This window comes from Vipera berus (assembly GCF_964194415.1).
Source record: "Vipera berus genome assembly, chromosome: 8".
Lineage (NCBI taxonomy): Eukaryota > Metazoa > Chordata > Lepidosauria > Squamata > Viperidae > Vipera > Vipera berus.
Genome location: NC_138211.1, coordinates 23216393 through 23285861, shown reverse-complemented (window position 1 = coordinate 23285861; position 69469 = coordinate 23216393). Strand labels below are relative to the sequence as shown.

General features: G+C 48.5%; 3 protein-coding genes across 3 annotated transcripts; all 3 read left to right on the top strand.

Annotated features, from left to right (window-relative positions):
• The first annotated feature begins 842 nt into the window (after window positions 1–842).
• On the top strand, window positions 843–3435 carry TMED4 (transmembrane p24 trafficking protein 4). Its single transcript, XM_081333788.1, has 5 exons — window positions 843–1158; window positions 1241–1341; window positions 1418–1543; window positions 1649–1795; window positions 2357–3435. Exons 1-5 carry the CDS (start codon window positions 858–860, stop codon window positions 2504–2506), a joined length of 825 nt encoding a protein of 274 aa, XP_081189914.1. The 5' UTR covers window positions 843–857; the 3' UTR covers window positions 2507–3435.
• Window positions 3436–9301: 5866 nt separating this feature from the next.
• Window positions 9302–25462, top strand: DDX56 (DEAD-box helicase 56). Its single transcript, XM_081333590.1, has 14 exons — window positions 9302–9457; window positions 9548–9709; window positions 9794–9954; window positions 12467–12637; window positions 21384–21474; window positions 21651–21895; window positions 22364–22486; window positions 22636–22749; window positions 23574–23668; window positions 23856–23932; window positions 24471–24560; window positions 24685–24790; window positions 25047–25126; window positions 25282–25462. Exons 1-14 carry the CDS (start codon window positions 9401–9403, stop codon window positions 25336–25338), a joined length of 1629 nt encoding a protein of 542 aa, XP_081189716.1. The 5' UTR covers window positions 9302–9400; the 3' UTR covers window positions 25339–25462.
• A 7485-nt stretch (window positions 25463–32947) lies between these two features.
• On the top strand, window positions 32948–61733 carry NPC1L1 (NPC1 like intracellular cholesterol transporter 1). Its single transcript, XM_081333589.1, has 19 exons — window positions 32948–33180; window positions 34248–35782; window positions 36531–36631; window positions 42188–42360; window positions 48760–48888; window positions 49551–49733; window positions 49940–50054; window positions 50556–50683; window positions 50782–50922; window positions 51029–51118; window positions 54116–54306; window positions 54673–54800; window positions 54935–55064; window positions 55177–55232; window positions 55389–55539; window positions 57142–57373; window positions 59524–59637; window positions 60095–60257; window positions 61229–61733. Exons 1-19 carry the CDS (start codon window positions 32986–32988, stop codon window positions 61360–61362), a joined length of 4089 nt encoding a protein of 1362 aa, XP_081189715.1. The 5' UTR covers window positions 32948–32985; the 3' UTR covers window positions 61363–61733.
• Window positions 61734–69469: the final 7736 nt, after the last annotated feature.

The following is a 69469-nucleotide window of genomic DNA, read 5'->3' as shown; positions in this document are numbered from 1 at the left end:
CACACACACTCACACACACACACAAAACACAGTGGGGGAAGAGGACTGGCAGACCAAGGGCAAAAAAAGAGAGGGAGGGAGAGAGAGAGATTGAGGGAGGGAAAGAGGGAGAGAAAATATGATTATATGTGGTTGTTCTTACTGGACTTTTAGTAAAGAACGTTTAATGAAAACATTGATTTTTTTTAAATTAAGAGCTGAAATATAGGGATAAATATGCTGTATTTAAACATGGTAGATAAGCTACTAAAATTGTTTTCACCTGTTGGAATGAAGGAAAAAGGTTTTTTCCCCCTCTTTCTCCGGCATAAAAAATTGTTTTCTTTATAGTTCACTGATTTCATAAATGCAACACACTATAGTTTTTTTACACATAGCATAAAGGTAAAAAAGGCTACATGCAGCGTTATCTTGGTGGAGCCTTGGTGGAGCAGTGGGCTAATGCCTCCTTAAGTAACACCAGCTGCCTGCAATTAGTGCAGGTTCGCATCCCACCAGGCTCAAGGTCGACTCAGCCTTCCATCCTTCCGAGGTAGGTAAAATGAGGACCCAGATTGTTGGGGGCAATAAGCTGACTTTGTAATAATGCCCCGAGATGGGTCCGAAAGCCCTAATAAGCAGGCATATACATAGAATGAAGGCTATTGCTAAGCATATTGATTTGTGCTTTAAATTGTAAGCCGCCCTGAGTCTTCGGAGAAGGGCGGGATATAAATGGGATTAAAATTAAAAAAAAAATTAAAAAAATCTTCATTTTAGATTTCAAAAGGTTTTTGCGGCTTCCAGTGTTTTCTTTTCAGCGGGAAACGGGTCCAAGTGGCTCTTTGAGTGTTTTAGGTTGCCTACCCATGGACTAGATGTTCAACCCCATAGCAAGTCAGGGCCGGAGTTTCCGCGCAGGTATCACCATCTCTCGGCCTCCGAGAGCCGAGGAAGGGCCAACTGCTGCCCACGCCCGAGGCCAGGCAGGCTGCGGAGGGCGCCACGTGACGGGGGGGCGCATGCGCGGACGGGCGGCCATGGCTGCCGGGAGGTTCGTGGCACTGCTGGTCGCGCTGCTCTCGGCCGGCCGCGCCGCGCGGGCGCTCTACTTCCACATCGGGGAGACGGAGAAGCGTTGCTTCATCGAGGAGATCCCGGACGAGACCATGGTCATCGGTGCGGGGGTCTGGCGGGGGGGCGAGGGGGCCGGGCGCGCCCTCCCGCCGGCTGACCGCCCCCTCTCCTCCTCTTCCCCCAGGCAACTACAGGACGCAGCTGTGGGACAAGCAGGCCGAGGCCTTCCTGCCCTCCACGCCGGGGCTAGGCATGTTCGTGGAGGTCCGGGACCCGGACGCCAAGGTGAGGCGGCCCCTGCCCCGGCCGGGTGGCTGGGTGGGGGAGTGGCCCCGCGGCGCTGACCCCCTCCGCCCCGCAGGTGATCCTCTCGCGGCAGTACGGCTCGGAGGGCCGCTTCACCTTCACCTCGCACACGCCCGGCGAGCACCAGATCTGCCTGCACTCCAATTCCACCCGCCTGGCGCTCTTCGCCGGGGGGAAGCTGGTAAGCGGGCGGGCGGGCGGGCGGGGGCGGGGAAGCCACACACACTCCCCGCGCCCCTCTCCTGCCCCGGCGGCCCCGCCCCAACGCGCTGTGTCTCTGGTGCAGCGGGTGCATCTGGACATCCAGGTGGGCGAGCACGCCAATAACTACCCAGAGATTGCCGCCAAGGACAAGCTGACGGAGCTGCAGCTGCGAGCCAGGCAGTTGCTGGACCAGGTGGAGCAGATCCAGAAGGAGCAGAACTACCAAAGGGTGAGCCTGCCAGCCCCTCCCCCCAGGCTGGCTCCCGGCCACGGGGTGAGCCAAGAGGGGGGCTTTCCTGCTTTGATGGAAAGGACACTGCAGCCCTAATTTCCCTCCAAGATAAAGAGTGGCCAAACTGACATTAGACATCCTGTGGATGGCATTGGAAAAATAATGTTTTGATGCCAGAACAGCTAAGGCTGTCAAGCTTGTGTCACTTTTGGACACAACAGCAAAGATGTCATGACGTGATTACCCCAGGGAAATCGGAAAAGTCCTTAGAAGTTGTGTTGTTCTTGAGCCAGAAGAAAGTGGTTGCTGTGTAGTGTTTTAAGCTATTATTGATGGAGGTGGATGAAAAAGCCCACAGTATTTTACTATGGGTAAACTTGCTGGCTTTCTGCATGGAACAAGATAGGCAAGGGGGTGCAAGATGCTTTGAATGCAAAACTGGAAAGGTTCTGCATCTCAATTAGTCCTTGGACAGGTGGATGGCAACAGTGAATGAAGTGTGACAGGAAGAGTTGGGCTAGGTGTGTTCTGATACTGGCCGCTGTGTTTTCTTTGCAGTTCCGAGAGGAGAGGTTCCGCATGACCAGTGAGAGCACCAACCAGCGGGTGCTGTGGTGGTCCATTACGCAGACAGTCATCCTTATCCTTACAGGCATTTGGCAAATGAGGCACCTCAAGAGTTTCTTTGAAGCCAAAAAACTGGTTTAATGTCTTCAGCATCACATAGGTCATTATTCACCAATGCCCTGTTGTTACTTTCCATTGAAGAAATCTTGATTTTAACTTAAGTACTAAACTGAGAAAGAAGCACAGCAGGCAATGCCCATGCCTAATTATATAAATCCACGAAAACATCTCAAACGTTACCATATTTTTGTGCTTTGAAGCATGTGAAGCTAGCGGTGAGTAAGGATAGCTTTCCTCGGTTGTCAAGCTTCCTGGAACATTCCAAGAAGCTGCTTTACAAAAGACTGAAAGGATTCCCTCCATTACTTTTGTAGTAGCTGCAGTTTGCCTAAAAGCTCTTCTAAAGGCCCCCATAACTCTAGGAACTATTCAACAGAATGCAATCAGAGGGAAAAATAAATGTACATCAGAACTGTCTAGCACGCCTTCCTTGTTCAAATATTGTTCGAAATATTGTTTAGCATTTCAGTGGTTGTCAGGCATCCAGGGGATCGAAGGATTTCTTGCAGTGTTTTCAATTCTTAGTAGTTCTCTGTTTTCTAAGCACAGAATTGTCTTGGCTGGGGAGTCAGTGCAAATGAGGGAGTAGTAGAAGTTGCCTCCAGGTTTGTTGTAAATGTTGAATAAAGAAGCCCCTTAAATTTGTAAATAGTTTGACTTAAGAGTTGCTATCAGATGGAGATATTCCTTGAAGAGCACAGAAAGGGTTTTCTCCATCAGGTGGTGTTACCTCTTCTTACCAGCCTTTCTGCAATTTGGAAATAGAACCTGTAAATAATCCAGCTACAGAACAACTCTGTTGCAGTTTGGCAGCAGAATTGGACCTCTGAAGTAGCAGGACTGAAAATGGGCATTTTTTTTCCTTCTCTGTTTGCATGGGCAAATTTGTCTTGAGGCCCATTACAGTTACAGTTACAGTTTTGGATTAAAATAAAGCTTTTTTGAAAGAGGCTTCCTTTATATCAGACGTGTCAAACACAAGGCCCGGGGGCCGGATCCGGCCCGCGAAGTGGTTTCATGTGGCCCACGAAGCCATCCTGGAAACAGTGAGGGAACAGCCCCCGCTGCCTTGGCCCTGGCCCAGAGACCCTCCTTCTGCCAGAGACCCTCAGATCTGTCCCACTCCTGCCCAGGCCCCCATAGGCACCCTTGATGCGAATGATATAGAGCTGGCCACGCCCACCCAGTAGGCCACACCCACCCTGGCCACACCCACCCGGCCCCCTGAGGACAACCGCAATGCTGATGCGGCCCTCAATGAAATTGAGTTTGACACCCCTGCTTTATATGTTGGTGGGAAAAGTAGATAAAAGCAAGTATGAAAACTTGCTGAATTGTAAGCGTCCACAAATTTTTAACAGCAAAAAGGCCAAAAAATCCATTTAGCCACTTCCACAAGAAATGCTAGGATCCGGCTTCCGGTGGCTCCGTGGCGCCGGAGACAGCCTTCCCGGGCTGCCCGCGGCTCAGCTGTGTGATTTTTCGCCCGAAACAGCGCCGATCAGCTGTTCGGGCGAATTTGAAGCCCCCTCCTCGGGAGAAGAGGAGGGGGTGAGCCCCCAGGTAGGGGTCGAGTTCTCCGGGGCCGCGTGAGCTTGGAGCTTGGGCGGCTGAAGGATTGAACTCCCCCGTAGCCTGGGCTGCTCCCAGCTGGCTAGCGTCTCTGCTCCGGACTTCATGGAGCAGAGCCAGGCGTCTGCGACCATCCCTGCTTGAAGGAGAGACTATGAAAGGAAAAGAGCAGGCAGAGCAGTACAAGAGGGAAAGATGAAGAGATGAAGAGGATTATTTTATTTTACTCTCGAGCTTGATGGACTTTGCTTAAAACTTAAAGTGAAAGTGCGTCACAATTGTAAGTAAAAGATGGCGGCTAAACCTCCCCCTAGAACTTTTCGGAGTGCTGGAAATTCTCCGGTGCAACAACAATCATTACTGCAGGCGTTGCATTCTCCCGATGTATTGACATCGAAGGACCTTGAAAAACATACCCAGTTAATTTTGGAGTCAATGGGTGTTAAATTTGTACAGATGGAGGAGAAATTGGAGAAATTGGAGCAGAGAATGGAAGAAAGGATGGAACAGAAATTCAGAGAGATGAAGGTAGACATTTTGTCCTCAGTGCATAAAGTAGCTAAATGTGTGGAGGTGCTGGATGACAAAGTGGAAGATCTGACTCAAAAGAATGCTATATTAGAAGCAAAAGTATTGGAAATTGAAGATTTAAAAGACAAAATGGATAGCGAACTGAGTCTGGCTCAATTTTACCAGATGCAGTTTGCCGTTAGAATTAGAGGCCTAAAAGAGAATATTAAGGAAGATTTAAAGCAGCTGGTTTCTGAGGCTTTTGAGGGGGTATTGAACCATCCAGCATCTGAAATAAAACAAGGCATGGACAAAGTGTTTCGTGTGAACTCGTGGATTGCTAAACAGAGAAAGTTGCCTAGAGATGTGGTGGTTTATTTTGTAAAAAGGGAAATTAGAGATGAAGTTATACAAGCTGCCTATGATACTAAAGTTGTGATTGCTGGTCAAGAAGTTTTGGTTCTAAAAGAAATTCCTCCAAAGATTTTAAAGAGAAGGAAGGACTTTATATTTCTTGTGCAAGAGCTCAAGCAAAGAGATATAAGGTTCAGATGGGAGATCCCAGCTGGGTTGAGCTTCATGTATGAAGGCAAAAGGTACTGTTTGGGTACTGTGAAGCAAGCGCAGGATTTTTACAACAATGTCTTAAAAGCAACCCCATCAACACTTTTGGAAGCTGCGGAGGGATCTGGAGAAGGAGAACATCAAGAGGATGAAGATGGACAGATAGACGAGAATGGTACAGGAGGAGATCAAGCTGCAACTCTTTTGGATGATCCTAGAGAACAGAGGGTGACGCGTGCTGCCTTAAAACGCTCAAAAAAGATAAAAAAATAAGACTAGTAGAAATCTATGGAACTTCCACAACATACTTACAGTCAAGTGGTAGTTGTGTTTTTAAGAGTTTTGGGATGATATGTATGGTAACAGAATCTTCAATTTGGAATTAATGGACAATTTACTACAGAGGAAGAGGTAGAAAGTTTTGTGGGTTAATGTGGGTTAATTTGTGTAAGAACTATCTATTATAGCCTATTTTGGCTAGAGAGGTTAATAGGGATAGGTGCTTGTGATGTGTAAATGAGAATTTGTTTAGGAAATAGTGAATTGTGGAAGAACATAGATGGGAATGACGCTAGTTTTTTTATTTTAGTTCTTTATACATATTTAGTATTATTAAGGATTGGTTTACTCTATATAAGCTAGAGAGTGATGGATTTTAGAGTTTATAATTGTTAGTATATGATTGTTTATGATTGCTTTTTAGATATATACCTTGTATTTTGCTCTGGGAAGTCGGGGGGGGGAGGGGGGGAGGAGGGGAAGTAGGGGGGGAGGCAGGGGAGGGAGGAGGGAGAGGGGGAGGGGGGGAGATAGGGGGGAGGTAGGGAGGGGAGGAGGGAGGGGGAAGGGGGGTTTTTTAAAGGAAAACTGTATTTTAAAACTTTTCAATTAAAAAAAAAAAAAAAAAAAAAGAAATGCTAGGATCCATACCCAAGGGTTTCTTGCTTCTCAGGTAATCCTTAACTTACAACTGTTCGTTTAGTGACCAAAGTTGCACCGGCCTTGAAAAACGTGATCTATCGTTTTTCACATGGCCATTACAGCATCTCTATGATCACATGATCAGAATTTGGATGCTTGGCAACTGACTCATATTTATGAGGGTCGCAGAAACAATGGTTCAAAACTGATCAAAGAGAAACGACCTGGAATTAAGGAGAAACTTCCTAACAGGACAATTAACCAGTGGAACAGCTTGCCTCCAGAAATTGTGGGCGCTTCATCACTGGAGATTTTTAAGAAGAGACTGGACAGTTGCTTGTTTGAAGTGGTATAGGTTCTCCTGCTTGAGCAGGGGGCTGGACTAGAAGACCTCCAAGGTCCCTTCCAGCTGTATTCTATTCCTATTCTATTCTTTTGCAGTGTCCCAGGGTCATGTAATCACCTGATGTGCAAAATTCATTTTGCGACCTGACATGCAAAATTCATTTAACAACCATGTAACTTAACTCATGATTCACTTAACTACTGGCAAGAAGTTGTAAAATGGAGCAAAACTCACTTAACAGCTGTCTTGCTTGGGGTAAATTGTAAATTGACCACCTGTATATAAAAATTTGTAGCCCCCTTCTCCTATCACAGGGTTGTACCCCAAACAGCCAGATCCTTGGAATTGTGTTGTGCTCTGAAATACAATAGGTAGCATCCAAAACCATCCCAAAGAAAGAGAAATGCAAGAAAGCAAAATGGCTGTCTGAGGAAGCTTTGCAAATAGCTGAGGAAAGGAGGGAAGCGAAAGGCAAGGGAGAAAAAGAAAGATACGCCCAATTAAATGCAGAATTCCAAAGAATAGCTAGAAGAGATAAGAATGCCTTCTTAAATGAACAATGCAAAGAAATAGAAGAAAACAATAGAATAGGGAGGACCAGAGATCTTTTCAAGAAAATTGGAGAGATGAAGGGAACGTTTCATGCAAAAATGGGCATGATAAAGGACCAAAATGGCAGGGACCTAACAGAGGCAGAAGAGATTAAGAAGAGGTGGCAAAATTACACAGAAGAACTATACAAGAATGAGCTTAACGTCCCTGATAATCACAATGAGGTGGTCACTGACCTCAAGCCAGACATCCTAGAATGTGAAGTGAAGTGGGCCTTAGAAAAGCTGAGCAACAACAAAGCTAGTGGAGGTGACAGTATTCCAGCTGAGCTATTCAAAATCTTAAAAGACGATGCAGTAAAAGTGCTACACTCAATTTGCCAGCAAATTTGGAAAACTCAACAGTGGCCACAGGACTGGAAAAGATCAGTTTACATTCCAATTCCAAAGAAAGGCAGTGCCAAAGAATGTTCAAACTATCGCACCATTGCACTCATTTCTCATGCTAGTAAAGTTATGCTTAAAATTCTACAAGCTAGACTCCAGCAGTATGTGGATCGAGAACTACCAGAAGTACAGGCAGGATTTCGAAGAGGCAGAGGAACTAGAGATCAAATTGCTAGAGAGTTCCAGAAAAACATCTACTTCTGCTTCATTGACTATGCTAAAGCCTTTGACTGTGTGGATCATAACAAACTGTGGCAAGTCCTTAAAGAGATGGGCATACCAGACCATCTTATTTGTCTGAGAAACCTATATGCGGGCCAAGAAGCAACAGTGAGAACTGGACACAGAACCACTGATTGGTTCAAAAGTGGGAAAGGAGTCCGGCAAGGCTGTATACTGTCGCCTTGCCTATTTAACTTATATGCAGAGCACATCATGAGAAAGGCAGGGCTAGATGAATCAAAAGTTGGAATTAAGATTGCCGGAAGAAACATCAACAACCTAAGATATGCAGATGATACCACTCTAATGGCAGAAAGTGAAGAGGAACTAAAGAGCCTCTTTGTTGCGAGTGAAGAAGGAGAGTGCAAAAGTTGGGTTGAAACTAAACATTAAGAAAACCCAGATCATGGCATCCGGCCCTCTCAATTCCTGGCAAATAGATGGGGAAGAAATGGAGGTAGTGACAGATTTTATTTTCCTGGGCTCCAAGATCACTGCAGATGGGGACTGTAGCCAAGAAATTAAAAGACGCTTGCTCCTGGGGAGGAAAGCCATGGCAAATCTAGACAGCACACTAAAAAGCAGAGACATCACCCTGGTCAACAAAAGTGCGTATAGTCAAGGCTATGGTCTTCCCAGTTGCAATGTATGGCAGTGAAAGCTGGACCATACGAAAGGCTGAGCGCCAAAGAATTGATGCCTTTGAACTATGGTGCTGGAGAAGACTCCTGCGAGTCCCTTGGACTGCAAGGCGATCAAACCGGTCAGTCCTAGAGGAGATCAACCCTGACTGCTCTTTAGAAGGCCAGATCCTGAAGCTAAAACTCAAATACTTTGGCCACCTGATGAGAAGGAAGGACTCACTGGAGAAGAGCCTAATGCTGGGAAAGGTGGCGGGCAAGAGAAGAAAGGGACAACAGAGAATGAGGTGGCTGGATGGAGTCACTGAAGCAGTAGGCGTGAGCTTAGATGGACTCCAGAAGATGGTAGAGGACAGGAAGGCCTGGAGGAACGTTGTCCATAGGGTCGCGATGGGTCGGACACGACTTCGCAACTAACAACAACAACAACAACTGAAATACCTCGGTGCTGTCAGCTTGAGCCTGATTCCTACTTTGGGTAATGCAACGTGTACAAGAAAACAACCAAGCTTCCAGCATACCAAGGAAGGCTTGCTTTAACTCTGAGCTACAAATATGCCCCTTTATTGGGCTCTGAAATCCATCACAAGCCATCAACTGGCCGCCTGCGTTGGTTTGTGTCGGCCGGAAAGCCCCGCTTGGTCAACGTAAATGAGCGCAGGCGGGTCCCGGCGCCCGCAGCCTTCTCTCTATCCGCGGGATCGCCCGGGCAGAGGGAGGGCTGCTCCCGGCAGCCTCGGCCCCCGCCATAGGCCGGACTTGTCCGTCACCGCAGGGGGCTCCGGGTTTCCGGAGGCTGAGCCGCTGGCGGCAAATAAAGGCCGGCCGGCCGGCCCTGGAAAAGGGGCGGCAAAGCTGCCCGCACCAGCGGAAGGCTCAGAGAGCAGGCCGCCCGACCTTCGCCTTCTCCCAAGCCCCGGGAGAGGGAGCCGCTGCGTGGCGGGCCGCCTTCGGGACCGGACGACGCTTCTCGGTCGAGGGGCGGAGGCGCTTTCGGGGCCTCCGGAGGGGCTGCCGTGTGGCGCGCCCGCCCACCGTCAGAGGGTGCTGTGGCAATACCGGGGCGCTCTGCTTGTGCGGCTCTCTGGTCGCACCCGACGACCCCACTGCCGCTTCCGGCGCGCGCGGGCGCAGCGAGAGCATGGCGGCGGAGGAGCGGAGCTTTGCCCAGATGGGGCTGGACGCGCGGATCTTGCAGGCAGGCCGGGCGAACGGGCGGGCGGGCGGGATGGCGGCGGCCCCGCTGGGCGCTGGTGCTGACGGGGGCGCTTGCTGCGTGTTCCCGCAGGCGGTGGCCGAGCTGGGCTGGGCCGCACCGACCCCGATCCAGGAGAAGGCGGTCCCGCTGGCGCTGGAGGGCAAGGACCTGCTGGCGCGAGCCAGGACGGGCTCCGGGAAGACGGGCGCCTACGCCCTGCCGCTGCTGCAGCGCTTGCTGGCCGCCAAAGCGGTGAGTGCGCCGCGGCCTTCAGCGCTCCGGGGGGGCGGGGAGGGGGTACCGCCGGGCTCGCCTGACGGGCCGCTTCCCTTCTAGTCGGCGCTGGTGGCGGAGCAGGCGGTGCGGGGCCTGGTGCTGGTGCCCACCAGGGAGCTGGCGCGGCAGGCGCTGCGGATGCTTCAGCGGCTGGCCGCCTACTGCGCTCGGGACGTGCGCGCCGTGGACCTCGCCGGCCCGGAGGACCCGGCCGTCCAGAGGTGAGCAGAGCGCGAGCTCGGGCTTTGCGGACTGGCGCGGAGAGGAAGCCACGCGAATGAAGCTGCCCGCCCGGTCCCTACAGGAAGAGAGACATTAAGCTGCTTAACACAATTCACCTTGCTTTGTGTGTTTTCTGGTACTTAAAGGAAGCCGTATTATCCACACGTAGTCGCAACAGAGAACCAACCCATGAGGGTTCAGCCAAGGGATTTGCTAGTTCCTTTTCAGTCTTACGATACAATTGTCCAGGACATTTAAGTGAAACATAGAATCCATTTGGTGCAATGGTTAAAGGCACCAGGCTAGAAGCTAAGTGACCTTGAGTCCTGCCTTGGCTACAAAGCCAGCTGGGTGATTTTGTGCAGTCCTTGCCTCTTAGCCTTAAGAAGAAGGCAACAGCAAACCATTTCAAAAATACTCCACCAAAACTACAGGGACTTGTCCGGGCAGTCATCAGGGGATGAGACTGATTTGGAGGCACAGAAAAGATACCAGTCTCAAACCTCAGTCCTGCTCCTTCATCTAGCTTTTCACAATTTCATGGTTAAACACATTAAAAAAAGAGTAACTCTGCCTTTTCTTTGTTACCTGATAGCATTTTGGTTCTTCACTGAGCGGCTAATGTACTGATAAAAAAACTGGTCATATCTAAAATTTTCTTCCCTGGCACCTACTTCTGTTCTTGTGTATGTTCTTTAATGGTGAGGAAGTTATCTTTTCATTTTATATATATAATTAGTAGTTAGGCTGCCCCAACACTTACGTTTTTTTTCCTGTTCTTACACCCAATAGCTCAAGCTATTTTTGGAAACCCAATTTTAGTTTGTATCCAAAACAAAACTTAAATGGACCGAAACATGTGTCTCATTTGAACCCCAAACCAGCAGTTTAGCGCTTATAATGTTTTCTAATGTGAGAATGAATTAGAGGCGCATGATCCACTTGCCCTTTCTCAGCCCAGTTTCCTGGGAAGTACCACTGGCCACAGAGAGACAGACCCTTGTTATCTGTCCCTCTGCAGCTCTGAAATGGCAAAGGATTGCAGAGCAATGCCATTTCTCTCTGCCACTACTGGACTTCTAGGGCCCTGGATTGTTCTGTATATTTTCTGTTTTGTGGCCATAATAGAAGACTTCCTTCTTTTCTGCATTAAAGAAATTTTAAGATAAAGATTGCTTTATTTGAAGCCTACTTAACAGAAATAGTTAAAAAAAGTTTGCATGCTGTACCTATGATTGGACAATTAATTATGGCAAACTCAAGCAGATGTACAAGTTTGAAGTATGATCTGTCATTTAATCATTCAAAGTTATGTGGACTTTTAAAGTAGCTTACAACCTTTCTTTGAAGTTACAACTGCCAGTGCCTCCTGGTAGTCGCTTGATCGCATTTTGGATGCTTGGCAAGCAGCTTGTGTTCATGACCAGTTGCAGCATTCTGTGGTCATGTGACTGCGATTTCCAATGTTTTTTGCCATTTTCCAGTAGGAAAAAGTAAAAGCCACCCACTGGATATGCTGGCTTCATTTAATGATCAGGTGATTTCCTTAACCTCCACACTGATTCACTTTAGTCAAAAATTCAAGGCCAGATGCATTGCCTCAACTTATGACTAACAATTTATGATCAAAATTCCAGGATGCATTGTGGTAAGTTGAGGTCTGCCTCATAAAAATAATAACACTTAGACATATACTGCTTCACAGTCCTTTGCAGCACTCTCTAAGCAGCTTATAAAGTAAGCATTTTACCCCCAACAATCTGGGTCCTCATTTTACCGACCTTGGAAAGCTGGAAGGCTGAGTGAACCTTGAGCTGGTGAGGATCAAACCCCTGGCAGTCAGCAGAATTAGCCTGCAGTACTGCATTCTAACCACTGCACCACCATGGCTCATAATAACAATAATAATAGAAATGAGATATAAATTGAAAGCAGTCCACCCAACCAAAAATCAGATTCAGAAGTAGAAAGTTAAATTTGAAAATGTATCAGTTTTGAAAAATAAACAATAAACCTTAATATGGTTTGGATTGATCACATAATTGTGATTAATGTTTAAATATTTTGGGGATCAACAAAATTATCGAATAAAATGTCATCAGGTAATGACTTATCCAAAGAAGGAACAATAATTTCATTTTTGCTCTCTACATGGGTAATTTGAATCTAAAGGCAAAAATATGTAGAAAAATATAGTTAATTTTTAATACTTCAAACATACATTCTTCATTTTTCTCTATATTTTTTATTCATTGTATTTATTATGTGGACTCTGTGTGTGTGTGTGTGTGTATCATATTCTCACCATACAGTAAATAAATTAAGTTTAGTTTGCATTTTACTATTATAATCACAATTCTTAATAAAACAATTATATATAAAAATGTTAGAGGAAAGAGTTCCCATCTGCATGATGCCGCTGGCTTTGAGTGTCCCCAGCACTCTTTCAAAGGGGTGTGCCTGTGATTTCTCCAGCACTTGGTCTTTACCCTCCAGTCTTTTGTCTTGCAGACCCCTCTTGATGGAGAAACCAGATGTGGTGATAGGAACACCATCACGGGTTTTGGCACATCTACAAATGCAAAACTTGAGACTGCAGAATTCATTAGAAATTTTGGTGATAGATGAAGCTGACTTGCTTTTTTCATTTGGCTTTGAGGAAGACTTGAAGAATCTCCTCTGGTGAGTTCTGAATCTGAAGTGCTGTGATTCTGTGGTTCAGCATAATTTCTATTCAGAACTTTAATTACAATGGTAAAAACTAATACAAAGAGAGAGAAAGAGAATAGGAAAAAATAATAAAGAGTATAAGAGAAAATGAAAGAATTGATTTCTCTTTATCCCATCACATAGTTTTCTTCAAAGGTTTTAACATGCCACCTTTGTAAGTCCAATATGAAAAACATTTCCAGGTGATTCTCTTGGTTTATCCTTTTTCATTTTTAAAACTTCAGACACTTTCTTTTGTATATCCAGTAAAGTTTTCTTTCCTAAATCATTTTTTGATTTGTCATTTGTAGTTCCACTTTCAGTACTTTTTCCAGACAGATAAAATTTGTTCCACATCTGTCCTTCATTAATATCCTTTGGACATGTTCTATCCATAGAAGCAGACATCATCGTTAATGATACAGTCATGGCTGAAATTGTTGGCACCCCAGAAATTTTTCCAGAAAATCAAGTATTTCTCACAGAAAAGTATTGCAGGAACACATGTTTTGCTATACACAGGTTTATTCCCTTTGTGTGTATTGGAACACAACAAAAAGAGGAAAAAAAGCAAATTGGACATAATGTCAAACAAAACTCCAAAAATGGGCTGGACAAAATTATTGGCACCCTTTCAAAATTGTGGATAAACAAGATTGTTTCAAGCATGTGATGCTCCTTTAAACTCACCTGGGGCAAGTAACAGGTGTGGGCAATATAAAAATCACACCTGAAAGCAGATAAAAAGGAGAGAAGTTCACTTAGTCTTTGCATTGTGTGTCTGTGTGTGCCACACTAAGCATGGACAACGGAAAGAGAACTGAGGACTTGAGAACCAAAATTGTGGACAAATATCAACAATCTCAAGGTTACAAGTCCATCTCCAGAGATCTAGATTTGCCTTTGTCCACAGTGCGCAACATTATCAAGAAGTTTGCAACCCATGGCACTTTAGCTAATCTCCCTGGTTGTGGACGGGAGAGAAAAATTGATGAAAGGTTGCAACGCAGGATAGTCCGGATGGTGGATAAGCAGCCCCAAACAAGTTCCAAAGGAATGCAAGCTGTCCTGCAGGCTCAGGGAGCATCAGTGTCAGCGCGAACTATCTGTCGACATTTAAATGAAATGAAACGCTATGGCAGGAGACCCAGGAGGACCCCACTGCTGACACAGAGACATAAAAGAGCAAGATTACAGTTTGCCAAAATGTACTTGAGTAAGCCAAAATCCTTCTGGGAAAATGTCTTGTGGACAGATGAGACCAAGATAGAGCTTTTTGGAAAAGCACATCATTCTACTGTTTACCGAAAATGAAATGAGGCCTACAAAGAAAAGAACACAGTACCTACAGTGAAATGTGGAGGTTCAATGATGTTTTGGGGTTGTTTTGCTGCCTCTGACACTGGGTGCCTTGAATGTGTGCAAGGCATGAAATCTGAGGATTACCAAAGGATTTTGGGTCGCACTGTAGAGCCCAGTGTCAGAAAGCTGGGTTTGCGTCTGAGATCTTGGGTCTTCCAGCAGGACAATGACCCCAAACATACGTCAAAAAGCACCCAGAAATGGATGGCAAGAAAGCGCTGGAGAGTTCTGAAGTGGCCAGCAATGAGTCCAGATCTGAATCCCATTGAACACCTGTGGAGAGATCTTAAAATTGCTGTTGGGAAAAGGCGCCCTTCCAATAAGAGAGACCTGGAGCAGTTTGCAAAGGAAGAGTGGTCCAAAATTCCGGGTGAGAGGTGTAAGAAGCTTATTGATGGTTATAGGAAGCGACTGATTTCAGTTATTTTTGTTGTGACTCAGGGCCAGCCTGTGGGTCCGACAGCCGGGTCCGATGTATCGGAGGACTCAGATGTGGGGGAGGAGGGAAACGAACCGGCTGATGATGATTTAGAGGCTTTGCAGAGTCCTCAGCCGGGGACCTCTTCTCAGCTGTGTGAGCCCGAGAGTGCGGAGGATGATGACCCACAGCTGGCCCTGTTCAAGGACGCCCGACGCAGGAGGCAGACGAGCAGGGACAAACAAAGAAAGACTATGGGACTCCTCGGGAGGAGGCACAGGGAGACCACGCCCTGAGCTCTCTATAAAAGAAGTGTTTGGGGAGGGGCTGGTTGCTGAAAGCAACCTTTTCCGCTTGAGAAGACAAGCTCTTGTGTTTTTGTTAACTGCGTAATTAAATCTTGGCAGAAGCCTTTTAGCCTTGGACGCTTTCCAGACTCTTCTTTTGATTAGGGGTGCGAGAAGAGGGCTGGTTCAGAACAGTTTGCTTTCAGCCACCCACCCCTTAATACTACGATGGAGCAGCTTCTTGCCGAGAATGCCCAGCTCAACCAGCAACTCACCTTGCTGGCCACTCAGGTGGCACAACTGCAGGCTCAGGTACATGCTGCCCCCCCACCCAGGAGGAAATGTCAGATAGCTATGCCGGATAAATTTGCTGGTAAACCAGAACTGTTTCCTGCCTTCCTGGGACAATGCCAGCTTTATATCAGCGTGAGAGCAGCTGATTTCCCCACTGACCGAGATAAGGTGGGATTCGTGTTGAGCCTTCTGTCGGGAGATGCAGCTCGTTGGGGCACGCCTCTGTTGGCACAGCCTAGCCCTTTGTTGGATAACTTTGGGGGGTTTTGTGACCATATGCGCCTCATGTACGAGGACCCGATTAAGGCGCAGACCGCCACCCGACGTCTGAAAGCTTTGAGGCAGGGTCTGCGCCCCCTACAGGCCTATATCAGCGATTTCCAGCTGCTTAGCCAGGATTCCGCCTGGAATGAGGCTGCGCTCGTGGATGCCTTTCAGGATGGCTTGTCAGAGGAGATGTTGGATGAGCTGGCCCGCGTGGACATTCCCTCAGACCTGAATGGGCTGATCCATCTTTGTCTGCGGATCGATGCCCGGCTGCAGCAGCGTAAGAGTCGCCGTGCCACCCCACAGACCCCTGCCGCCCCTGTTGTGCGTGAGCCCCCAGTCCAGAGGGAGGAGCCAATGGAGCTGGGTGCCGCCAGGTCCCGTCTATCGGTGACGGAAATGGACAGACGACGATCGGAGGGGTTGTGTTTTTACTGTGGGGACCCTGGACATTTGGCTGCTTCTTGCCCGAAGAAGCGTCAGCGGGCGTCAGTGACCAAGCCTGCCCCGAGAAAGTCCCCTGCTTTGCTATCGGGAAACAGCCCGAGCCCGATCTAGACGGTGTGAAAGATCGGGCGACCCACAACGATCACGCCGAGCGACGCCGTTCCGACGGTGCCTGTGAACCTCCACGGCATTTGATTTTGGAGGCACGACTGATCCTTCCTGGCAAGCCAGAGGGGATTCCGGTCCATGCCTTAATTGACTCTGGGGCTACCACTAACTTTATGGATTCGGCCTTTGTGGCCAAATGGGCTGTTCCCCAGTGTCCGGTGGATCCGCCCATGCTTGTGGAGACTATCGATGGTCGAGTGCTCCTGTCCGGGCCTATCACGGCCGCCACGCAACCCGTGTGTATGGCCATCAGTACCCATGTGGAGGCCATTCAGTTCTACGTCACTTCGGAACTGCACTTCCCCGTGGTCTTGGGATTGGCGTGGCTCCGGGCGCATGATCCACAAATCTATTGGTCTCAGAACTTGGTCACCTTCCCAAGTTTGCAGTGCGTGGACCACACCCGCCATATCTGTGCCGGCCAGGTGGAGGGTTCCCCAGGGGTTTCCTTGCCTCCCGAACTGTCCGACTTTGCTGACGTGTTCAGTGAGTCAGAGGCGGACCAATTACCCCCGCACAGGCCCTACGACTGCTCCATTGACCTAGTCCCTGATGCGCCTCTCCCAGTGGGGCGTTTGTACTCCATGTCGGAGCCCGAGTTGGCTGCATTGCGGGACTTCCTGACAAAGAACTTGGCTCGTGGATTCATCCGGCCCTCGTCCTCGCCAGTGTCTGCGCCCGTGCTCTTCGTCAAAAAGAAGTCGGGCGAGTTACGGCTTTGCTGTGACTACCGGAAACTCAACGCCATCACGGTGCGTAACCGCTACCCGCTGCCCCTCATCCCCGAGCTCTTGGACCGACTCCGGGAGGCTAAGATCTTCACGAAACTGGACCTGCGTGGAGCTTACAACCTCGTCAGGGTTCGGCCGGGTGATGAGTGGAAGACGGCGTTTGGTACTCGCTATGGACATTTCGAGTACACGGTGATGCCGTTTGGCCTGACCAACGCCCCCGCTGTGTTTCAGCATTTTATGAACGACATCTTTCGGGATCTGTTGGACCAGTTTGTTGTGATTTACCTGGACGACATCCTGATTTACTCCCCGTCGCGTGAAGCGCATCATCAGCATCTCCGTCAGGTCCTGCAGCGCCTCCGGAAACATCGGCTGTTTGCCAAGTTGGAGAAGTGCCAGTTCTACCAGGTGACCATTGATTTCTTGGGCCACCGCATTTCTCCTGAGGGCATCGCCATGGAACCGAGTAAAGTTGAGTCGTTGCAGAGTTGGCAACCCCCGCGTCGCGTGAAGGATGTTCAGCGACTTCTTGGATTTGCCAACTACTATCGGACATTCATCCCTGGCTTTGCTGCCTTGACAGCCCCCCTCACCCGGCTCCTGCAGAAGAAGACTCGGTTCCAGTGGAACGCCCCCGAACAACAGGCGTTCCAAGCTTTGAAGGACGCCTTCATGAAGGAGCCCATCTTGAAGCATCCTGACCCGCAACGGCCGTTTGTCGTGGAGGCGGACGCCTCCGACATTGCCATTGGGGCCGTGTTACTCCAGGCAGCGACGCCCAACGGTACCCTTTTCCCTTGCGCGTATCACTCTCGGAAATTGAACCCCTCGGAGCGCAACTATACCATCTGGGAGAAGGAGCTGCTGGCCATCAAGGCAGCGTTCGAGGCTTGGAGGCATCATCTGGAGGGGGCGCGGCATCAGATCGAGGTCCGGACGGACCACAAGAATCTGGAAAGCCTGCAGACCGCTCGGAATTTGAACCAACGCCAGATCCGGTGGTCCCTCTTCTTTGCGAGGTTTGACTTCCGGGTGCGGTACATACCAAGCGGGCACAACCAGAGAGCGGATGCTCTGTCCAGGAAGCCCGAGTACACCCGAGTGGAAGACAAGCTTCCGCCCAGGACCGTGATCCCCGTCGAGTCTTTTGCTGCGGTGCGGGAGCCGGTGGATATACGGGCTCGGATCCGGGAGGCGCAGCAGCAGGAGGCGTGGGTGGCTCAGCGGAAGGAAGAGGTGGGGCCAGATTCGCCTTGGTCGGTCACGGATGGACTCCTGTATTATCGTGACCGGCTCTATGTTCCAGGAGGGCCACTCAGGGGACTCGTCCTCAGCCAATGTCATGATAACCCGGCTGCGGGGCATTTTGGCCTGTTCAAGACTCTGAACCTGGTCTCCCGTACATTCTGGTGGCCCCGAGTCCGACACGATGTCCAGTCTTATGTCACCTCCTGCGTCCCATGCAGGCAGGCCAAGTCAGCGACAGGGGCCCCGCCTGGTTTACTGCAGCCTTTGCCAACGCCCAAGAGACCCTGGGGGGCTGTGTCCATGGACTTTCTGACGGATCTACCCCCATCCTCCGGCTTCACGACAGTGTTTGTGGTGGTGGACATGCTGACCAAGATGGCGCACTTCATCCCCTGTCGCGGCTTACCGTCAGCTCGCGCCACTAGTCGCATGTTCATCCAACAGGTGTTCCGGCTGCACGGCCTTCCCGATAGGGTCGTCTCTGATAGGGGGGCCCAGTTTACAGCCCGCTTCTGGCAGGAGTTGATGCGGGTGTTGGACATTAAGGTTTGCCTCTCGTCCGCGCATCATCCTCAGACCGACGGGGGTACCGAGAAGGTCATCGGCATCTTAGAGCAGTATCTGCGCTGCTATGTTAACCTGCAGCAGGACAATTGGGTGGACTATTTGGCCATAGCCGAGTTTGCCTTTAACAACTCGCAGCACACCTCCACGCAGATGACACCGTTCTTGGCCAACGTGGGTTATCACCCTCGGTTTTTCCCCCTTTCTCCCGTGGACTCACCGGAGCCGGCAGCGAACGAATTCATGGCGGAGTTACAGGCGATCCATCGGTTGGTGCGACGGCAGCTGGAGAAGGCCAAGGCCGACTACAAGAGGTTCGCCGATCGGTCGAGAAGGGATACGCCTCCACTATCGGTGGGGGATCGGGTCTGGCTGTCCACCAGGAACCTACCATCCACTCGGCCGGCGAGGAAGCTGGACCACCGTTACCTTGGACCGTTCCCAGTCGAGGCCGTCATCAACCCGGTCGCCTATCGTTTAACTCTGCCACGTTCCCTGCGCGTGCACCCCGTCTTCCATCGGTCCTTGTTGGTCCCCGAACAACCGGCCTGTCCACTTCGCCAAGCGGAACCTCCTCCATCAGGAACTCGTGATGGAGGCAGCACCCCCGAGTACGAGGTCGCCAGCATCAGGGATTCCCGCTGGCTGAAAGGTCGCTTCCAGTACCTGATCGAGTGGAAAGGGTACGGGCCGGAGGACTTCACATGGGAAGACGCGACCGCCGTTCATGCCCCTGCGTTGGTGACTGCTTTTCACGAACAGTTCCCATCCCGACCGCATCCGGATCGGCAGACCCGGGGGAAGGGCCCTGCGGTGCGGGATAGTGTTGTGACTCAGGGCCAGCCTGTGGGTCCGACAGCCGGGTCCGATGTATCGGAGGACTCAGATGTGGGGGAGGAGGGAAACGAACCGGCTGATGATGATTTAGAGGCTTTGCAGAGTCCTCAGCCGGGGACCTCTTCTCAGCTGTGTGAGCCCGAGAGTGCGGAGGATGATGACCCACAGCTGGCCCTGTTCAAGGACGCCCGACGCAGGAGGCAGACGAGCAGGGACAAACAAAGAAAGACTATGGGACTCCTCGGGAGGAGGCACAGGGAGACCACGCCCTGAGCTCTCTATAAAAGAAGTGTTTGGGGAGGGGCTGGTTGCTGAAAGCAACCTTTTCCGCTTGAGAAGACAAGCTCTTGTGTTTTTGTTAACTGCGTAATTAAATCTTGGCAGAAGCCTTTTAGCCTTGGACGCTTTCCAGACTCTTCTTTTGATTAGGGGTGCGAGAAGAGGGCTGGTTCAGAACAATTTTTTCAAAAGGGTGTGTAACCAAATATTAAGTTAAGGGTGCCAATAATTTTGTCCAGCCCATTTTTGGAGTTTTGTTTGACATTATGTCCAATTTGCTTTTTTTCCTCACTTTTTTTGTTGTGTTCCAATACACACAAAGGGAATAAACCTGTGTATAGCAAAACATGTGTTCCTGCAATACTTTTCTGTGAGAAATACTTGATTTTCTGGAAAAATTTCTGGGGTGCCAACAATTTCGGCCATGACTGTATTAATCATTATTAATGTAATTACTAATTTCTGGCTCATTTTTCAGAGGTCTCCTTTAATGTTTCCAGTATTATAATGCTTTTTGTCATTTTGTAAGCCCAAATATGAACAGACACTATGAACAGGTTTATGTTTTCTTTCCTTCTTCTTAGAGTTTTTAGTCCCCTCTACCATCCAGTTTCTAAAATTATAAAGTAACATCTTTGTTATGACTTTGTAGTAGCTAGGATAGCCACAATAAATCTGTGTCCCATGAGGAGCAATTTATTTTTTATAGTTAATTCCAAAATCTTATTTAGTTTTTTGCTATTTATTTCAAATTCTTTAACTTCTTATGCTTAAAATTAAATTTTCGTTTATGCAGAGCTGAAGATAAAACTCATTTGATGATTATTTTAAACGTCATTCCGAAAGTCTCTAATAGCTTTAAGATGGTTTCGTACACTGATTAGAAAGTGAGGTTTACAAACTTGGTCTTCTTTAAAAGGACCCACTGCAGTTGTGAGCAATGTGGCAGATTCCTTGTCTCCCAGTGTTCAAACCTTTGGAAAACTGCTGTCCTATAGTGAGGAGCAGCTGTCTGGAGCACATGTGGGCAATCTCCTGCCCTCTTTTTATCTGTAAGGTTTCCTAGGAACTGGTCTGCTTCCCAGTTCCTTGGTCTTTACCACAGATCTTGGTTCTGCTTTTGCAGAGAAGTCTTCAGTTCATCATACTTGCCCTGAAACTTCCAAAAGTCTGTGGTTCTGATTTAGAAGATTCAGAAGAACACTGGATGGATTTAGGCATGTTCAAGTTTCCATCAATACTGTTGTTTGTATTTATTTAGCTCACAGCTTGAGGCCTCGGTACTAAAAGCTGGATTTATTTTAAAACATTATGGGGACAAAAAAATTTAAATATGGTTATTGGTTGTGATAATTTTCAAATGATCAACTTTTAATAGGCTGGTTGGAAGGCAACACTCAGCTTTAATTTACTCCCTGCCTAATTTTGTTGCTTGCATTACAAAGAGGGGATTGTACTCAATTCTTGTTGGGTTTTTTTGGAGGAATTCTTGAAGTATAACGAACTCTAGAACAGGAGATATTTTATTTTGACTTTGAAGCATTTGAAACATTTATTTCAAACCTGGAATGTTTTGATCTCAAAAAACGTGGCATATTGTTATTGGGGAAAAGGTGGAGAAATAGCTCCATTGTGATAACATTAAGGCTTTTATGTGATTTATTATTTTATGCAAGAATAGTTGCACTAAACTATTCTGCGGCCGTTGTCTCAGAGGCATTTCATTCTCTTCTGTGGGTGGGGCATGGCGCGCTTTGGGTTTGATCTGCCAACCCATTCATTCGTATAGCTGATGCAGTCTTGTTTCTCTGCAGCCATTTGCCCAAGATCTACCAGACCTTCATTATGTCAGCTACCTTCAATGAGGACGTGCAGACACTGAAGGAGCTGGTGCTGCACAACGCTGTAAGGAATGGGTTGGCTTGGTACTTGCCTGACTTAACAGGTGTTGTACTGCAGTTTGCCAGCCTTGAGTTGGGTTTGGCTTTTGCCCAGCTGTGGTGGCATGGAGCCTGGAAGAAGCCACCTGCTGCGTTCTTGTGGTTGTCTAATAAGCAGATGTTCATGCTTCTCTTATGCAGGTGACTCTCAGGCTGCAAGAATCACCATTGCCAGATAGCTCCCAGCTGAGCCAGTTCCAGATCCAGTGCGAGACCGAAGAGGACAAATTCTTGCTGCTCTATGCCCTCCTAAAGCTTTCCCTGGTGCGGGGAAAAGTTCTCCTCTTTGTCCGCAGGATTGACCGCTGCTACCGCCTCAAACTTTTCCTGGAGCAGTTTGGGATCGCTGCCTGTGTCCTCAATTCAGAGCTCCCCGCTCAGTCCCGGTGAGCCTCCACAGATGAGTTTGGGGTTGGGTGAGGAAAGGCTGCTGGCAGAAATGGCCGATATTTGCTGGATAGGGTGCAGCTGTGTTCCCAGGAAATACCCTGTTTGCTCACTCCGCTTCGGATGCTTCTGGATTGAAAGGATTGCCCAGCCATAAGATGTTGCCCGGAGGACGCTTGAATGTGTTAACAGAAGCATTCTTCGGTTTAGGGTTAGAGGACTTCATGACAGCACGACAGAACACAATGAATGTTGCTAGTTTCTGGGCAAGATCTGTTTAGCTTGTATTTTATATTTTACATTTTGTGTCATATAGTATGCCTTATTTTAATTGTGATGCTTCTGACATGAATCAACAAACAGCATGCTTCCAGCTGCTGGGAAGTGGGGAGGCTTGATGATCTCAGGGATTTGGAAAGAACCCACTAATCCTAACCCACAAAGTTCCTGGTCTAATAATCTACCAGATTCCACATCATCAGCCAGTTCAATCGGGGCATCTACAGTTACATCATTGCGACAGATGAGCAGGACCTGGCAGAACCAGAGGGGACCAGCAGGAAAAGGAAGAAGGGCACCAAAGGAGAAAAGTGAGTTTTGCTCCCCTCGGAATTCTTCACATTCTTCATATGCAAGTGTGGATTCAAGAGGCCTCAGGTTTTCCTCTTTGTCTTGATAGCCAGGCAATAGTAGCCTCCTTGGACTTCGTCTCCATCTGTCTTTCTGCTTTGCCTTTCAGGGGCAAAGATCAGGAATACGGGGTCTCCCGAGGCATCGATTTCCACAATGTGTCCGCGGTCTTCAACTTTGATTTCCCTCCCTCCTTTGAATCCTACATCCACCGAGCAGGCAGGTCAGTGGCAGCAGCGTCCATCTTTTGCAGAAATGTGGCAATGCAGGAATGCCCAGCTCCTCTCAAGGCTCTGGCCTAGTGTGCCAAACGTGTGCAGTTTTAGTAATGAATCTGGCACGAAACTTGGCTTCTGGGTTACTTTGAAAAGGCACATTCTGCTGCTTTTGGAACCTGTTGAGGTTTTTTTTAACGTGGAGCGGAGAATGCTTCCATGTTCCACACAACTCTGTTTCCTTAGAAGCATTTCTCTGCCCACTTCCCACTAAGATCTTGCCATGTACTTTCCCCAGGATGATAAATAATCCAGCAAGAACTCATATTCCTTGTTCTGGGTACAGGTTTCTGGTTTTATTTGAAAAATCCAAAAAATCTGCTTCTGCTTAACACAGGTTTACCATAGATCTGTTTTGCTCTTCCTATAACTAAAATGTGGGTGTAATGCAGCTTTTCAAATTCTCCTGAGTATTTGAGCCTCAGAGAGAGAGGAGGACTAGATACACCCAGATCTTAATTGTCTTTGAAGAGGATTAAACAGCAAAAAATTGCAAATAAGGTAAAAACTTCTGAAATCCCCAAAGGTTTACTTGGGAACAAAGTAAGCGCAAGTGCTGTGCTTGGAAGTTGCACAGGCAGACCAGGTGCTGGTGCTCTCAAGGAAGTTCAGCTGCTCTCCTGCCCGTTTTTTGAAAAGAGGCAACTGCCATCCTAGCCTCCCTCTGCAACTCACCTGTCATTTCCTGAGGCACAAGGGTTCCTCTTGCTGTTTTTTGAAGCCCTTGTTTGCCCATGGTGTTGGTGTGTCAGCTGTTGACTCTCTTTTGCAGGACAGCTCGTGTTCACAACCCAGGCACCGTCCTGACCTTTGTCTTGCCCTCTGAGAGGCTTCTGCTTGCCAAGATTGAAGAGGTGCTTACGGCCGGTGGGTGAGGGAAGAGCTTGGGGGACAGGGAAGAGGGTGGGTGTCCCCCAAGGCTCTGGAGAAATCAGCCAGAGCACTGAGGGCCAGGTCTCTTGGTGTCTTCCTCCCTGGCCAGCTTTGGGGTCACAGTGTGTTGTGAGCAATGCATGCCTTTCCCCCAGACCCATTTCTTTGTTTGGTCCCTTAGAGAGCGCAAGCAAGTACACCTTGACACCCTACCAGTTCCAGATGGGGGAGATCGAGGGACTCCGCTACCGCTGTCAGGTAATAACAGTTATGCATGGAGGAGACCAACATGGGTCCTCGGGAAAGACATGGCTGCATTGAAAAGCAGCTGCTGTTCTCACCTACATAATTGTAAGCAAGAGCTGCATTGCCATTGCTGTCTCCTGGGGAAAAACGGAAGCTGGGGCATTTGCTGAGAATCGTGAGCATTGAATCTTTGCCATCAGGGTTCCAAGAGAAACTTTCTGGAAAAGAAAGTTATTTTCTGTAGCAAGTGACTATGATCAAGCATTGGAGGGAATCCAGGCCAAATATAGTAGAACAGAGAGACACGATAGAACATTCCGGAGGCCTTTATGCAGAGTCTGAGCAAAATCAGTGGATGATTTAGGGCAGGGATAGGCAACCTTGGCTCTTTTATGACTTGTGGACTTCCATAATTCCTGAAACACAAGTCGTAAAAGAGCCAAGGTTGCCTACCCCTGATTTAAGGCATGAAGCAAGCACTGCATTATTAAGCCTCTAGCACTTTCTCTCCCTCCTCTCCTTCCTCCCCCCCCCCCCCCCCCGTCCTCAGGATGCCATGCGGTCAGTCACCAAGCAGGCTATCAAAGAAGCTCAACTCCGTGAAATCAAAGAAGAATTGCTCAACTCAGAGAAGCTCAAGGTATCCTGTTTGGGATAGAGAAGCTGGCCCCAATCCTCCCTGCTCCCTTCTCCTTCCCAGTAGTCGCATCTGTACAGTTCTGTGCTTGATGGAGGCTGATCAGCCCATTGGCTTTTTCTCTCAGACATACTTTGAAGACAATCCTCGGGATCTGAATTTGCTGCGCCATGACAAGCCCCTTCACCCGGCAATTGTTAAGCCTCACCTGCGCAATGTCCCAGAATACTTGGGTAGGCATCTCCCTCCCCTGTTGGGAGGGAAAGAAAAGATCTCCCCGCATTTAGGAAAGACTTGGCACTTCCCCTCTTTCTAGTATATATGTGCGTTTCTCTTTTTAAATGGGTTTTTCACCTTTGGGATTTTTGATAGAAGTATTCACTGGGTTCCCAAGGATGTTGAAACCCATTGGTGTGATGTGCAGGGTCTGAACAAAATGGGGTGGGGAGGTCTGCCTTTCTGGAATCTGACAGGCTGTTCCTCTTGTAGTGCCTCACGGTCTCCGGCCAGCAGTTCCACCTCTCACTGGGAAACGCAAGCGTCGGAAATGCTCGGCCTTCAGTAGCCAGGTGGGTGTTCTTCTCTGCTAACACCTCCCCCCCCCCCCGTTCCCAGGAGAGCAACTCCACGGGCTGAGCCTGGTAGCTCAGGGCTTGGCCGGAGCTCTCTCAGCCATGTGCCTCAGGTTGTCCTGAGGGGGCTAATGCCACGACCCCCTTTGCAGAGCCAGCGGAACCCCTTGCACAGTTTCAAGAACACCAAGAAGAAATCGCGGACCTAGGCAAAGCTCAAATAAGCCTCTGGAGACCTTGGTTCCTACCAGCTGCAGAACGAGTGGAAGTTATCAAGAGTCTGGTTTTCATTTCCCAGATGTCAGAAGTGCAATAAAACTGCCCTCTCCTGTTTTCAGTTTTTTTATTTTATTTATTTATTTATTTATTAATTTAATTTGTATACCGCCCTTCTCCCTAGGGACTCAGGGCAGTGAACAGGGCAATACATAAAAACTAGATACAAAAATTAAAATTATTAAAACATGATTAAACAATGCCCATAAATTAATACAAATTTAAAATTAAAGTCGTTTATAAAAATCCCACCCCGTCCCATCAGGCCAGGCCAGCTTGTTTAAAGAGATAAGTTTTAAGATCGCGCCGGAAGGAGCGGAGATCGGGCGCCATCCGGAGCTCAACCGGAAGATGGTTCCATAAATCCGGTGCACCCACAGAGAACGCTCTCCCCCTGGGGGCCACCAGTCGGCATTCTTTGACCGGTGGCACCCTGAGGAGGCCCTCTCTGTGGGAGCGTACTGGGCGGAGGGAAGTTGACGCTGGCTGCAGGTGCTCCCCAAGGTATTCTGGACCCATGCCATGAAGGGCTTTGTAGGTCATTACCAACACCTTGAACCTCACCCGGAAGACAACTGGTAACCAATGCAGCTCGCGGAGTAAAGGTGTGACATGGGAGTATCGGGAGACTCCCAGTACAACTCTCGCGGCTGCATTCTGTACCAGTTGGAGCCTCCGAGTGGTCTTCAAGGGTAGCCCCATGTAGAGAGCGTTGCAGTAATCAAGACGAGAGGTCACGAGCGCATGAGTGACCGTACGCAAGGCATCCCGGTCTAGATAGGGCCGCAACTGGCGCACCAGGCGAACCTGGGCGAAGGCCCCCCTAGTCACAGCTACAATATGGTCTTCTAAGGAGAGTTGTGAATCTAGGAGGACTCCCAAGTTGCGAGCCCTATCTACAGGAGATAATGACTCACCCCCCATAATGAGGGGTGGGATATCCTGAATATCCCGAGATGCCGGTACGCACAGCCACTCAGTCTTGTCAGGGTTGAGTCGAAGCCTGTTCCTCCCCATCCAGACCCGGACCGCCTCCAGGCACCGGGACATCACGTCGAGGGCATCACTGGGGTGGTTTGGGGTCGAAATGAAAAGTTGGGTATCATCAGCATACTGATGATACCCAACTCCAAAACCACGAATGATCTCACCCAGCGGTTTCATGTAGATGTTGAACAGGAGAGGCGAGAGGACCGACCCCTGAGGAACTCCACAAGCGAGAGGCCTCGCGGTCGACCTCTGCCCCCCTGCCAACACCGACTGCGAGCGTCCCAGGAGATAGGAGGAGAACCACTGAAGAACCGTGCCTCCCACTCCCAATCCCCTGAGACGCCGCAGCAGGATACCATGGTCGATGGTATCGAAAGCCGCTGAGAGGTCTAATAGGACTAGAACAGAGGAATATCCCCTGTCCCGGGCCCTCCAGAGATCATTCACCAGCGCGACCAATGCCGTCTCCGTGCTGTACCCGGGCCTGAAGCCCGATTGGTACGGGTCTAGATAATCCGCTTCATCCAGGACCAGAGGGAGCTGATGCGCCACCACACTCTCAACAACCTTCGCAAGAAAGCGAAGGTTGGAGACCGGACGAAAGTTATTCAAAATAGCCGGGTCCAAGGCAGGCTTCTTGAGGAGAGGTCTCACCACCGCCTCTTTCAAGGCGGCGGGAAAACTACCCTCACTCAAAGAGGCAGATATAACCGCCTGGAACCAGCCTTGTGTCCCCTCCCGGGCTGCATAAACCAGCCAGGAAGGGCACGGGTCCAATAAACATGTGGTGGAGCTCAGCCTCCCCATGATCCTGTCCACTTCCTCCGGAGTCACAGGATCGAACTCCTCCCAGGTGACATTGACAAGACCGCTCGTGTCCTGATCGTCCGATACTGCCCAGTCGGAGTCCAAACCGGTCCGAATCCGAGCGATTTTGTCCAACAGATGTTGACTAAATTCCTCGGCACGCCCCTGCAAGGGTTCCCCACTCACCTCCTGATTAAGGAGGGAGCGGGTCACCCTAAACAGGGCGGCCGGGCGATTATCTGCGGACGCGATGAGGGCAGCGAAGTAGTTAGATCTCGCTACCCTCATCGCTGCGAGATAAGACCTAATATGGGTTCTTAGTCGCAATCGGTCGGATTCAAATCGGCTGGACCTCCAAACGCTCTCTAGGCCCCGTCTCCGACGCTTCATCTCCCGGAGCTCCGCGGAGAACCATGGAGCCCATTGGGATCTGCGCCGGGTCAGGGGCCGCAAGGGTACAACTCGGTCAAGTGCCTCCGTGGCCGTCCTTTCCCAGGCTTCCACTAAGGCATCTGCCGAGCTGTGAGCAAAGGAGGCAGGTGGGGACCCCAGCGCTGCCTGAAACCTCTCAGGGTCCATTAAGCACCTGGGGCGGAACCATCTAGTTGGCTCAACAACCCCACGGTGGGGGGTGGCAAAACGGAAGACCAGCCGCAGGAGATGATGATCGGTCCATGACAGGGGCATAACAATTGGGGAGCCCCCACCAAGATCATCTAACCACCGACCAGATAAGAAAACCAAGTCAAGGGTGTGGCCTCCCTCATGAGTCGGTCCATGAATTACCTGCGTCAGGTCCATGGCCGTCATGGAAGCCATGAACTCCCGAGCTAACTCAGATACTCCTCCCAGGGATGGTAGATTGAAGTCTCCCAAAACCATAAGTTTGGGAAACTCAATCACCAGCCCTGAGAGGATATCGAGAAGCTCAGGCAGGGCTGCTGCTACGCGACTAGGCGAAAGGTACACGAGCAGCAAGCCCAACTGCGCCCTGGGACCAAACCTCAATAGGAGAGATTCACACCCGACTATCTGAGGAACGGTGGCCTCCTGCGGACATAAGGTCTCCCTCATAACCACAGCCACTCCCCCACCCCTACCCTGAGTCCGAGGCCGGTGTAGCACCCGGAAGCCTGGTGGGCAAAGATCAACCAGGGGGATACCACCCTCTGGGCCCAACCAGGTTTCCGTAATGCAGGCCAGGTCCGCATGCTCACCCTTGACAAGATCCCGGACGAGGGGAGCCTTATTAGCAATGGACCTGGCATTCAGGTACACCAGCCGGAGCTCAGGTGGCTGCACATCCCCGCTCCCAGAACCTTGGGTCGAAGACAGAGGGTCGGAGCGCCTCACCGCTTGTAGATAGCGGAGAGGCCCTCCCGGAGGTCGATATGGCCCTCTGATCTTACACCTGCTGCCATTCCCTATCGTCGTGGGAATTGACAATCCCACGACCCGCTCCAGAGCTCCGGAGATGACCGACCCCGGCTCCCCCTCAACGCGATCTGTCCTGGGCCTAGCCTGAACAGCAGTTGGCGGATTACCCCCCCTCTCCGACCAACCACAACCCTCCCCCCTCCCTAACCCTACCAAAAATTTAGCTAAAAAAGTAATCAGGGGCCTATTATTAAATTTATATCTTAGGCCCCTGTTTCTGCCCGGCCATCTCTCAGGGTCCCAACAATCGGGCCCGTCATCAAGAGGCGAATTAAAAGGTAAGGCGGGTCGCACCCAGGAAGGGGGGGCACCCCTGAGGGCGAGTAAAACCGTGCTGGAGTACCTCAAAACCATGGTAATAATTGGGTAAAACAGCAAAAAACAGACCCTGATCAAAATAAATAAAATGGGAGGATCTTAAAATGGAAGGAGAATATCCAGACTGCAAACCCAGCTCTTCTGCCACTAGAGCTGGGTAACCCTGGGACAATCCCCGTTCTCTTACAACGGTCAGAACCGGGGAGCAGCCTGAGATATACAGCCGGGGAGAGAGATACCGCCTAGAGCTCTCACCTCTAAGACGGAACAGATGGAAACTCTTAACTCTTAACCACTCTCTCACAGTGGTTATACACCCGGCACCTTCCACAACCCAAGGGGAAAAGGAAAAAGGGAGGACAATAGGGGAAACCAGTCAGCGAGATGGATTAGGGTAAAAACCCATAAAGTCACGGAGTGGGGCTCAAGGATATGGTCCAGTGAGCTATAATAGTCCATGCCTCCAGATGTCCAGGCATAAAAGTCCATACTCCACCCAGCCATAGTCACCATGCCAAGACGGTCGCGGCACTCCAACTCCCTCACCGCCAACCGTCCCAGACGCTAACCAGGGCCGTCTCCACCACTCCAGCTTAAAACGCTGACGCTGCTCCAAGCCGTAGTTCATAATAGCAGTCGTAAATCAACCAGCATCCGGCTCCTGAGCAACTAGAAAGTTCTCCTCAAGGTCGCCAGCTCCGTCGAGTTATTCCGGGCTCTACCGAGTTCTTACGCGTTCTTCCAGAGCCTCCGGAGGCCTCTATTTGGCTTCGTTGAGCTCCGGCGGCCCGACAATCAGCTGAGTTCCTGCGGCCCGACAATCAGCTGGTCGGCGCCGCAGAGCACAGCACGGAGCTCAGCCAGTTCTTCCGGGCTTGCACGGCTCTCCCAAACCTCCAAAACTCCAGGCTTAGAGAGCACAGCACAGCACTTAAAGAGAAAACAGCACAGCCGCTCCCTCTGGCTTCGTTGAGCTCCCGCGGCCCCGACAACAGCTGGTCGGCGCCGCAGAGCACAGTCAGCTGGTCGGCGCCAAAAACACAGCACGGGGCTCAGCCAGTTCTTCCGGGCCTGCACGGCTCTCCCAAACTCCTCCGAACAGCCGGGGCCCTCCGAAAAGCCAGACAAGCAGCACAGCAGCTCCAGGAGTAACCATCAGAAGCTTTCCTCAACCCTAATCCAGACCCCCAATACAGAGAGAATGACATTCCTGTGGGGCTCCCAGGGTCGCCAAAATTGCTGGAGCTCCCCACGGAGCTCAGCCAAGCACGTTTTAAGAGTCACTTGGCTCCTCTTGCCAAACTGTACCTTGCTAAATAAATTCCAGTTGGCTCAGTTTACACTTGCCAAGACAAAAGACCATATGACGAGTAGCTCATGCTAATTTTTGACTTCTACTGTTGTGCGTGTGGAATTTAAAGGAGCAGACAAGTGGGGAAGGGGATCCCACAAACAGCTCAGTCTTGTGACAAGCAGCACCTTGAATTGCTCAGGGAAGCACACTGGGAACCAGTACAGTTCATGGAGCAAAGGCATATACTATCTTCACATAAATAGATCTACATGCGTGGGATTGCGTGTATGACCCAAGGCAAGATAACTGAAAACGCTGGTCAGGGCCTGTTGCCAGAAAAAGTCCTGTTCCCCTCAGCAGGCTGAAGCAGCCGACCCCAGGGCACCTTGCCAACCAGTGGGCTGAGATGCAGCTGGTGGACTCTTGCCCGGGCTGGTGGCCTTATCAGGCGTCAAGGCCAGGACAGGATTGTAAACCTTGAAGAAGCAGGATAAGAGGCTCAGGGTGTTCCCTTGTGTGGCCTGGTCTGATGTGACGTTGCACAGCAGGGATCAGGAGGGCAAGCAGGGTTGCAGAAAGGGCCCACCCTTGGAGTGGCTGGCTGTGTTGTCCCCCATTTTCGTACAGCCCCAAATTTCACCTAGAAAGGAGGGGGGATTTCCCCTTTTTATTAAAGGGCCAGAGCTATGGCAATTTTTGTGCGATATTTCAGAGGGGAGGAGGAAGGTGTCCTAAGGAAAAGGCGGGGGGGGGGGGGCAGGAGTTCCTTGGCTTTTGGCAGATGCTCTGTCAGGAAGGCAGATGGCCAAAGGCCGTTCTGTGCAGCTTTGTGTCCTTGGAGAGAAGGGGAAAGGGCCTTCTTCACCAGAAGATCACTTCTGGATTTTGTGCTTGGGATGAAAAAAAGTGAAACTCTGGTTGTGCTGATTAGAGAGATTTGTTATTATAGAAATGGATAGTGTGTACTAATGTGTAAATGTAAAAAGTTGAGGCTGTAATGTAAAGAGCCACATTTTCTTTTTTCCTTCTAGTTTCCCATTATTTTTATTTTCCTTTGTGTTTTATATTTTGATAAAAATTTGAAGCATGAAAAAGGGAGGCAAATGGCAAGGCTTGGCATGTGAGGCTTGGTGTCCTTGGAAGGGAAAAGGACCATTGAAGACCCTGAGTCTGGCCTTTGCTCAGCCCAGGAATCCAAATTAAAGTAGGATCCCGGACAAGTGGCTGTCTGGCCTCCCTTTGAAACGACAGCCTCGCAGCTGATCAAATATCCAAGGAGTGTCAAACCTTTTGCTGAAAAGTGACAGGTGGAAGCCATTTGATGTTCCCTGTTTAAATAGGTGTAGCAGCTATGCTTGCTCCGAACAGGTCTTGTCGAAAATAACCTGTGAAATCCAATTCTGCAGAAGTGAGCAATGTCGGTTGGAGCCAGTCTGGGTCTTTTCTTTATTCAGTGACAGAATTCCATTCATTTTGGGGAGCTTTTAGATGCTTACCTTCTTAACATTCTTGCATGTCCAGGGGTAAAAAAACACTTTATGGTGTTTTTCCCCTTGGCCTGAAGCCCCAGCAAATAATTGTCTTTCAGTTCCTCCATTTCAAATTCTTAGAGCCTGTTGTTATTTCAGTGGTTTTGTTGATAATGATTCAAAACTCCCATTTTCTTTGGCAATAGAATGATGTGGCTTTGTCAAGGTAGTTGGCTTTCGCCCATCATTTTCAATGGAAGAGTATGCATCACAAGATCAAACAAAGCTGGGCTCCTTTGTTTTTACCTTTCAGTCTCACAATGGCCTTGAACGTGCATCCCTGTCCTTATCTCACTGTTCTTTTTGTGTTGTGTTTTTGACCATGACCGTTGCTCCATTGCCCTTCGCTGCCCCAACCCTCCCTCCCTTCTGCACCGCCTAATAGAATAGGGCCTGACTGAGGCTTTCCCCTCTCCTCTTGCTTTCTTCAGCTGTTGGGGCTGCTTGACTTGGCGAAAGCCAAGCCATTTCCCCCCTTGCTCTCGTTTCTAAAGCTTCTGCACCAAGGCTATAAAAGCCAAATAAAAGGATCCCTTGAACTTGACATTATATTATTTGGATGCAGCCCAGGGGTGCTTTGGGGGTTTGGGCAGTTGCATTGCAGTGCTGGCCTGAGTTGTACCTCTAATCCACCAAGACACCTTGAACCATCAAGTTCATTTTTGCATTTGCTAAATTTCTACAGGAGTTGCAACTTTCCACCAAGTGCTCTGCTCATGTCATGGAGGAAACTACAGAGGCAAAAATGACTGTTAAGAATGTGTAAGATTGCAGATATATAGATGAGCAATTTCTTTTTAAAAAGAAATAGGCAGGTACTCTGGGACTTGTAAAAGAACTTTGTGCCCTTTTCCAACACAGTATTATGCCTTGGGAATGGATTTCACTTCTTGTTTCAATTCTATTCATCAGGCTGAAAAAGCTCCAATTGAAAGATTGATAATGAGGCAGTCTCAGCTATGATAAGGTGGACCCAGTATATGAGGAAGCCTGGGTGTACGTTTATAGACTTCAGGTATCTGGCAGTAGGGTTAAGGCAACTGCCCCCATCGATCCCTTCTTTCGGTCAAAACAATGCTTGCTGCTTAGGCACACCTCAGATTCCCAGCTGGGTCAAAGCCAACATCCCAAATAAGCCGGGGGTGGGGGGGAGTAGGTGGGGACTAACCCAGCATAGAAAGAACCCCAATGTTATCTCCAGGTAAATGATAAACCAGGATATGGCGCTGGTGCAGCCTGATTGGTGTGTGGTATCTGGAAAGTGGATGAAGAGTGAGCGTGCACCTTGGCGCTCCCTTTTCTCTGAGGAGCCCTGCCGGCAGCCCAGACTTGCCAGGATGCTGCAGATGGTCCTGTTTGCCTTAGTGGTGCTCAGCGCCAGTCTGGACTTGATGACTGAGGTCAGTGAGCAGTGATGATGGCAGCAGTGGAGGCTATGGGTTGGAGGGATTTAGTAGCAAGGTATGCTTTTGAAGGACCTGGTGTCCCCAACTATAAGGCCCTCGGCTTCTCCTGAACTCCCTCAGTCCTTTGAAGGGAGGGGCAATCGGGCTCAATTTATCTGCAAAGTACCACTTCCTGCTTAAGGCTTCCCTAAACTGATACATCAGTAGTTTTGGGCAACTGGAGATTTGTACACACAAAAAGTTTAAGGTAATAAACTTTAAGTTCATTCAACAGGAGATTGTCCCATGATTGTCCAGTCATAGACAAGCTGTTCCAAGTTATGAGGCCAGCCTTTCACGGTCCATTTCAAGTAGACGGCAGGCTAAAGTCTCAGTAAGCCAGAGCCGTACTGGAAACTGTCCTTCTGGGATGAAGAAGCAAAGGCTGGCGTGATTCTTCCCGTTTCTGGGAACACAAAGACCAGTAAAACAAGGTTTTCAGCTTTGCTCCTGCCACAGAAGATGAGTGGCATCTTCTGGAAAGGGCACGGCTGGCTGGCAGCCTGGGTGGGAATAGGGGATAACTACTAGTCATGTTCTCCAAGTGGATATGTGGCCACCATCCTCTGCTTTTCCTTTAAAGTAGGAGAGGGCAAACTATTGTCTGCCAGCGGCTGCACTTAATATGGGGGGGGGGGGAAGAGAATTTGGTGGCAAACCTGAGGAAAATTGTTTTTCAGATGTTACATTTCTATTTAAGGCTAATCCCACCGTTTTCATATAGTTGCGAAATGAGTATACAAATTTAATTAATATTTTCACCTCAAAATGCCAGGAAATCAGTTGCTCCATTCTTTAATTTTTGAACTTCTGAAGAGGAAGAAGCCCTGCTTGCTAAGGGGAAAAGGTCCTTGCTTTGATCCCAGGCTGGTCATATCTGCAGTCCTATCTTCTGTTCCTTTTGCAACCTATTGGGGCAGAAGGACCTCTCCTTGGCCCCTCCCAGCTGCGCAAATATGCCCCCCTCGACAGCCATGGGAGTAACGAGTTTTCCCTGCCTCTCTGGGGTCTCTGCTTTCTAGGCTGCTGCTTTGACCGAAATCCATCAGGCAGGATACTGCGCCGTTTATGGCGACTGTGGTAAGAATCCTGAAGCTGGGCCCGGGCTCATCGAGCGCACGGTGCCCTGCCTTTCCAACACCCCAGCCCGGCTGCTCCATGGGCCCCACCTTGACCTCCTGAAGAAGATCTGCCCGATGCTGTTCAAGGGAGCCGCCAGCACCTACGCCTGCTGCTCGCAAGAGCAGTTACACTCCATGGAGATCAGCTTTTCGCTGACCCGGGCCGTTCTGTCTCGCTGCCCAGCCTGCACGGAGAACTTTTCCAACATCCACTGCCAAAACATCTGCAGCCCAGACCAGAGCCTGTTCATCAACGTCACCCGGTACTTCAATCACACCATCCTGAACGTTCCGGTGAAGGGCGTGCTGGAGTTTCAGTGTTACTACAACCAGCAGTTTGCTGAGGGAGTCTTTCAGTCATGCCAGGGAGTCAGGATGCCAGCCACTGGAGATTATGTCACGAGTGCCATGTGTGGCAAGTACGGGGCAGCTGCATGCAACACTCAGCGATGGTTAGATTTCCAAGGTGATACAAGCAATGGGTTGGCCCCCATGGCCATCTCCTTCCAGCTGAAACCAGGGGACTGGGCAACTGAGGAGAGAAAGATTTTGCCACTCAATGGAACAGTCTGGAAATGCAGTGAGGCTGTAAATAATAGCACAAAGTGCTCCTGCTCGGACTGTGAACAGTCGTGTCCGGCCATCCAGCTTCCTCCTTCTGAATATCAGCCCTTCAAAGTGGGGAGCATGGATGGAGTCCTGTTTGTTTGTGTTCTTCTCTTTGGTGTTGTTGCATTATCATTTATGGCCTTGCTGCTATGGCAAAGGCACCCCTCATCTGAGAAGCAAAAGGGACACAACAGAGAGGATGTCATGACTAAGTTGACTGCCTCTGAGAAGGTGAGTCAGGCCATGTATGATTTCTTAGTTGAGGCCTTCAGCAGTTGGGGCACATGGGTGGCCTATAATCCCATCAAAGTCATGATCATTTCTCTAGCCATTGTGGCAGGACTTTCTAGTGGAATGATCTGGATGCAACTCACCACGGACCCTCTGGAGCTCTGGGCCTTTCCTGACAGCCAGGCCCGGCAGGAAAAAACACTCTACGAGAAGCACTTTGGACCCTTCTTCCGGACCAACCAAATCATCCTGACAGCCAAGAACCGCTCAAGCCACATTTATGATTCTCTTTTTTGGGGCAAAAAGAACTTTAGTGGGGTCCTCTCTAAAGAGGTACTATTGGACCTGATGGACTTGCAGATCAAACTGCAGGACTTGAAGATCTGGTCTGAAAAGCATCATCAGAACATCACCTTGCAGGACATTTGCTATGCACCTCTGAATCCCCAGAATGCCAGTCTCTCGGACTGCTGTGTTAACAGTCTTTTGCAGTTCTTCCAGAACAATCACACCCTCCTGGACATGAAAGCCAATCAGACTGTGGGGAAGAAGAATGGCACAGTTGACTGGAGAGACCACTTCCTTTACTGCATCCAGTGAGTGTGCATTTGGGAAGCCTCCTTCTATGTGTGAGGGGGGTGGATTTGTTTCATCTTTTCATCCTTGCTAAGAAGGGTAGCAGGTGGAAGGAAATGCTGGTGCCATGTTTTGGTGACATTGTTTCCTTTTCATTGCCATCCATTCATTCGTCTTCTCCGCCCATCTCTGAATTGGCACAAGAATGTCAGTTTAAAGTTGCCGTCTTCTATGCCAGTCCTGCTGCTGCCTCTTGTGCGCCAGCAACCGGCCTTGTCTGCTTTGGGAGTGTGCCCCTTGCCTTCCTTGGCCCTATGTCGTTCCAGGCATGGCACCAGGATAGGGATGGGCTGGACTTTTTTAAACTGGGTGGCTGCCCCTCCACTCACCTGCTCTTGGCACCTCCGAAGCTAACCTAAATTGAATGGAAGAGATGAGTGACCCACCCTCAGTTGGGTCCTGGTGATTGGGAAGCAGGACTGAAGGTGACAGGCTGCTGCCCACTTTTTGGGGGGACTTTGCAACTGACAATATGGGGAGCCTGACCAATAAGCACAGACACTGGCTGGTCCTGCCTCTTCTACCCCCCTCCGCTTCCTTGTTTAAAGCCTGCAGAGTCATTGCAGGTGTTCCATGTAAGGTGTTTTCTTGGTTAATGGGGCTGTTGGGCTGTTCTTTCTCCCACATCTGCAAGGGAAAGCTCTTCCCTTCTCCCACCACACCCCCATCTTACAATGTGTGTTCTTCTCTTCTTTGCTCTTATCTTAGCTCTCCAGCCTCTTTTCAAGATATCACGGAGCTCAAGCTGAGCTGTATGGCAGACTATGGAGCCCCTGTGTTCCCCTTCCTGGCTGTAGGTGGTTACTCAGGTAGGAGAGCCTACTCCCTCCCAGGTGCTAAGTCCAGACAGCAGTGGCCATCTCTCTCACGTCATTCCCAATGTTTAGCCAGGGGAAGAGAGTGAGGTCAGCTGGAATGGAATCATTGATAAACTTGGTGAACCAGCTGTGGCAGGAAGGTCCATGCCATCATCGGGCTCTGGCAGTGGATTTCCTTGAGCTGGCATTGCTTTCTAGTTATTTTTCTGTTTCTTGAGGTCTCAGCTGTGCCTTCTTTAGATTTGAATTAAGAAATCTATAACTGCTGAAATACATGTAAAGATGTGCTTTGACATTTCTCAGTTCAGGATTATCTTCAAAATCTTTGCACATAAGCTAAAGTCACATCTTTGCTAAAAAGAGAAACCATAAGATAAGGCATAAGGAGATTTGGGAGCATCTTCTTGTCCAGAATTTCCTGGGACTTTGGCCAAAAAACTCTTGGTGAGATCTTTGGGCCAATGTAATATGGAAGAGGGTTAAAAAATGAGGACCTTCAGTTGATGCATGGACCTCTACCTGAGCATCGTTTGTTGTGTTTATTGCATTCATGCCCTTTCTTCCCATTGAAAGTTCCCCACCTTTCATTCACAAATCAACATCCAAGGAATTCAGTGAACTCTTGACAGAGGAAGATTTCTTCCTCCCCCATCTCAGCCTTATGGTATTGTATTTTAATTGTAGTCTATCAATTTCCTGATAGATGGTTGTACCTCAGGTTGAAATGGTTCTCTTGGCATGCTGGCCCCAGGATATTTGCTTAATTGAACTGCTACTGATGGGGAAAGGAAGGGGATATTGTGTGTGTGTGTGGGGGGGGTTGTCTTCTGTTAAATAGATTCTGCCTCATCATAGTTTTCCTCCAATAATGAAGTTTAGCTAAACTTTTATTTGGCATCATATAGTGCTTTCCGGATGTATTTTTAAACCCATAGGATTGTCATGAGATATATAGGATATGAATATATTTCTAAGTGTGAGGAGGTCGCTGGCTTTCAAGCCTCATTTTTCCAGAAATATTAATTTTCCAGAAGAATGATAGTCCTCTAAGGATAATAGTGGTAATGATTTTTATTTTATTTCTCCGCAATTGATCTATCAGTGAGGTGTTTGAAAGGTATAGAATAAGGGTCCCCAAACTCTTCAGCTCATTGACCCCATAATGGTGGTTCAGATTGTTCATTGATCCCCAAATGTTTATTATATGTAAATAATGTAATGAATAATACTTAAACTGATAGTATTACAACTAATAATAGTAATAGGATGCAACAAAATAGAAGATAAAGAACTGGAGAAAATCACAAAATACAAAGACCTGCAAATAGAACAATGGTGGCAAAAGAAAGTAAAGTAGCATCAATAGTCATAGGCCCCTTGGGTGCTTTCCCAAAACATCTGGAGCAACCATTGGCATTGACAAAAATCATTCTCAGTCAATTGCAACTTTACTTAGAACAGCCTATATCCTGCAGCTATACCCTTTATACCAGGGGTGTCAAAATGCTGGCCTGCGGGCCAGTTGCATCGTGCGGAGGCTGCGCCCACCCCAGCTCCATCAATGCAAAAAAAGTTGCAATATGTCAAAACAACATGACACAGCGAGTTTGACACCCGTGCTTTATACCATCTAACAATATCTGCCTATCCCAGATCCTTCAGAAGGTCTCAGTAGCTGGATAAAAATGCTAAATTCAATTGCAATATCTGACTATCTACGCGGCCAGCCATGACATCCTAGGTTCTTGGGAAAAACTTGATGTGTATGAAGACCAACATCAGCTAAAGAACTGGCAGCTAGTATACATAATAATATCACCACCCATCAGCCTTCGGGGATCAATACTGATGATTTTGGAGAACCGTGTTGTAGAAAGAAGCAGGGTCATGCACTTTTTAACTAGAAGAGCTCTAACTGGGATTCTTCTGTTTTGTATTCCCCACTCCCTAAAATCTGGGTGACTGGCCAACGAATGAGGCATGGGAAAGGGGTGGGATGAAGTAAGAAGGAAAGGCCCAAGTCTAATGGCACATGGGAAGGTCCTTGGGACACAAGAGGAAAAGATGCGGCCAAGGGAACATCAGCAAGAGGAGGAGGAGCCCCCTGACCTTAGTTGGCAGAGAAAGGAACTTAGGAACGACCCTAACTCTCAAGGATCAGGCTGAGAAAAGAGAAGGTGGGGGATCTGTACTTTCAGACTTGCAAAGTTTGTTAATGTAACTTTACAGTAAAGTAGAATTAGCTCATCGGGTTGCGTTTCCCATCTGGTTGACCTGGGAGAAGTGGGACATAGCCCTCCCATCCCGCCACTGTTATGGTAGGTCCCAGATGGCACTGCAGGACTAGTTTGCCAAGGTGCAGCGATGCTCAATTGCAGGAGTGGTGCAACTGGTATCTATCTATTTTTCAGAATGCACTAACACAGTTGTGAGAAAGAACCCACTGGCCATCTGCCTATGGAGATATGAAACAGCAGCAATGGGAGAAAAAAATGATTAAAAATATGCTTTTCTAGAAAGTATATGTGTAGAAAGAAAGGACCACTCATACTCAGTTGGAGAATTTTATCACAATGAATTTGCAATGAATCTCGGGTTCTTACAGAAAAGTCAGTGCAGAATAAGTGCCACAGGTTATTAGCAGCAGAGACAGAGAAAAGATTTATCAGCAGTTCAAAAAGAAATCTTAATGTTTAAGATTTAGAGCAAAACAAATTTGACTGTGAGAATGCTGCAACAGTCGAGGTGTGAGAGATGGTCATTCAGCCACTGTTTTCAGTGCCTTTGTTGGCTTCAGTTGGTCACTGAATGAATAGTTGTAAATCAAGGACTACCTGCAACTGCAGTCTAGTCTTTGACTTACAACAGTTTATTTGATGACCATTCAAAGTTACAAGAGAGGTGAAGGGGGTGACTTTATAACCATTTTTCACACTTATGACCATCTCCATGGTCACATGGTCAAGGTTGAGACACTTGGCGGCTGACTCAGGTTTATGGCAGTTGTGGCATCCTGGGGTCGTGTGGTCCCCTTTTGTGATCTTCTGACAAGCAAAGTCAATGGGGAGGCCAGATTCACTTAACGACCATGTTATTAACATAACACCTGCAGTGATTCCCTTAACAACTGTAGCAAGAAAAATTGTAAAATGGGGCAAAAACCACATAACGAAGGTCTCACTCAGCAACATCAATTTTGGACTCAGTTGTGGGGTCGTAAGTCGAGGACTTCCTGTACAAGAGGCTGAAGATTTTTCTTGGCAACAACAGCTTTGCCCCCAGAGATTGTGGGTGCTCCATCCCTGGAAGTTTTCAAGAAGAGGCTGGACAAGATGGAATAGGCTCTCCGGCTCGAGTGGGGGGGCTGGACTAGAGGTCCAAGGTCCCTTCCAGCTCTATTCTATTCTTATTCTAAAGGTAAAGGTAAAGGTTCCCCCGCACATGCGTGCTAGTCGTTTCCGACTCTAGGGGCCGGGGCTCATCTCCGTTTCAAAGCCGAAGAGCCAGCGCTTGTCTGAGGATGTCTCCGTGGTAATTTGGCCAGCATGACTAGACGCCAAAGGTGCACCTTCCCACCATAGTGGTCCCTATTTTTCTACTTGCATTTTTACGTGCTTTCGAACTGCTAGGTGGGCAAAAGCTGGGACGAATAACAGGCGCTCACTCTGTTATGTGGCACTCAAGATTTGACCTGTCAAACTGCCAACCATCTGATCGACAAGCTCAGCGTCCTAACCCACTGAGCCACCGCGTCCCTTCTATTCTTATTCTTACATTGTCAAAAAAATATGAAAACTGGACAGGATGGGAAGCAGAAACAGATGGCAACGCAGCAGCTGGTCAAACAGAAAAAAAAGGAATGCTTGTCAGTGTATTTCATTGCATTTGGGCAGGGAGGAAAATAAGGAAAAGCAGAAATAGAGACAGTGGCTTTAAAGTTTTCACAGGGAAAACTTTAAAACTTTCACAGGGAAAACTTTCACACAACGACTGTTGTTTTCTTCTGTGACAAGGTGTGACGTTTGTGGTCCATCACTAATTCTGAGCTTAACCACTAAGGCACGGGTCGGCAACCCGCGGCTCCAGAGCCGCATGCGGCAGCCGTCCCATGCGGCTCCCAGTCCTCCTCTGCCATTCTGCAAAAAAGTCCCATTGAGAGAATGGGGTGGTGGAGGTTTGGAGAGCTGATGCCTTTCGGGGCCAAAAGAAATGCGAACGAAGGCAGCAGCTCTCCAAATGGGGCAACGGCGGTTTGGAGAGCTGCGTGCACAGCTCTCCAAACCTCCTCTGCCCTGTTTCCAAGGCTGCCGGCTTCGTCCATGTTTGAGAAAGCCAGCAGATCTCCAAACGGCTGACGGCGGTTTGGAGAGTTGCGCCCACAGCTCTCCAAACCTCCTCCTCCCCGTTTGCAGGGCTGCTGGCTTCCTCAAACATGGACAAAGCCAGCAGACCTCCAAACGGGCGGAGGAGGTTTGGAGAGCTGCGCAGCTCTCCAAACCTCTGCGGCCCCGTTTGGAGAGCTGCTGCCTTCGTCCGCTTTTTTAAGAAACGGCGCCCCGTTTGGAGAGTTGCTGCCTTCGTGTTTGAAAGAAACGTGGAAGAAGGCAGCTCTCCAAGCCTCTGCAGCCCCGTTTGGAGAGCTGCCTTCGCGTTTTGGAGACCTGCGCAGCTCTCCATACCTCCGGTGCCCCGTTTGGAGAGCTGCTACCTTCTTCCGCGTTTCTTTCAAACATGAAGGCAGCAACTCTCCAAACGGGGCGCCGGAGGATTGGAGAGCTGCCTTTGATTGGCAGCAGCCTTCATCCGTATTTCTTTCAAATGCGGACGAAGGCAGCAGCTCTCCAAACAGGGCCACGGAGGTTTGGAGACCTGCGCAGCTCTCCAAACCTCCGGCGCCCCGTTTGGAGAGCTGCTGCCTTCTTCCGCATTTGAAAGAAATGCGGAAGAAGGCAGCAGCTCTCCAAATGGGGTGCCGGACGTTTAGAGAGCTACGCAGGTCTCCAAAATGTGAAGGCAGCAACTCTCCAAACTTCTGGTGCCCTGTTTGGAGAGTTGCTGCCTTCATGTTTGAAAGAAATGGGGGCAGAGCTGGTACTTGTTTTGCGCATGTGCATGCATGCACACATGCACACGCCCATTTTGCAGCTCCCACTTTTTTGTGTGTGTGATGGAACCGGTTCCGAGTGGCTCTTTCACTGTTTCAGGTTGCCAACCCCTGCACTAAGGGCTGTGAGGTCTTTTTGTGTGAATTAGAATCCTGAAAGGCTGAAAAGTAGCTTTTTTAGAATCAGGGCTAAAGTAGAGTTTGCAACTTATTCTGATGAGAAATGGGAGTCCAGAATAATCTGGTCCATGTATTTCCCACCAGCCATTTTCTAACAGGACCAGCTAGAACCCAGGGCCCGATCTGGGCCTCTTTGGGCTTCCTCTTGGGGGTGGGTGGGCCCTTGTCCTCACTGGCCTGGGGACTCCATTGGAAGCATTGGTTGTAATGAGAAGGTGCGTCTGCCTCTCCGGCATTTGGTGACTTTTCTCTATGCTTGGCAGGGTTGGAGTACTCCGAAGCAGAAGCTCTCATCCTCACCTTCTCCTTGAACAACTTTCTCTCCAGTGACCCACGTTCTGACTTTGTGCTGTTGTGGGAGAAGCATTTCCTAAAGGTGGTACAGGAATTTCAGAAAAATCACACCGAGACATATGCCATCGCCTACATGGCAGAGGTAATGAGTGCCACTGTCCCTCTTCTGCTTGGGAGTCTGAATCCAGCTGTAGGGATTCAGACTGGATTTTCAGCCCTGGGAAGCCAGTAAGGGAGACCGGGGCGAAAAGTGTCTCAGTGCTGGCACAATTCCAGGTTCTGAATACAGTAGAATTCCTTGGGAAAGGCACATATATTATCTATGGTTTTATTTGAACCATTGATGTAGCTGCCCACCTTATGACCAACTCTGGGCAGTTCCCAATCAAAAATAAAAACAGCATAAAATCCATAATAAAATGATAAAACTACGCACATTAGAAACTGTTACTTAGCTGCATTTTAGGAGGTCCTGAAGGCTCCCTCTACGCTTTTAAAATGACCCGTGTCTGTTGCACACATGGTGATGCTGGGACAAATGTGAACAGAACCTCCAGTTACCCACCTGCCTCCACCTTTTGTCATGCGCGGGGAAAGCTGCTTTCAGCAATCAAACCAACTTCCTGGGTCCCAGAGAGGCAGCAGAAGCAGAAAAAGCTCTTCGGGCAAATGTATTTCAGTGATACATCATAATTTGACCATCTTTGATATGGGTCTTGGTGGGCCCAGTCTTTCCCACACTGAGGGGACAAAAAGAAAAAGTCCTCTGGCTCAGGGGTCCCCAATCCCTGAACCACAGCCTAGTACTAGGCCACAGCCCATTCACAATTGGGCTGCACAAGTGACTGTGCGTGCACAGCTCCATTAGCATGAGCGGCAGTCATAACCCCTCCCACACATGAACACACAGGCTGGTCTGCAAAGCCGGAAAGGTTGGGGACCACTGCTCTTGCTAGCTTAAGATTTTGCTCCACCCTGAGTTGTGCAAGCAAAAGATTATTTCAAAGTCTGTCACTGGATTTTAAGAAAGATGTTCTGGTTTCCTTTTCAGAGTGTTCAAATAAAAGCTGATTATGTAGATGGAGTTATTGCAATCAAGATTTGCTTTGGAGGGTTGGTGTGTCTCTTTGAATCAGTCTTGACTTCTGGCAACTGCCACAGTTTCCAGGGCAAGATTTTCTTCCTGGAATAGAGGAAAGGTCTAGCCCAGAGACATGCAGCTGGCTGCTTCTGCCTTAGGCAGGACTAGAACTCACAGCCTTCTGGTCTGCCATGTCAACTGGCTCTCCAAGTTATACTGGAAGAGAACAAACCATTTTTAACAAGGATTTTTTTAGTTTCTTTAGGATTTTTATGGTTGTTGGAAACAGAGTAATAAGAAAAATGTTATTTTGACTTGCCCTCTACTGCACTAGGAGCAAGTCAAGAGTGCAGGATGTTTTCTGCAGTTTGAAAGTTCACATTTCTGAGCCCCGACCATCCCTTGGGGGATTGGAGAACTGGCCCTAGTCAAGCCCTCCTCCCCCAGGTTTTCCTTTGTGGCAAGTCCCACATGTGACTTACAGCCCCTGGCTCCACCTGGCAGCCTGTTCAGGTTTGCAGATTCTGCATACCACCCCCACCCCCAACCAGCTTGCCAGCCCTGGTCGACAGTCAAGAGTACTGGCCTGTCGCTTTCAAATGACCACTGAGATGCTCAGGTTTTTAACTGAACATGCAGAAATTTACCAAATTGAAGGCACAGCACAGCTTTTCCCATGGAAGAAGGAAATTGCTCTCCCTTCACCCACTGTCTGTCTGCTCCTGCTCCACTAGGCTAGCCAGGCACTTGCTGGAGAAAGGAAAGCTGCCAAAGCTGGACTCCAAGAGCATGAAGACTCCTTTTATACCCCCCCCCCACTCCTGCCAAGGCCTTCTTGTGGATCCCAAGTGTGAGCGGGTGGGGTTCCTTGCACTCCAAAGCCAGCCTCGGTGGTCTGTTGCCTGCTGATGTTCCTTGGCAGCCCCTTTGCTTCCTCCTTATCCCTTTTAATGGGGATCTTCTTGAGATTCCTGGCATTTGTCTTCTCTGCTTGATTCATTTTTAGGCTATGGCCACAGTTGTTTCTTTTTCAACCTTCATAGAACACAGAATAATAGCATTAGAAGGGACCTCGGAGGTGTTCTAGTCCAACCCCCTGCTCGAGCAGGAGACCCATTACTATTGCAGACAAATGGTTATCCAGTCTCTTTTTGAAAACCTCCAGTGACTTCTGACAGCAAGCTGTTCCATCGGTTAATTGTTCAGTTAGGAAATTTCTTTAGTTCTAGGTTGCTTCTCTCCTTGATTAGTTTCCATCCGTTGTTTCTTGTCTTTCCTTCATAGTGAGACAAGTAGGGGGAGAAGCTTTGGGCTGCCGCTTCTCCAGGTGCCAAGAGGTTTTGTCCCCCCCCCTTTCCAGAGGGCATTGAAGGGCAATACCTGAAAACATATAAAGTGGCAGTTTTGTTGTTGTTAGTTGCGAAGTCGTTTCCGACCCATCGCGACCCTATGGACAATGTTCCTCCAGGCCTTCCTGTCCTCTACCATCTTCTGGAGTCCATCTAGGCTCACACCTACTGCTTCAGTGACTCCATCCAGCCACCTCATTCTCTGTCGTCCCCTTCTTCTCTTGCCCTCCACCTTTCCCAGCATTAGGCTCTTCTCCAGTGAGTCCTTCCTTCTCATCAGGTGGCCAAAGTATTTGAGTTTTAGCTTCAGGATCTGGCCTTCTAGAGAGCAGTCAGGGTTGATCTCCTCTAGGACTGACCGGTTTGATCGCCTTGCAGTCCAAGGAACTCACAGGAGTCTTCTCCAGCACCATAGTTCAAAGGCTTCAATTCTTTGGCGCTCAGCCTTTCTTATGGTCCAGCTTTCACTGCCATACATTGCAACTGGGAAGACCATAGCCTTGACTATACGCACTTTTGTTGACAGAGTGATGTCTCTGCTTTTTAGTGTACTGTCTAGATTTGCCATGGCTTTCCTCCCAAGGAGCAAGCGTCTTTTAATTTCTTGGCTACAGTCCCCATCTGCAGTGATCTTGGAGCCCAGGAAAATAAAATCTGTCACTACCTCCATTTCTTCCCCATCTATTTGCCAGGAATTGAGAGGGCCAGATGCCATGATCTTGGTTTTCTTAATGTTTAGTTTCAACCCAAGTTTTGCACTCTCCTTCACTCGCAACAAGAGGCTCTTTAGTTCTTCACTTTCTGCCATTAGAGTGGTATCATCTGCATATCTTAGGTTGTTGATGTTTCTTCCGGCAATCTTAATTCCAACTTTTGATTCATCTAGCCCTGCCTTTCTCATGATGTGTTCTGCATATAAGTTAAATAGGCAAGGCGACAGTGTACAGCCTTGCCGGACTCCTTTCCCAATTTTGAACCAATCAGTGGTTCCGTGTCCAGTTCTCACTGTTGCTTCTTGGCCCGCATATAGATTTCTCAAGAGACAAATAAGATGGTCTGGTATGCCCATCTCTTTAAGGACTTGCCAGAGTTTGTTATGATCCACACAATCAAAGGCTTTAGCATAGTCAATGAAGCAGAAGTAGATGTTTTTCTGGAACTCTCTAGCTTTCTCCATGATCCAGCGTATGTTAGCAATTTGATCTCTAGTTCCTCTGCCTCTTCGAAATCCTGCCTGTACTTCTGGTAGTTCTCGATCCACATACTGCTGGAGTCTAGCTTGTAGAATTTTAAGCATAACTTTACTAGCATGAGAAATGAGTGCAATGGTGCGATAGTTTGAACATTCTTTGGCACTGCCTTTCTTTGGAATTGGAATGTAAACTGATCTTTTCCAATCCTGTGGCCACTGTTGAGTTTTCCAAATTTGCTGGCAAATTGAGTGTAGCACTTTTACTGCATCGTCTTTTAAGATTTTGAATAGCTCAGCTGGAATACTGTCACCTCCACTAGCTTTGTTGTTGCTCAGCTTTTCTAAGGCCCACTTCACTTCACATTCTAGGATGTCTGGCTCGAGGTCAGTGACCACCTCATTGTGATTATCAGGGACGTTAAGCTCATTCTTGTATAGTTCTTCCGTGTAATTTTGCCACCTCTTCTTAATCTCTTCTGCCTCTGTTAGGTCCCTGCCATTTTGGTCCTTTATCATGCCCATTTTTGCATGAAACGTTCCTTTCATCTCTCCAATTTTCTTGAAAAGATCTCTGGTCCTCCCTATTCTATTGTTTTCTTCTATTTCTTTGCATTGTTCATTTAAGAAGGCATTCTTATCTCTTCTAGCTATTCTTTGGAATTCTGCATTTAATTGGGCGTATCTTTCTTTTTCTCCCTTGCCTTTCGCTTCCCTCCTTTCCTCAGCTATTTGCAAAGCTTCCTCAGACAGCCATTTTGCTTTCTTGCATTTCTTTTTCTTTGGGATGGTTTTGGTTGCTACCTGTTGTACAATGTTGCGAACCTCTGTCCATAGTTCTTCAGGCACTCTGTCTATCAGATCCAATTCCTTAAATCTATTTGTCACCTCAACTGTATATTCAACAGGGATATGATTTAATTCATACCTGACTGGCCTAGCGCTTTTCCCTACTTTCTTTAATTTAAGCCTAAACTTTGCAACAAGAAGCTCATGGTCTGAGCCACAGTCAGCTCCTGGTCTTGTTTTTACTGACTGTATAGAGCTTCTCCATCTTTGGCTGCAGAGCATATAGTCAATCTGATTTCTGTGTTGACCGTCTGGTGATGTCCATGTGTAAAGCCGTCTCTTGGGTTGTTGGAAAAGAGTGTTTGCTATGACCATCGTATTCTCTTGACAACATTCTATCAGCCTGTGCCCTGCTTCATTTTGTACTCCAAGGCCAAACTTGCCTGTTATTCCGCTTATCTTTTGGTTTCCTACTTTAGCATTCCAATCCCCCATGATGATAAGGACATCATTTTTGGGTGTTAGTTCTATAAGGTGCTGTAGGGCTTCATAGAACCGGTCAATTTCATCCTCTTCAGCACTGGTGGTTGGGGCATAGACTTGGACTACTGTGATATTGAATGGTTTGCCTTGGATTCGAACTGAGATCATTCTGTCATTTTGAGGATTGTATCCCAGTATTGCTTTTCATATTTTTTTATTGACTATGAAGGCTACTCCATTTCTTCTGAGGGATTCTTGCCCGCAGTAGTATACCTGATGGTCATCTGAATTAAATTCACCCATTCCTGTCCATTTTAGTTCGCTGATACCTAAGATGTCAATGTTTAGTCTTGTCATCTCTTGTTTGACCATGTCCAGCTTTCCTTGATTCATGGATCTTACATTCCAGGTTCCTATGGAAAAAAAATCTTTACAGCATCGGACTTTCCTTTCACCACCAGACACATCCACAGCTGAGCATCCTTTTGGCTTTGGCCCAGTCACTTCATTCTTTCTGGCACTACTAGTACTAGCCCTCTGCTCTTCCCCAGTAGCATATTGGACACCTTCCGACCTGAGGGGCTCATCTTCCAGCGTCATATCGTTTTGCCTTTTGGAACTATCCATAGGGTTTTCATGGCAAAGATACTGGAGTGGGTTGCCATTTCCTTCTCCAGTGGATCACGTTTTGTCAGAACTCTCTGCTATGACGTTTCTGTGTTGGGTGGCCCTGCACAGCATAGCTCATAGCTTCATTGAATTACGCAAGCCCCTTCGCCACAACAAGGCAGTAATCCATGAAGGGGAAAGTGGCAGTTTAGGCTGCCCAATACAGGTGGCTTCTTCTGTTAGCCCCCAATAAACTGTAGAGCTTGCGGTCAACCATTTCCCCACAGAGAGAAGTGGTAGCAATGTCCTCGGAGCTTATCTGGGAAATCAGTATAGCTTAAGCTGTCTGGATCCAGGACCATATTTAGCCTTGGCTTAATAGCTCTGTGCTAAGAGAACAAGAAAGACCTGGCCAGTTCTTGCTAGTTGGCATCCAAGAATTTCAGGGAGGTCATTTTGATGCCAGCTCATCAAATCCCCCATCTTCTTTCTGGGGTACTTTTGCCAACAAAGATTGGAAGAGTGCAGGCATTTTAATTTTAGAAGTTTGTTACTTACTCTTTTTGTGGACAAAGCAACAGAAACAAAATGAAGTTCATTTAAACAACTCTTTTTAGTTTTTCACACAGAATATTTAAGTTGGTATCTTTGAACTCATTTTCTAGGTTTTCAAAATACATAAATGAACCAAATAGATTGTTTTTGCAGAGCAAACACATCATGAAAAATTAAATAAGGCTCAGAACTAGCCAAGGTTAGCAGATTGCAAGAATGTAACCCCAGCCTGATACTAACCTAAAGAAATAGTTATGGGAAGCCTGCTTTGAAATACTGTTTCTTTGACTGTGCAGATAACTTTGTTGACATTAAGGATTCCCTTCCATTTGCAGTTGATTTTCATTTATTCAGAACCAACCAAGAATGATAAGAAAAGCTAAAAGTGGATGTGTAAAGTTACAAATGCTGAGCTAACTTGGTCTATTGCTATCTGATTTTCCCACTGGAGCCAATTCAACTTTCCTTCTGTTCCCACAACTGCAGCGCTCTCTCGAGGATGAAGTGAGCAGAACCACATGGGAAGACCTCCCCATCTTTGCTGTCAGCTATCTGGTGATCTTCATATACATCACGGTGGCCCTCGGAGAATACTCCAGCTGCAGGAACATCTTGGTAGGATGGAAAGACAGAAAGACAGGCATGTGCGCGCGCGCACACACACACACACTGGATCTTGCTATTTCTAAATGATTTGATTAAGGAGACAGCTGTTGCCTCTGCCTCAGTTGCCTCCATTTATTGTTAGCTGTCCCATTTCAGTGTGATTTCCATCCAGCGCAATTCTGGGGGTACAAAAAATTGACTAGGCCAGAGTTCACAATTCTCCTGGGGCTGGTTTCCTCTGACTGTAATGGAATGTGTGTGGATGACCTGTGGGGAAGAGAAAGGAAAGAGATGCTGTCCATGGAACAATCAGCAAGCAACGGAGGAACCCCCAGTGGCTTAACAGCCAGAGGAAGAAACCCGCCTAATGGATCAAGTGGCTAAAAGTGGAGGCAGGAAATCTTTCAGACTTGCAAGATTCTGTTAAAGTAGCCTTAGGATAAAGCAGAATTCACCTATCTAGTCGGTTTCCTGTCTAAGGCAGGCTGAAAAGGGGTTTCTTCCTGACCCCAAGGGAGGGGAGGTTTCGGCTCGTGTGTTGCTCCCCCGGTCTGTGGGGACCCCTCGGGGATTTCCCTCCTTAATGCCCACTTATGCACTTCGGGCCATTCGGGGGAGGAAAAGGTGGGATCTGCTGGGGCTGTGGCTTTCCCTCACCCTCTTCTTTTCAGGTGGACGCCAAGGTGACTCTTGCTCTGGGAGGCATCGTGGTGGTGCTGGGGGCTGTGCTGTCGTCTTTGGGCTTCTACAGCTTTGTAGGGCTGCCCTCGTCCCTCATCATTATCGAAGTGGTGCCCTTTCTGGTGTTGGCAGTTGGTGCTGATAATATCTTCATCTTTGTGTTGGGACACCAGGTGCGAGTGCCTCCCCATCCCCCAAGATGGGGGGCTTGTCCAAAACAAGCCAAAGCTCCCGTTTTGAATTGGGGTGTGGAGGACAAATGGAGCAATGGAAATGGACCACTCTTGTTGGACCAGACTGAATCTGGGTATGTGTTGCCCAGCTGAGGCTGGAGTGGCCGCTCAGGCAGTCTTTCTCACCCCCTCCCCTGCCATTGCAGCAATCCCAGCCAGCGCCTGGGGAGACCCCAGAGCAGCACCTTGGTCGCACTTTGGGCAAGGTTGCCCCCAGCATGCTCCTGTGCAGCCTCTCTGAAGTCATCTGCTTCTTCCTGGGTGAGTGAAGCTGGAGGCAGCTCAGGCAGCTCTCCCACATCCTGGCCCAGAGATTCTATTTCCCCTGGATAGCTGATGACCCCCTGGCAGCCTTGACCGGCTTTTGGGGGGGAGACCTTGCAGGCAAAGTGGATGGAGCATTGGGAGGATGCTCTCTGTGACACGTGAATGCCATTCTTAAAAATATGTATTTCAGGATATTAGGTTTAACTCAGGAAATAGGGTACTATTATAGGCTGAAAAAAATCAGTAGCCAAATTATGCAAAACTAGCCAGACTGAAGATAAGTTGTTGTTGTTGTCAGCTGCTAAGTTGTGTCCAACTCTTTGCAACCCCAAAGACATGCCAGGCCCTCCTGTGTCCTAGAGTCTGTCCAAGTTCATGCTCATTGCATTGATGATAACTAAGTAAAACTAAATGTCCTGAACGCTGGGGCCTCCTCATCTGACCTGAGCCCCACATGTGATCCCTTCCATTGTATCGCTTTCTCTGGCTTTCCAGGGGCCCTGACTCCCATGCCTGCGGTCCAGACTTTTGCCCTCTCCGCAGCCCTGGCAGTCTTCTTCGTCTTCCTGCTCCAGATGTCACTCTTTGTGGCGTTGATGTCCCTCGATATCCGCAGACAGAAGGTCAGGCCAGTTGCAGGGCATAAGGGGTGGGCTGAGCTGCTCCTGGGGGCATCTTTACTGCAGAGCCAGCCATGAGCTCTCCGTCCCTCTGCCCACAGGCCTCTCAGGCCGATCTCTGCTGCTGCCTCCACCTGGCTGAGTGTGACCCCGTGAAGCCATATGAGGGGCTCCTCCACACATTCATGCGCAAGATCTACACGCCAGCCTTGCTCGGCAGCAGCATAGTCCGGGCTCTGGTGGTGAGTGCCCTGCCTGGGCGGGATGGCTTGGAAGGGGGTCGAGGGGTATGAGCAGAACAGGGAGCCACCTCCCGGCTTTCCTTCTGGCACTTTCTCCCATCTCTAGGTGCTGCTCTTCGCCCTGCTTTTCTGTGCTGGCATCTACCTGACGTTCCACATTGATGTGGGTTTGGAGCAAGAACTGGCAGTACCCCAGGTGAGCAGAGGACAGTGGCCGATCCAGCAGCAGGAGAGGCTCGGTTCACCCCTGCCCTTGTCTGAGGCCTGTCCTGAGAAAATCTGCCTTCCTTCTCAACTATTTTAAGCACCAATACCTGGGATGGTTTATGGCTGATGCAGAAAGTTAAGTGAGAAATGAATGAAGCCATACATCTTATTCTAAGCAAACCAACCAACTCACCAGTTAAACATAGAATTTCAGTGCATTTTTACATTAATCTTCCTTCTACCATTTGTTCAGGCAGTAGAACAGTCAGCTAAACTCTCTCCTGACTGATGGAGAAAAATTTAATAATAATTTAATAATTTAATTTGTATACCGCCCTTCTCCCGAAGGACTCAGGGCGGTGAACAGGGCAATACATAATAAAAAACAGGATACAAAAATTAAAAAGTGATTAAACAACTATGCCCGTAGTAATTGATACATATTAAAAATTAAAATAATTATAAAAAACCCAACCCCATCCCGTCAGACCAGGCCAGCTTGTTCAAAAAAGAAGGTTTTGAGATCGCGCCGGAAGGAGCGAAGGTCGGGGGCCATCCGGAGCTCAACCGGTAAGCGGTTCCATAGGTCTGGCGCGCCCACAGAGAACGCTCTCCCCCTGGGGGCCACCAATCGGCATTCTTTGATCGGTGGCACCCTGAGGAGGCCCTCTCTGTGGGAGCGCACTGGACGGAGGGAAGTTGACGCCGGCCGCAGGTGTTGCCGTAGGTAATCCGGACCCATGCCATGAAGGGCTTTGTAAGTCATCACTAACACCTTGAACCTCACCCGGAGAGCAACCGGTAGCCAATGCAGCTCACGGAGCAAAGGTGTAACATGGGAGTATCGGGAAACCCCCAAGACAACTTGCACGGCTGCATTCTGCACCAGTTGAAGTCTCCGGGTGGACCTCAAGGGCAGCCCCATGTAGAGAGCATTACAGTAGTCTAGACAAGAAGTCACGAGCGCATGAGTGACTGTACGCAAGGCATCCCGGTCTAGATAGGGCCGCAACTGGCGCACCAGGCGAACCTGGGCAAAGGCCCCCCTAGTCACAGCTCCAATATGCTCTTCAAAAGAGAGCTGTGAATCTAGAAGGACCCCCAAGTTGCGAGCCCTATCTACGTGGGGGTAATAGCTCACCCCCCATGGCCAGAGATGGAATAATCGGAATTTCCCGGGATGCCGGCACGAACAGCCACTCAGTCTTGTCAGGGTTGAGTCGAAGCCTGTTCCTCCCCATCCAGACCCGGACCGCCTCCAGGCAGCGGGACATCACGTCGAGGGCATCACTGGGGTGGTTTGGGGTCGAAATAAAAAGCTGGGTATCATCAGCATATTGATGATACCCAACTCCAAAGCCACGAATGATCTCACCCAGCGGCTTCATGTAGATGTTGAACAGGAGAGGCAAGAGAACCGATCCCTGAGGAACTCCACAAATGAGAGGTCTCATCTCTGCCCTCCTGCCAACACCGACTGCGAACGTCCCAGAAGGTAGGAGGAGAACCACTGGAGAACTGTGCCTCCCACTCCTAACCCCCTGAGACATCGCAGCAGGATACCATGGTCGATGGTATCAAAAGCCGCTGAGAGGTCTAAAAGGACTAGGACAGAGGAGCAACCCCGGTCCCGAGCCCGCCAGAGATCATTCACCAGCGCGACCAATGCCATCTCCGTGCTGTACCCGGGCCTGAAACCCGATTGGTAAGGGTCTAGATAATCAGCTTCATCCAAGAACAAAGGGAGCTGTTGCGCCACCACGCTCTCAACAACCTTCGCCAGAAAGCGAAGGTTGGAGACCGGACGAAAGTTGTTTAATATTGCTGGGTCCAAGGCAGGCTTCTTGAGGAGGGGTCTCACCACCGCCTCCTTCAAGGTGGCGGGAAAGCTACCCTCGCTCAAAGAAGCAGTAATCACTGCCTGGAGCCAGCCTCGTGTCCCATCCCGAGCCGCATAAGTCAGCCAGGAGGGACACGGGTCCAACAAACTCTTCCCAGATTAAATCGACAAGGCTGCCCGTATCCTCATCGTCAGACTCTGCCCAGTCGGAGTCCAGACCGGTCCGGATCTGAGCGATTTTGTCCGACAGAAATCGACTAAACTCCTCGGCTCGACCCTGCAAGGAGTCCTCCCTCACCTCCCGATTAAGGAGAGAGCGAGTTACCCTAAACAGGGCGGCCGGGCGATTTTCTGCGGATGCGATGAGAGTGGCGAAGTGGTTAGACCTTGCCACCCTCATCGCCGCGAGATAAGTTCTCGTAAACGACCTTAGTCGTAACCGGTCGGATTCGGATCAGCTGGATCTCCAACAGCTCTCTAGGCCCCGTCTCCGACGCTTCATCTCCCGGAGCTCCATGGAGAACCATGGAGCCCATTGGGATCTGCGCCGGGTCAAGGGCCGCATGGGTACAACTTGGTTGAGTGCCTCTGTGGCTGCCCTTTCACAGGCTTTCACTAGGGCATCAACCGAGCTGTGAGCAAAGGAGGCAGGTGGGGGCCCCAGCGCCGTCTGGAACTGCTCAGGGTCCATCAGGCGCCTAGGATGGAACCATCTTATTGGCTCAACAACCCCACGGCGGGGAGTGGCAAAACGGAAGACCAACCACAGGAGATGATGATCGGTCCATGACAGGGGTGTAATAATTGGGGACCCCCCCCGAGATCATCTAACCACCGTCCGGATAGAAAAACCAGATCGAGCGTGTGACCCCCCCCCATGAGTTGGGCCCTGAATAACCTGCATCAGGTCCATGGCCGTCATGGAAGCCATGAACTCCCGAGCTAACTCAGATGATCCCCCCAGGGATGGTAGGTTGAAGTCACCCAAAACTATAAGTTTGGGGAACTCAACCACCAACCCTGAGGAAGCCATTCCACGAAATGGCATTCTCTGACCAATCCTGCATTTCTGGAAAATGTTCAGAAAGGCAAATTATGTGGCCAAGGGGTGGCTAAACTTTTCCTTTCTTTTCTTTGCTGTTTCAGGACTCCTACATGCTGCAGTTCTTCCAGTTTTTCAACCAATATTTTATGGTGGGCGCCCCAACCTTCTTTGTTGCCACTGGTGGCTACAACTACTCCACGGTGCCTGGAATGAACGGCATCTGTTCCAGTTCTGGGTGTAATAATAACTCCATGATGCAGAAGATCCAAATGGCCACCAAGTTCCCCGAGAAGTAAGCCACTTTGAAGCTGCTTTCAACTCAAAATTAAACTTTTTGCATTATGCTTGCCTTCCCTCTACTAAAAAATACACTTTGTTTTTAATTTTCCATATGAAAGATGCTAATAGTGTTTGAAGCCAAAGTAACAGCGTGGGTACCTTATGGCTTTTAAACATGTGCCTGTAAGGACACAGAGCTGTAGAAAGCTGCTCAGTCACATTTGTGATTGCCCAGCATGTCCCAGACTCAACACTTTGGCTGAGTGGCATCGATTAAAACTCAGGCATCAAAAGCACCTCAGATGTTTAAGGCTGGCTAAGGCTTCTGTTGAGGCTGCCCTTCCCTCAGTCCTGACCTCAGTTATCTTTGTGCTTTCAGGTACTTTCTGGCCATTCCTGCTTCTTCCTGGGTAGATGACTTCATTGACTGGTTGAACCCCTTATCCCAATGTTGCCGCATTTACAGTTTTGGCCCTGACAAGGGCAAGTTCTGTCCCTCAACCATCAGTAAGGAACTCTGCATGGGGAGAGGCGGGAACTGGCAGGATTGGACAAACCAAAAGTTGACCTCATCTCAGGGCAGGTGGCAAAATGTGTGGGGGGCTCTGGGCAGTGTCCAAGAGTTTGTCTCCTTTTGGTAGACTCCTTTTCCTGCTCTTCCACCAAATGCATGGGCAGCTTGCAAGGCACCCTCCGGCCAAACCCAGAAGAGTTCAACAAATTTCTGCCCTGGTTCCTCCATGACATACCCAACCTCAATTGTCCCAAGGGGTGAGTGCCACAAACATGGCTTGCGTGTCTGTTTCCATTTGGCACCATTTGCCCATGCAGTCCAGAGGGACATCAGCCTTCCTGTAGCATTCATCCCTTCCTCCCTCTACAGGGGCCTTGGAGCTTATGACACATCGGTGCGGCTGGGCTCTGATGGGCAGATCTTGGGTGAGTAGACCAAATTGAAGGAAGGCACTATCAATGTGGGCCAGCAGCAAATAGTCCTGAGTTCTATGTCATCCTGCCTAATTTTGGAGGTGGGACTGTGATTTCTGGAGGAAGACTGGGGTGGGGATGGAACAACACTTCTCTTGTCCCCAACAGCTTCCCGGTTCATGGCCTACCACACACCCCTGAGGAACTCTCAGCAGCACACGGCAGCGCTGAAGGCGATGCGGCAGCTGGCAGCTAATATTACGGCTACTTTGAGGGAAGTCCCCGGCACTGATCCAAACTTCCAGGTCTTCCCATACACGTAGGTTGCAGGAAGGAGAAACCTGGCAGAATGGGGAGGGATGCAGCTGAGGAAGGAAAGGGCTGCAGTGCCTCTCGTCATGGGGCAAGAAGGATCCAGAAGCCATCTACTCTTAAGGCAGCTTCAGGGCTACCTGTCCCAGCTGTGAAATCGTGACTGGGCTTGGTTTTTGCTTGGAAGAGTCCAAAGCTGATCCTCTACTGACATGAACCAGCCAATGGGCATGGCTGATGAGCAAAGGCCCTGAGGCTTAAAGGCCCTTATTTGCCAAATGGCAGAGAGCCATAGTGAAGGCCTTGGAGAAGGAATGCTGGAGACTGGACTTTGGGCCAATCGCTCTTTCTCTCTTAGTCCAATCCACCTCGCAGGGTTGTCGTTGTGAGGAAAATAGGAGGAGAAAGGAGTATTAGGTATGTTCGCTGCCTTGAGTTCTTGATAAAAATAATAAAGTCATGATATAAACAAAGGCAAGTAAATAAAATAATATTGATACTTTGTGTAGAGCCTGTTTCCTGACCTGGCCGACCTCAAAGGACTGACCTCAATGCACTGTTTTGCATGGAAGTTCATAAGAACCATGCAGGTTGAGATAAGGTATAATCCAGCTGAGGATGACAGACACACAACATCTGGACAATTTCAGTCCCTTCCTTTGAGGTATATTGTCACTCTGAGATAGCAGTTCAGACAGAAAAGTTGAGGTCAGTGAGAACAGTCTTGAAAAAGAAAAGATACTGCAAAGGAGAGCAGTCAATGCAAGAGGGGCCTGGAGAGAGGATCAAAGAATATGAGGAAAGCTGAAGTGTAGAGAAGACTGTGGGGATGTATAACAACTCTCCAAGGTCCCTGAAGGGCTGTCATGCGGAGGGTTGTCAAAATTATTCCAAAAGATAACAAGAAACAATAGGTTTAAATTATAAGGAAGTAGATTTGTTCAACACTAGAAAAAAGTTTGGAAAACGTACAAGGAAGAGCAACTAAGATGATTAAAGGCCTAGAGACTAAAGCACATGAAGAATGGTTGCAGGATTTGTGAATGGCCAGTCTAAAGAAAAGAAGGACTAAGGGGGACATGATAGCAGTATTCCAGTATTTGAGAGGCTGCCACAAAGAGGAGGGGGTCAATTCATTTTCCAAAGCACCAGAAGGCAAGACAAGAAACAAGGAATGGAAACTGACCAAAGAAAAAAGCAACCTGGAATTAAGGAGAAACTTCATAACAGTGAGGACAATTAACCAGTGGAACAGCTTGCCTTCAGACATGGGCACTTCATGACTTGAGGTTTTTAAGAAGAGATTGGTCAGCCACTTGTCTGAAATGATATTGGGACTTCTTTTTGAGCAGGGGGATGGACTAGAAGATCTCCAAGGTCCCTTCCAGCTCTATCCTGATTCTGATTCTGATGTTGAACCAAAGGAAACAGCCTTGAGAGTTGTTAGACTCTCCTTCCCTGGGGTGTTTAAGTAGAGACAGGATAACTATCTGTCAAGGACACTATAAATATTGTGGTTGAACTGGGTAGGGGTTAAACTAGATGATCTCTAATCTCCCTTCTCAGGGAGGGTGGTGGGCTTTTCCACGAACCACTTCTCTTTCCACAGAATCACCTATGTGTTTTATGAGCAGTACCTGACTATCACCACCGTTGGCATCATCAACTTGGCCCTGTGCCTGGTGCCCACCTTTGCAGTCTGTTACATCCTGCTGGGCCTGGACCTGCGCTCAGCCTTCATTAATCTGCTTACCATCATCATGATTATTGTGGACACTGTGGGTGCCATGAATCTTTGGGGAATCTCCTACAATGCCGTCTCCCTCATCAACTTGGTCACAGTAAGCCCATCTCTCCTGGCTGTGTACGGGGGGAGGGAACAGGCACCAACGGCATGCTGGGACCAGTCTTGCCAGATGTGCCTAGCTTTGAAAATAAGCAGCCTGCACTGGTTGTGCTTAGTATTTTTCTGGAGTATCCTCTTCCAGGGTTCTCACTGGAGATTTCTGGAGGCGAAGGATATTACAGGGAAAAGGACATTTGCGTGCAGAGGGAGAAATCGACCTCACAAAAATGAGATGAGAATAGAAGCAGCATCAGTGTTTCCCCAAACGTATGAAATCCGTAGAATGGCGCCTTTTAAAAACTCACTCTAGGAACTGTTTTTATTTTCTATGGAAGCTTTTTGTCTGGGATCCCTTTCAGTGCAGGAAAGGCAGCACTCAAATCGATGTGTGATTTTTGACTTTTTTGTTGTCTCAGAGCTGCAAAGATGCAGAGCTTCACTTTTCTTACAGTCTGCAAAGATTCCACTTCTCTGTCCTCAAGGATGTTCCCTTATCTGCAGCTGCTGGGAGATCTTAAGCAGCTCCTGCTAAGCCAATTCCAGGCCTGTTTGGTTTCCTCAGTCACAGTCTTTCACACAGAGGGTGAAATAGTTAGGTTTTCCTTTCATATTATTTTTTTACTTTTACCCTAAACTTACTGCACCTCTTCTTTTGTCTTGGTACCTCTCTGCACAATGTTGCCCCTTTGGGCTTTTCCAGCCTCTAGCCTTGACTTTTGTGTGTACCTTTGCTGCCAAAATGTCAGAAATAGGACAAGAGTAAGAGGATTGAAAGGAATGTTGTGGTCTTCTAGTGTCCAACTTCTGCTCAGGCAGGAGACCCTACACCAGGGGTAGGCAACCTGGCTCTGTTATGACTCATGGACTTCAACTCCCAGAATTCCTGAGTCAGCTGCTGACTCAGGAATTCTGGGAGTTGAAGTCCATGAGTCATAAAAGAGCCGAGGTTGCCTACCCCTACCCTATACCATTCCAGGCAAATGAATATCCAATCTTTTTTAAAAAGCCTCCAGCAATGGGGCACCCACAACTTCTGGAGGCAAGCTGTTTCATTGGTTAATTGTTCTGTTGGAAAATTTTCCCTTAATTCTAGGTTGAATCTCTCTTTGATAAGCTTCCATCCACCACTTTTTTTGTCCTGCCATCACGTGACTAGGAGAATAGGCTGAAGCACTCGTCTCTGTGGCAGCCCGTCAAATATTGGAAGATTGCTAACATGTCACATTTAGTCCTTCTCTTCATTAGACTAGATATACCAGTTCCTGCAATTGTTCATCATATGGTGGAGCAGTGGGCTGATGCCTACTTAAGTAACACCAGCTGCCTGCAATTAGTGCAGGTTCGCATCCCACCAGGCTCAAGGTTGACTCAGCCTTCCATCCTTCTGAGGTAGGTAAAATGAGGACCCAGATTGTTGGGGGCAATAAGCTGACTTTGTAATAATGCCGCTTGGGGTGTGTGTGAAAGCCCTAACAAGCAGGCATATACATAGAATGAAGGCTACTGCTAAGCTTGTAAGCCGCCCTGAGTCTTCGGAGAAGGGCGGGATATAAATGGAATTAAAATAAAATAAATAAAAAATATAATTCATCCCCTAATCATCTTTGTTGCAGCCTCTGCACTCTTTTCAGCTACTCAACATCTTTTTTGTATTATGGTGACCAAAACTGGACATGGTATTCCAAGTGTGGTCTTACCAGTGCAGCAAAAAGTCATACTAATACTTCATGTGCTTTTGATACTATCCATCTGTAGATGCAACCAAGGACTGGATTGGCTTTTTTGGCAGCTGCAGCACATGGCTGGCTCCTACTTAAGTGGTGATTCAGTAGGAGTCCTAGATCTGTCTCAGAGTTACTGTTGAGCCAAGCATTCCTTTCCACCCTCTGCTTCAACTTATCAAGTGAACGGGAACCCACCATTTCTCTGTAGAGTTAGATTTATTTCTCTGAAGAAGCTTTTTCCAAACATTCAGTCAGAATTTGCATTCTGAAGCTGGAAAGAAATAAAATTCTGATAACAGAATCCCTGATCCTTTTTGTCTCTTCTCCCACAAAAAGGATTGGCAATACTCTTGCATGGGTGAACAACAATGGCATATGCAACAGATGTTCTTTCATTACTAATTGCTCCACTCTCCTGCAGGCAGTGGGCATCTCTGTGGAATTTGTCTCCCACATCACCCACTCATTTGCTATCAGCAAACAACCTACCAAACTAGAACGTTCCCGAGAAGCCACAATCAACATGGGAAGTGCGGTAAGGAGAAGGAGACAAAAATGGGGCTAAATAAGCTGGGGTGGAGGGATGTGTGTGCCACAAATGGCACGTATTGTGGGCACTGGGATTGGAGATAGCAGCTCCGATAGCTGTTGCTTCTGGGCATCTCCAGGGACTCTGAGGCTCTGAGCCCAATTGGTCTCTTGCTTGCAGTTCACTGGCTACATTGCTTAGGCTTCAGAAGCTGCCAAGTGCAGCTTTCCCAAAGGAGCAGCTATTTTCCGATTGCCTGGTTGGCCTTAGCTGTGCATGACCACTTCTCACTTCTCAAGTTTGCAGCCATGGGGTCAGCCGTTGCTCCCATTACCTGTGGTGCTGGTGGGTGATCTCAAGTGTGCCAATCCAATGTTCTCCAGGGCAAAGGGATTTCTTCCCTTGAGATTCCTAGGAGCAGCCCTGATCCCCACCAGTCTGAGTGCCCTTCCCCTTCTTGTAGGTGTTTGCTGGTGTGGCAATGACCAACTTGCCAGGCATTCTGGTCCTGGCATTTGCCAAGGCTCAAGTGATCCAACTCTTCTTCTTCCGCCTGAACCTCATCATCACACTCCTAGGAACACTGCACGGCCTGATGTTTCTGCCTGTCATCCTCAGCTACTTTGGTACGTTTCTCTTCCTTGTTCCCCAGATCCTGTGGCTTCTCTGCCCTATAAAAGCAAAGGAGGCTCTCCACACTCCATGAATTGCCTCTGCAGACTTGTTGAAAGGGTCTGTCTATTGTCCTGGTCTTCCATTTGGAACTTTCCTCCTGGCTCAAAAACCAGAAGTAGGAAACATGCTATAGGTGTGTTTGCATTTCATGTTACAGTAAAAAACAGAAATGCCTCCTAGTCAATGGCTCTGTGTGTGTGTGTGTGTATGTGTATGTTTGTGTGCGTGTGTGCGTGCATGCATGCTGAAGAATGGGGTGTGGCACAGGGAGGGCTTCTTCCCTGAAGGAAGGCTGGAGGGGAGCAGAATCCAAAAGGCTGCCCTGAACCTATCCTGGAAAGGAAATGGCCCTTTGCCAAGGGCTTCCTCTGACAAACTGCTCCTAGGATTAGGTATTATTTTATCAGCAGCATTCCGCCTCCTTGTAGCGCTTTCATTATTTGGTGCCTGTGACTCTCTAGCAAATGAGGAGAAAGACATAATATATTTTTGTTCAAGAGCTGTAAACTATAATGGGATGTGCAAATAACCTTGAGGAAGGGAAAATCTGCAGGATGTAATGTGAGAAAACAGCTCACATTTGACTCTCCTCTTTAGGTTAAAGGCAGGGAGGAGGGAGGGAGGGGGGGAGGCACATTTCAGAGTTGCAGGACTCTGTTGGTACAATAGAAGCAGTTCTAGTTCTAGTTCTAGTTCTAGATGATGTCCGTCTGGTGTCTGTCAAAGAGCTGACAGAAATGCTGCTGAAGAGGACAGGTGGGAGGCTGCTGCTCAACTGGCCTTGATCTCACATGTGCAGCTTCAATCTGATTGTGGGCATTAATAAAACACACGAGCTCCGAGCCCTACAGAGAGATGAGACGTCATCCCACCCGGGTGCGTCCTTCTGTGCTCCATCCTGACTCCCCTGCTCTCTTCTCAGGGCCTTCGGTCTGTCAAGCAAGGCCAGAGCTGCAGCCAAGAATGAACACCCCATCCGTCCCTTTGGAAGGCAAAGAAGCTCCTGACATTGACCAGACCTCTGCATCACAGCCCGGCTACAGCCCCAAGTTGTGACCTGGGCAAAGCTGGCCTCTAGAAGCCTCCACATCAGTCTGCAGGAGAGAAGCTTTGGCAAGAGGCCAGCCCCGTCGGCAGCCAGCCTGAGCAGAGTGGGACAGCAGCAGTGAGGGGAGGCCAAGGCCTTCCTGCTTTCAATTGCAGCATGCAAGGAGCTAGTTTCACATATCACGTTGGGCCATTAGATAACTTATCTGTGGCTTAGAATGCTGTGTTATCCTAGCCAATTGTGTGACTTTCATCAACAAATCCTGGATAAAGGCAAGCTAGTGAGTTAGTTACAGCTGGCCGCAAGTACACACATTGTGCTAAGCCATGGTTTAACAATAGATTACTTAATAAAACTACTAATAGATTACTTAATAAAACTACAACTCATTGGGTTCACATGACATGCTAAGCCATGTCTCTGTGTGTGCATGTGTGTGTGTATGAGCGTACTATCAGGTAAGATTCCTGATGGATGTCTTGTAGCTTTCTTGGCAAAATCTTTGGAAGCTGCTTGCCCTGTCCTTGTCCTGGAGCCTGGCTTCATGCCCAAGTCTCAGCCCTTTAGGAAACCAGGGCCCGTTAGTCAGCACAAGATTATTGTAAAGAAGAATCTTCCTTTTGTAACAGAATCTTGTAACACTGAATGTTGCAAGATTCCCTTTAGGGGGAGGAGGATATGAAGTAGGGAAGGATCTGTCTAAAATAGTTTTCCATTTTTGCCCCAAGTCAGGTCTCTTTTATCTGACCAACACCTTGGCAGCAGCTTTTCCTCCTGCCACTAAAAAGCAGGAGGAGAACTCACAGTCTCCTGATTCTAGCCTGGTGCCTTGACCACTACACCAAATTGGCTCTCAAGCCAAATTTTGCTGACTATATCCAAACCAAGAGGGGCTTGCCAAGGAAACTGTGATACATGTGTATATCTAGCAGCTGATGCCCCAAAATAAGACCCTTCAGAATCTTCTGTCTGTATCTGTTCAACACTGCATGAATTTAGTTTCCATCTAGAATGGGGGAACCTCGTCTGAAATCCTAATCAACGAGGGAGAGCAGGCAAACAATCTGGGCCTGGCAACCAAACTGAACAGATAATTCTCTGTCCAAAAAAGTCTCTACCGGGGACAGTTGTGGACACCTGGTTGATGCTCAGTTCTTCAGTGCTGGATTTTTGTTTTGTTTTGTCACCCTGAGTTCCATAAACAACAGTCAGGACAATTCCCAGGTTAAAAATGAGATGTGTTCTCAAGTGTGTGTCAGAACCCACATTCTAAGGGATCTCTTTTCTTTCTTTAACTCACTCTATTCTCTTTACATTTCCGGGTTCTGCCATACTCCTGGAGGAAGAGCATTGCAGGTTATTACCTTGGTTTCCTCTATTGCTACATTGTAACACTTTGCTGTTTCTGCATAGTTCCTCTGTGAACTATCTTACCCCTTGATGTCAGCTAGAAAGAGGGGGGAGAAGAAAGGAATGTGCCTCCGGCAACTGGGTTATCTCCGCATTGGCAAGGGAAGGTGTGAAGAGCTGACAAAACATCGCTGCAACCCTGAGACAGCCTGGTGTTATCTTCTGTTTCCCACAACAGAATAAACACCTGGGGATTGGCCCATTTGAACTGACCAGATGAACTATAGGGTGGGGTTCACTTGGAACACTTTTAACCTATTGATCTGAGCGGGAAACCCTCAGATCCTGTCTATTATGCCTGCTATCAGCTTCTCCTAATAAATGTTTCTTTTGGAAGAAACTGCTTCCATGAGTTCTGCTTTCTTAGGATGAGGTTTTGAAATGGGCCCTGACAGTGTGCCTTAAATCAATTTTCAATGTTAAGTTGGAACCTGTACTTATGAAAACTGCTGAAAACAGTCTATAAATTAAAAACACACAGCTTCAGCAGTTCATGAAAACCTTGCCTGGCTTCAATGTGTGTTGACTCGAAGACACAGAATACTATCTGGCATTTTTACTAATAGGCAGTCCATTTATAAGTACAAGTTGTCGATAAGACAGATGTTCTTAACCCAGAGACTGCCTGTATAATAAATATTCCCTAAATTAAACTGTAGCTTTCTTGAGAGGAATTTTTGATCTTACTGATAAAACTGGAAGAAAAGAACTTCTGAATCAAAACCTGATCACTGTCACTGAAGTTACTTCCCCTCCTGTATCAGGATCAGCTTCTAGTTTAATCCATTGATCATGTAGGCTGCTTTAAAATCTAGCTGACTCTTCTCAGTAGTGTTAAATACTTCTGGATTAATTGGAGCTTCCAGGTTCTCTCATGGAACATTTTGCTAGTTCTACAGTATAGCAATCAGGGCTTGAATTACCATCACCAAGGCATCTTAGTTAAGAGTAGTCAAGTATCCAAGTATTTTAACTAATATAATAAAAATATATAAACAAAATTTGTCAAGTGTCAGCCCCGCTAGGCAGACCAGCCCCAGAAAGCAATTCTACGGGAAGGTAACATGGGCCATAAAACAGAACCCTGGAAGTTTGATGATGCTGGAACTCCTCCTTCTCGCTACAGTTTGGTAAATTAAGGTGCTGTCTGCCCAAGCCACTTCCACATCTGATCTGAATTATCTGGACTTAAAATGTTTTACCCCTTGTTACTATGGAAATAGAGTTGGCTTATCTCCATCACGTTCCTCTTCCTCACTCTCTACATCCAGGGAGTAGCTACTCTCATTTTAAAACCAACCCTATTTGGCAGGATGATGTGCCCTTTAAGTGATCTTGAAGCAAAAAGAAACAGATTTTGCAATTTTGTGACAGATGTGTGGGAGATACAAGTGCTATATTCTCCTTCCTGGGGAACATCTGTTGAAGCTACAATCAGGAGCAGTTCTTCTGGCATCTGTCAACCTTGCTCCTGCCTGTCCTGCAAACATATGCCTTCCCTCTTCCAAAATGTCCAACGTTCATCTCACAACAGATGAGTCCAGACCCAGACTTTTCCGTCGTCCCAACTACTTCTAAGAAAGTCTGTGCTGGCAATTTGGGCACTTGCTTTCTAAACAAGAGAGTTAGTAGGCTGAGAAAGGCAGCTGTGTACCAACAACATAGTGCCAATGAGAAAAGGGTGGGTGGAAGAAAAGGGAGGACCCAGATTGTTGGGGGCAATTAAGCTGACTTTGTAATAATGCCGCTTGGGGGGGTGTATGAAAGCCCTAATAAGCAGGCATATGCATAGAATGAAGGCTACTGCTAAGCTTGTAAGCCGCCCTGAGTCTTCGGAGAAGGGCGGGATATAAATGGAATTTTTTAAAAAAACACTCCACCACTGAGCAAGAAAAACATTGCAAACAAGTGGGGACTGCTTGTCCTGCTTGCTAAAGCATAATGCCTGCCAAAACCTAGCACACTAACCTCCAAAAACCTCAAAAGGTGCCCTTAAACCCTCAGTTCCCATGCTGCAGGTATGAAAGCAATCCGGAGTTTTTCAGGGAAAAGAGAAAAATTAAGCAGGATCCACAACTTTCCACCAGGACCCGTCACCTTCCAAAGCTCTATAGACCCTCCTGGCCAAGCACAGCTTTGTTTTCCAGCCACAAGGAACTGCTGAAGGTGCTCAAACTCCTAGCAATGGAGATGCAAGAGTGGGTGTTTGTGCTTGTGTACCAACTTGTGATGTCATCACCTAAGTGATTTAAGTTCGTTGGGATTGTTAAAAAAGATGCCAGAAAAACTTTTTTACCTTCTTGGATAACGTGATTAAATGAATGGATCAGGGAAATATTGTGTATGTACTTGGACTTAAGTAAGGCAATTGACAAAGTAGATTATAAATTACTTCTTGATAATATAGAGAACAATGTGGGATAGACAGCAGATGGATTCACAATTGGATTCACAACCACACTCAGCCTGTAGTTCTTCTCAATTGGAACTGCATCTATATGGACAGACCCCTTCATGGATTACTGCCTTGTTGTGGCGAAGGGGCTTACATAATTCAATGAAGCTATGAGCTATGCCGTGCAGGGCCACCCAAGACGGAAAAGTCATAGCAGAGAGTTCTGACAAAACGTGATCCACTGGAGAAGGAAATGGCAACCCACTCCAGTATCTTTGCCATGAAAACCCTATGGACAGTACCAAAAGGCAAAACGATATGACGCTGGAAGATGAGCCCCTCAGGTCGGAAGGCATCCAATATGCTACTGGGGAAGAGCAGAGGGCTAGTACTAGTAGTGCCAGAAAGAATGAAGTGACTGGGCCAAAGCCAAAAGGATGCTCAGCTGTGGATGTGTCTGGTGGTGAAAGGAAAGTCCGATGCTGTAAAGATTTTTTCTCCATAGGAACCTGGAATGTAAGATCCATGAATGAAGGAAAGCTGGACGTGGTCAAAAAAGAGATGACAAGACTGAACATCGACATCTTAGGTATCAGTGAACTAAAATGGACAGGAATGGGTGAATTTAATTCAGATGACCATCAGGTATACTACTGCGGGCAAGAATCCCTCAGAAGAAATGGAGTAGCCTTCATAGTCAATAAAAGAGTAGGAAAAGCTATACTGGGATACAATCCTCAAAATGACAGAATGATCTCAGTTCGAATCCAAGGCAAACCATTCAATATTACATTAATCCAAGTCTATGCTCCAACCACCGGTGCTGAAGAGGATGAAATTGACCAGTTCTATGAAGCCCTACAGCACCTTATAGAACTAACACCAAAAAATGATGTCCTTATCATCATGGGGGATTGGAATGCTAAAGTAGGAAACCAAAAGATAACTGGAATAACAGGCAAGTTTGGCCTTGGAGTACAAAATGAAGCAGGGCACAGGCTGATAGAATGTTGTCAAGAGAATACGATGGTCATAGCAAACACTCTTTTCCAAAACCCCAAGAGACAGCTCTACATATGGACATCACCAGATGGTCAACACAGAAATCAGATTGACTATATGCTCTGCAGCCAAAGATGGAGAAGCTCTATACGGTCAGTAAAAACAAGACCAGGAGCTGACTGTGGCTCAGACCATGAACTTCTCGTTGCAAAGTTTAGGCTTAAACTGAAGAAAGTAGGGAAAAGCGCTAGGCCAGTCAGGCATGAATTAAATCATATCCCTGTTGAATATACAGTAGAGGTGACAAATAGATTTAAGGAATTAGATCTGATAGACAGAGTGCCTGAAGAACTATGGACAGAGGTTCGCAACATTGTACAACAGGTAGCAACCAAAACCATCCCAAAGAAAAAGAAATGCAAGAAAGCAAAATGGCTGTCTGAGGAAGCTTTGCAAATAGCTGAGGAAAGGAGGGAAGCGAAAGGCAAGGGAGAAAAAGAAAGATATGCCCAATGTCTTTTTGCCGGACTTATTTCGATAACTATGACTCGACTCAGCTACTCCAGCATGGTTTTGTGCGCCTTCCTGGGTGCGACCCGCCTCACTTTCCACTCTTCCTCTTGATGAAGGGCCCAATTGTTGGGACCCTGAGAGATGGCTGGGCAGGGATAGGGGCCTCCGGTACAAATCTAATAAGAGGCCCCTGGTTAATTTTTTAGTTAAACTTTTTGTGGGGTTAGGGAGGGGGGAGGGTTTTCATGGTTGGATGGAAAAGGGGGGGAATCCACCAACTGTTGTTCAGGCCAGGTCCGGGATTGATCATGTGGGGGGGGAGCTGGGGTTGGTTGCCTCCGGGGCTCCAGAGCAGGTCGTGGGATTACCTATTCCCACGATGTTAGGGAATGGCAGCAGGTGTATGGACAGAGGGCCGTATCGACATCTGGGATTGCGTCTCCGCTATCTCCAAGCGGTGAAGCACTCCGACCCTCTGGTTTCTTCCCGAGGCTCCGGGAGCGAGGATGAGCAGCCACCTGAGCTCCGGTTGGTGTACTTGAATGCCAGGTCCGTAGTCAATAAGGCTCCTCTCATCCAGGATCTGATTGGGGGTGAGCATGCGGACCTGGCTTGCATTACGGAGACCTGGTTGGGCCTAGAGGGTGGTGTCCCTCTGGTTGATCTTTGCCCACCAGGTTTCTGGGTGCTTCACTGACCTCGGGCTCAGGGTAGGGGCTGGGGAGTGGCAGTAGTTATGAGGGAGACTCTTTGTCCTCAGGAGGCCACCGTTGTCCAAATAGCCGGGTGTGAGTCCCTCCTCCTGAGATGTGGCCCTAGGGTGCAGTTGGGCTTGCTGCTGGTGTACCTTTCACCTAGTCTCGCAGCAGCAGCCCTGCCTGAGCTTCTCAATATCCTCTCGGGGCTGGTGCTTGAGTTCCCCAAATTTATGGTTTTGGGTGATTTCAATCTACCATCTCTGGGAGGATCATCTGAGTTAGCTCGGGAGTTCATGGCTTCCATGACGGCCATGGACCTGACGCAAGTAATTCAGGGCCCAACTCATGTGGGGGGCCACACGCTCGATTTGGTTTTTCTATCTGGACGGTGGTTAGATGATCTTGGTGGGGGTTCTCCAATTGTTATGCCCCTGTCATGGACCGATCATCATCTCCTGCGGCTGGTCTTCCGTTTTGCCACCCCCCGTCGTGGGGTTGTTGAACCATCGAGATGGTTCCGCCCCAGGCGCTTAATGGACCCTGAGAAGTTCCAGGCAGCGCTGGGGTCCCCACCTGCCTCCTTTGCTCACAGCTCGGTTGATGCCTTAGTCGAAACCTGGGAAAAGGCAGCCATGGAGGCACTTGACCGAGTTGTACCCTTGCGGCCCCTGACCTGGTGCAGATCCCAGTGCGCTCCATGGTTTTCTGCGGAGCTCCGGGAGATGAAGCGTTGGAGACGGGGCCTAGAGAGCTGTTGGAGATCCACCTGGTCTGAATCCGACCGATCGTGACTAAGATCCTTTACAAGGTCTTATCTCGCGGCAATGAGGATGGCGAGGTCTAATTACTTCGCTACCCTCATTGCATCCGCAGATAACCGCCCGGCCGCCCTGTTTAGGGTGACTCGCTCCCTCCTTAATCAGGAGGTGAGGGAGGAACCCTTGCAGGGTCGTGCCGAGGAGTTTAGCCAACATCTGTCGGACAAAATCGCTCGGATTCGGACCGGTTTGGACTCCGACTGGGCAGAGTCTGACGATCAGGACATGGGTGGTCTTGTCGATGTTATCTGGGAGGAGCTCGATCCTGTGCCTCCAAAGGAAGTGGACAGGATTATGAGGAAGCTGAGCTCCACCACTTGTTTATTGGACCCGTGCCCTTCCTGGCTGGTTTATGCGGCTCGGGAGGGAACACGAAGCTGGCTCCAGGCTTCCTTGAGTGAAGGTTGTTTCCCCTCCATCTTGAAGGAAGCGGTGGTGAGACCTCTCCTCAAGAAATCTACCTTGGACCCAGCTGTATTAAACAACTTTCGTCTGGTCTCCAACCTTCGCTTTCTTGCTAAGGTTGTTGAGAGTGTGGTGGCGCATCAGCTCCCTTCGGTCCTGGAGGAAACTGACTATCTGGACCCGTACCACTCGGGTTTCAGGCCCGGGCACAGCACGGAGACGGCATTGGTCGCTCTGGTGAATGATCTCTGGAGGGCTCGGGACAGCGGTTGTTCCTCTGTCCTAGTCCTATTAGACCTCTCAGCGGCTTTTGATACCATCGACCATGGTATCCTGCTGCAGCATCTCAGGGGATTGGGAGTGGGAGGCACGGTTCTTCAGTGGTTATCCTCCTACCTCCTGGGACGTTCGCAGTTGGTGTTGGCAGGGGGACAGAGATCGACCTCGAGGCCTCTCGTTTGTGGAGTTCCTCAGGGGTCGGTCCTCTCGCCTCTCCTGTTTAACATCTATATGAAGTCTCTGGGTAAGATCATTCGTGGCTTTGGAGTTGGGTATCATCAGTACGCTGATGATACCCAGCTTTTTATTTCGACCCCAAACCACCCCAGTGATGCCCTCGACGTGATGTCCCGTTGCCTGGAGGCGGTCCGGGTCTAGATGGGGAGGAACAGGCTTCGGCTCAACCCTGACAAGACTGAGTGGCTGTACTTGCCAGCATCTCAGGAAACTCAGATCATTCCATCTCTCACTATGGGGGGGGTGAGTTATTACCCCCCGTAGATAGGGCTCGCAACTTGGGAGTTCTCCTAGATTCACAGCTTTCTTTAGAGGATCATATAGTAACTGTGACTAGGGGGGCCTTCGCCCAGGTTCG

Bases quoted from the DNA above. Each gene is read 5' to 3' on its own strand.
- TMED4 (XM_081333788.1), top strand. From the start codon at position 858: ATGTTCAACCCCATAGCAAGTCAGGGCCGGAGTTTCCGCGCAGGTATC. The intron at 1,342-1,417 runs GTGAGGCGGCCC...TCCGCCCCGCAG, and splicing joins TCCGGGACCCGGACGCCAAG to GTGATCCTCTCGCGGCAGTA. The intron at 1,544-1,648 runs GTAAGCGGGCGG...TCTCTGGTGCAG, and splicing joins TCTTCGCCGGGGGGAAGCTG to CGGGTGCATCTGGACATCCA.
- DDX56 (XM_081333590.1), top strand. From the start codon at position 9,401: ATGGCGGCGGAGGAGCGGAGCTTTGCCCAGATGGGGCTGGACGCGCGG. The intron at 9,458-9,547 runs GCAGGCCGGGCG...GTGTTCCCGCAG, and splicing joins TGGACGCGCGGATCTTGCAG to GCGGTGGCCGAGCTGGGCTG. The intron at 21,896-22,363 runs GTGAGCCTCCAC...ATAATCTACCAG, and splicing joins GAGCTCCCCGCTCAGTCCCG to ATTCCACATCATCAGCCAGT.
- NPC1L1 (XM_081333589.1), top strand. From the start codon at position 32,986: ATGATAAACCAGGATATGGCGCTGGTGCAGCCTGATTGGTGTGTGGTA. The intron at 54,801-54,934 runs GTAAGGAACTCT...TCCTTTTGGTAG, and splicing joins GTTCTGTCCCTCAACCATCA to ACTCCTTTTCCTGCTCTTCC. The intron at 55,540-57,141 runs GTAGGTTGCAGG...CTCTTTCCACAG, and splicing joins TTCCAGGTCTTCCCATACAC to AATCACCTATGTGTTTTATG.